Source organism: Triticum urartu, chromosome 6A (genome assembly GCF_056163025.1).
Source record: "Triticum urartu cultivar PI428250 chromosome 6A, HENAU_Tu73, whole genome shotgun sequence".
NCBI classification, from domain to species: Eukaryota; Viridiplantae; Streptophyta; class Magnoliopsida; order Poales; family Poaceae; genus Triticum; species Triticum urartu.
The window spans coordinates 534,584,867-534,656,955 of record NC_141878.1 but is presented as its reverse complement, the minus strand read 5'-3'; the positions used below and the strand labels follow the sequence as shown (position 1 = coordinate 534,656,955).

Genomic DNA, 72,089 nt, shown 5'->3' with positions numbered 1-72,089 from the left:
TGGCGCCGTTGCCGGGGAGCATAGCTCTATTCTTTGAGTCACTTGGGATATATACCTGCTTATCATTATGAAGAACTTGAAAGATCCAAGAACCAAGATTTATCCCTTAACTACGAGGGGAGGTAAGGAACTGCCATCTAGCTCTGCACTTGATTCACCTGCTGTTTTGAGTAAGCTTGTGACACCTATACCTGCTTCTGCTATTCATTCTGATATGTCGCATGTTATTGATGATGCCACTTCTGCTATGCATGATACTTATGATGAAACTACTTCTATGCTTGATACTACTGTGCCACTTGGTGAATTTCTTGATGAACAACTTGCTAGGGCTAGAGAGAATGAAATTATTGAAACTGATAATATTGATGAAAGTGATGATGAAGACTCTCCCCCTAGATATGAATTACCTGTTTTGCCTGAGGGCTATGTTATGGATGAAGAAACTGCTAGAGATTTTCTTGCTTGCAATGATAGGAATGATCTTAAGAAATTATTAGCTAAGCTAAAACAAAAAACTCTGAATGCTAGAATGAAATATGATCCTGCTTATGCTACTTCACCTATCTTTGTTACTGATAAGGATTATGAATTCTCTGTCGACCCTGAGATAATTACTTTAGTTGAATCTGATCCTTTCTATGGCTATGAATCTGAAACTGTTGTGGCACATCTTACTAAATTAAATGATATAGCTACCATGTTCACTAATGATGAGAAAACTCGCTACTATTATATCCTTAAATTATTTCCGTTCTCATTAAAGGGTGATGCTAAGATATGGTTTAATTCTCTTGATCATGGTTGTGTGCATAGTCCCCAGGATATGATTTATTACTTCTCTGCTAAATATTTCCCCGCTCATAAGAAACAAGCTGCTTTAAGGGAAATATATAATTTTGTGCAAATTGAAGAAGAGAGTCTCCCACAAGCTTGGGGGAGGCTTCTCCAATTACTTAATGCTTTGCCTGATCATCCGCTTAAGAAAAATGAAATACTTGATATCTTTTATAATGGACTAACCGATGCTTCCAGAGACCACCTGGATAGTTGTGCTGGTTGTGTTTTCAGGGAAAGAACACCAGATGAAGCTGAAATTCTATTGAATAATATGTTGACTAATGAAAATAATGGACACTTCCTGATCCAATTCTCGATCCAACTCCGAAGAAAAGGGGTATTCTATTTCTCAGTCCTGAAGATATGCAAGAGGCAAAGAAATCTATGAAAGAAAAAGGTATTAAAGCTGAAGATGTTAAGAATTTACCTCCTATTGAAGAAATACATGGTCTTAATTTACCACCTGTTGAAGAAATACATGGTTTTAATCCATCTCCTTTGAAGAAACACATGGTCTTGATAACCCGACACAGGTAGTAAAGGTAAATTATCTCTATAGATATGATAAAGCTGAAATCCCATTAATAAGTTTGCTAGCCCATGCTTAGATGAGTTTGATAACTTTATGGTTAAAGAAGAAAACTTCAATGCTTATTTTGGTAGAGAATTAAAATGCAATGCTGATATGCTTGAACACTTGGGTGATTATATGGCTAATGTTAAAGGTGAACTTAAACTTATTAGTAAACATGCTTCTATGGTTACCACTCAAGTAGAACAAGTACTTAAGGCTCAGAATGATTTGCTCAATGAACTAAATAATAAAAATGATTTTGCTGTTAGAGTGGCTACTAGAACTGGTAAAAGGACTCAGGAACCTTTGTATCCTGAAGGCCATCCTAAGAGAATTGAGCAAGATTCTCAGAGAAATATTATTGATGCACCTAGTCCTTCTAAAAGGAAGAAAAAGAAAAATGATAGGACTTTGCATGCTTCTAGTGGACCTGTTGTTGACACACCTGAGAATCCTAATGATATTTCTATTTCTGATGCTGAAACACAATCTGGTAATGAACATGAACCTAGTGATAATGTTAATAATGATGATCATGTTGATGCTCAACCTAGTAATGACAATGATGTAGAGATTGAACCTACTGTTGATCTTGATAACCCACAATCAAAGAATCAATGTTATGATAAGAGAGACTTTGTTACTAGGAAGCACGGTAAGGAAAGAGAACCATGGGTTTAGATACCCATGCCTTTTCCTCCTAAACCATTCAAGAAAAAGGATGATGAGGATTTTGAGCGCTTCGCTAAAATGATTAGACCTATCTTTTTGCGTATGCGTTTGACTGATATGCTCAAAATGAATCCTTATGCTAAGTATATGAAAGAAATTGTTACTAACAAAAGAAAGATACCGGAAGCTGAAAAATTTCCACCATGCTTGCTAATTATACTTTTAAAGGTGGAATACCAAAGAAACTAGGAGATCCAGGAGTACCCACTATACCATGCTCCATTAAAAGAAACTATGTTAAAACTGCTTTATGTGATCTTGGAGCCGGTGTTAGTGTTATGCCTCTCTCTTTATATCGTAGACTTGATTTGAATAAGTTGACATCTACTGAAATATCTTTGCAAATGGCTGATAAATCAACTGCTATACCTATCGGTATTTGTGAGGATGTGCCTGTTGTGGTTACAAACGTTACTATTTTAACGGACTTTGTTATTCTTGATATTACCGAGTACGATAGTATGTCTATTATTCTTGGAAGACCCTTTTTGAATACTGCAGGGGCTGTTATTGATTGCGCCAAAGGCATTGTCACTTTTCATGTTGGTAATGAGCATACGGTACACTTTCCGAGGAAACAACCTCAAGTCCACAGTATCAATTCTATTGGAAAAATTCCAACTATTACTATTGGAGGTTTTGAATTTCCTCTTCCTACTGTCAAGAAGAAATATGATATTCTTATTGTTGGGGATGTGCATATCCCCATTGAGGTAACCTAGTGTTATTCGAAAATTCTCTGGTTCCATGTTATTCAGAATGAGTTTGTTAACAAGACCTGATCAACCTTGTTAGTGGATTCCTTTTGATGAGCATGAGATGGATGAATTTAGAAAACACAACTCACTGTACCCTCTTTTTACTTTCTGTTATTTATATTAAATAAGGAAAAAAACAGTGTTTTTTCTGTTTGTTATCTGAATTATCCTTGCAATAAAAAATACCCCGAAAATAAAAGTTCTCCAAATGCCCTGAAAATTAAATATGATTTTTTCTAGAATATTTGAGAATATCTGGCACTAAAAACACAGCATGGGGAGCAAGCACCTGGCCACGAGGGTGGAGGGCGCACCCACCCCCCTGCCTCGTGGGCCCACGATGCCTCTCCTCCACTCATTCCAGCTACCACACACTCCTTCTTCCTCCCACAAACACCACTAACCAGCTCAAACCCGAGCCCAAGCTCATTTTGCTGCCATTTTCAATCTCCTTGCTCAAAGCACCTCTCACAAAACTGCTTTGGGGGATTGTTCCTTGGTATGTGACTCCTCCAATGGTCCAATTAGTTTTTGTTCTAGTGCTTTATTCATTGCAAATTTTTGCTGCTTAGGTGACCCTTTTCTTGAGCTTGCATGTCAAATTTATATGGTCAAAAGTAGTTTTGATGCATGATATTGCCTCTAGGAACTTGTGGGAGTAGTTGTTATCAATTTTATTAAGTTTGGTTCACTTTTATTTTGAAGTTACTAAAATTTCAGAAATTTTTCAGCGGAAGAAATATGTTTAGGAAAATGTACCAAGGTGGTCCTTCAAGGAAGCAAGGACCCAGGATCGCAATGCACGATGCCGACGAAGAACCACCGAGGGAAGCTCAAGTGAGGGCTTGTGAATGGCCTTTAGAGGACTTTATGGATCGAGCAGGAATCAAGGAAGAATTCAACACATATGTGCGTAATGCTGATCTTGAGAGCTTCGAGGCAGACAAATGCCGCCAGTACCACTATCTCACTGACTCCTTTGTGAGGAGGTTTGAATTTTCATCATCACGCAATTCTCAAACTGTCCTGTTTGATCTCTATGAAAATTCTTATACTATGGACTTAGAGGATTTTAACACTGCTTCCAAACTTCCACAATGGGGTAGTCCTAATAAACCTCGCAAATCTGAATTTAAAGATTTTCTTGCTAGTATAATTGTGGGGGAATCTAGAGACATAACGCAAGCTACCATAGGGAGCATTCATTTTCTTTCTATACATTATTTTGCTCTCGTCATAGGTAGGTGCATAAATGGTAAGGATGAAGCATGTCACATGTGTGTCCCTGACCTTAGTGTTCTCAGGAGTGATGTATTAGAAGATAGACATTATAATTTGGGAGCCATTGTTGCACGTAGGTTGCATAATAATAGATTTAGTGGAGATTTCTTTGGTGGAATTTATGCAACCCGTCTAGCTAATTTTCTTGGTGTACCCATAAGTGGGTCTGATATTGAGTTGCCTCCTGTTTATTTGGATTATGATGCTATGGTTCGTCATTAGTTTGTTGAGAGGAATGATCAGTTCCTCCAGTACCGACTAATCTATGAACCGCATCCGGCATAATTATCCATCATTGATCCAATGCATACGAGCTTTCCATATACTAGTTTACGCTTATTTACTTTCCCGTTGCTATTGTTACAATCACTACAAAATACCAAAAACATTACTTTGCTTTCATTACTATTTTGTTATCGCTACCATCACTATCATATTACTTTGCTACTAAACACTTTGCTGCAAATACTAAGTTTCCAGGTGTGGTTGAATTGACAACTCAGCTGCTAATACTTAAGAATATTCTTTGGCTCCCGTTGTGTCGAATCAATAAATTTGGGTTGAATGCTCTACCCTCGAAAGCTGTTGCGATCCCCTATACTTGTGGGTTATCAAGACTAATTTCTGGCGCCGTTGCCGGGGAGCATAGCTCTATTCTTTGAGTCACTTGGGATTTATATCTGCTGGACACTATGAAGAACTTGAGAGATCCAAAAACCAAGATCTATCCCTCAACTACGAGGGGAGGTAAGGAACTGCCATCTAGCTCTACAATTGATTCACCTTCTGTTATGAGTAAGCTTGCGACACCTACACCTGCTTCTGCTATTCGTTCTGATATGTCGCGTGTTATTGATGATGCTACTTCTGCTATGCATTATACTTATGATGAAACTACCCTTATGCCTGATACTACTATGCCACTTAGTGATTTTCTAGAGGAACGACTTGCTAGGGCTAGAGAGATTGAAAATATTGAATCTGATTATGAAGATGAAAGTGATGATGAAGAATCACTTGTTATTCCTGAGGGTTATTTATTTGATCAATATGCTTCTTTAGCTATTTTAGCCTGCAAAGATAGATATGAACTCAAAAGGTTATTAGCTAAATGGAATAAGCAATCTCCAAATGCTAGGATGAGACCTGACCCTGCTTTTGCTACTTCACCTATATGTGTTGCTGATAAGGACTATGAATTCTCTGTTGATCCTGATATAATTACTTTGGTTGAATCTGATCCTTTTCATGGCTATGAATCTGAAACTGTTGTAGCACATCTTACTAAATTAAATGATATAGCCACCTTGTTCACTAATGATGAGAGATCTCGCTACTTTTATATCCTTAAAATATTTCCGTTCTTATTAAAGGGTGATGCTAAGATATGGTTTAATTCTCTTGATCCTGGTTGTGTGCGTAGTCCCCAGGATATGATTTATTACTTCTCTGCTAAATATTTCCCTGCTCATAAGAAACAAGCTGCTTTAAAGGAAATATACAACTTTGTGCAAATTAAAGAAGAGAGTCTCCCACAAGCTTGGGGGATGCTTCTCAAGTTACTTAATGCTTTGCCTGATCATCCTCTTAAGAAAAATGAAATACTTGATATCTTTTATAATAGACTAACCGATGCTTCCAGAGATTACCTAGATAGTTGTGTTGGTTCTCTTTTCAGGGAAAGAACACCGGATGAAGCTGAAATCTTATTGAATAATATGTTGACAAATGAAAATAATTGGGCACCTCCTGAGCCAGCTCCTGCTCCAATTAATGATCCTATTCCTAAACCAACTCCAAAGAAGAGAGGTATTCTATTTCTTAGTCCCGAAGATATGCAAGAGGCAAAGAAATCTATGAAAGAAAAAGGTATTAAAGCTGAAGATGTTAAGAATTTACCTCCTATTGAAGAAATACATGGTCTTAATTTACCGCCTGTTGAAGAAACATATGATCTTAATCCTTTATTTATTGAAGAACCTCCAGACCCCGATAACCCAACACAGGTAGTAAAGGTAAATTCTCTCTATGGATATGATAAAGCTGAAATCCCTCCTACTAAAATTGTTGGTCAATGCTTGGATGAGTTTGATAATTTTATGTTTAAGCAAGAAGACTTCAATGCTTATTTTGGTAGACAATTAAAACAAGATGATGATATGATTAAATACTTGGGTGATTATATGGCTAATATTAGAGGTGAACTTAAACTTGTTAGCAAACATGCTTCTATGGTTACCACTCAAGTAGAACAAGTACTTAAAGCTCAAAAAGAATTGCTCAATGAGATGAATAGTAAGAAAAATAATTATGTTGTTAAAGTGGCTACTAGAACTGGTAGAATGACTCAGGAACCTTTGTATCCTGAAGGCCACCCTAAGAGAATTGAGCAAGATTCTCAGCGAAATAATATTGATGCACCTAGTTCTTCTAAAAAGAAGAAAAAGAAAAATGATAGGACTTTGCATGCTTCTAGTGATCCTATTGTTGAAACACGTGAGAATCTAAATGATATTTCTATTTCTGATGCTGAAACACAATCTGGTAATGAACCTGAAACTAGTGGTAATGTTAATGATGATGTTCATAATGATGCTCAACCTCGTAATGATAATGATGTAGAAATTGAACCTGCTATTGATCTTGATAACCCACAATCAAAGAATCAATGTTATGATAAGAAATACTTTTTTGCTAGGAAACATGGTAAGGAAAGAGAGCCTTGGGTTCAGAAACCCGTGCCTTTTCCTCCCAAACCATCCAAGAAAAGGGATGATGAGGATTTTGAGCGCTTTGCTGAAATGATTAGACCTATCTTTTTACGTATGCGATTAACTGATATACTCAAAACCAATCCTTATGCTAAGTACATGAAAGATATAACTACAAATAAAAGAAAGATACCGGAAGCTGAAATTTCCACCATGCTTGCTAATTATACTTTTAAGGGTGGAATACCAAAGAAACTTGGAGATCCAGGAGTACCTACTATACCATGCTCCATTAAAAGAAACTATGTTAAAACTGCTTTATGTGATCTTGGAGGCGGTGTTAGTGTTATGCCTCTCTCTTTATATCATAGACTTGATTTGAATAAGTTGACACCTACTGAAATATCTTTGCAAATGGCCGATAAATCAACTGCTATACCTGTCGGTATTTGTGAGGATGTGCCTGTTGTGGTTGCAAACGTTACTATTTTAACGGACTTTGTTATTCTTGATATTCCCAAGGATGATAGTATGTCTATTATTCTTGGAAGACCTTTTCTTAATACTGCAGGGGCTGTTATTGATTGCAACAAAGGCAATGTCACTTTTCATGTTAATGGTAATGAGCTTACGGTACACTTTCCGAGGAAACAACCTCAAGTTCATAGTATCAATTCTATCGGAAAATTTTCATCGATTATATTTGGAGGTTTTGAATTTCCTCTCCCTACTGTCAAGAAGAAATATGATATACTTATTATAGGGGATGTGCATATCCCCGTTGAGGTAACCTAGTGTTATTCGAAATTTCTCCGGTTTCATGTTAATCGAAATGAGTTTGTTAACACGACTTGATCAACCTTGTTAGTGGATTCCTTTTGACGAGCATGAGATGGATGAAACTAGAAGCACAACCTTCTGTACCCTCTCTATACTTTCTGTTCTTTAGTTGAAATAAAATAATAAATAAATAATTTTCTGTCTCTTATCTGATTATCCGTGCAATATAAAAATACCTCGAAAATAAAAGTTCTCCAAATGCCCTGAAAATTAAATATGATTTTTTATAGAATATTTGAGGATTTATGGAACAAAGATCACACCAGGGGGGCCAACCACCTTGCCATGAGGGTGGAGGGCGCGCCCACCCCCCTAGGGCGCCCCCTGCCTCGTGGGCCCACGACGTCCCTCCTCCACTTATTCTTTCAGCCACACACTTCATCTTCATCCCCCAAACACGAAAAACCAACTCAAACCCGAGTCCAAACTCGTTTTGCTGCCATTTTCGATCTCCTTGCTCAAAGCACCTCTCACAAAACTGCTTGGGGAGATTGTTCCTTGGTATGTGACTCCTCCATTGGTCCAATTAGTTTTTGTTCTAGTGCTTTATTCATTGCAAATTTGTGTTGCTTAGGTGACCCTGTTCTTGAGCTTGCATGTCAAATTTATATGGTCAGAACTAGTTTTGATGCATGATATAGGCCCTAGGCACTTGTAGGAGTAGTTGCTATCAATATTATTGAGTTTGGTTTACTTTTATTTTGAAGTTACTAAAAATTTCAGAATTTTTCAGAAAATGATGAGGAGATTATTGAGGGGCTCATCGAGCCAAAGCTTGAAGGAAAAGGCGCCGAAGCCTAAGTATAATTTACCGCGCACCGCAGAGGCCTCACCGCTTTCCTCCACGACCAATGCGATCAGTATCTCTTGCTCACAAATACCTTTGTGCAAAACTTTCATTTTCATTCTAGGAACTCACCACCTACGGTGGAGTTTCATTTATATGATGAGCATAAGGAGATGTCACTTTATGATTTCTGTCGGATTTGTGTCCCTTTTGGGGGCAAGACAGAAGAACCACATCATGATGATGTGGAGGGATTTATTAATACTATCACTATAGGGGAAACTAGGAAGGTTTCCGATGCATGAATCACTAGCATACATTTTCCTGTCTTACGTTACTTTGCATTATTTGCTAGTCGTTGCTTAATTGGTCGCGGAAACTGTGGAAACCTTAGTATCCCTGATATTATTATTTTGCTCCAAGGTTTATACAGTGATAACACTTTTAGTATGGGCGGCATTATTGCTAGACGGTTAAGTATGAACCGTACTAAGGGTCCCATCTTTGGAGGCATCTATGCTACACGCCTAGCTGCACATTTTAACATTCCTATTAGGCATGCTGAGAAGGAAGAAAAAGTGATGCCTCATGTTTATTTAGATTATAAAAGTATGGTGGCACATGATTTTATTATTGAGAATAGGGCAGGAGAGCTTAAATATCAATTGTTCTTTAATAAACATCATCCTGAGACCATTACCTTGCCTGCTCCTGCTTTGTTTGATTTGACTGTAGGCAAGTACCTTGTTCCGTTGACGGCTATCCACGCCTACCGGAACCCTGCACCAGCCGAGGAGCCAGAACCGGAACCACAGTTTGATCCTTCATGACAATCTAACTATCAGTGGGATCCGGAGATGATTGCCAGCCAGTGGCAATCTGAGCCTTCTTCTTCCTCATCGCAGTACGACCCCAACAACTATTATGGGATATCAGCCAGGCCAGCCGTGGCCATAGACCAACTTAGGCCAAAAGCCTAAGCTTGGGGGAGTACGTATTTCTCACCGACATTACATTTATGTTCACACACACTCATTGCCAGATGTCGGTGCTCATACTTTTCATTGTATCATACATGCTAGTTTATTTTCTTTTATGCTTTATTCTTGTGTGTTTGATAAACCTTAAGAAAAACCAAAAAAATTAGTTGTAGCTTTTAATTAATTTACTTTCCATGCTTGTAGTAGTAATTAAAAAGAAAAAAACCCAAAAATATTTCACGTTCTTCTTTTGCTTGTTAGGAGCTTTCCCGTGTAAATAGTTTTATTTCTTTTCTTTTCTTTGGGGGTCAGTAGGAGAAGACCATTATTAAATTGTTGAAGTGGCTCTTATATGCATTATTGTTTATCTGACAAAAGATCTCATATTGCCTTGTCTTCTCCTGTTTATTGAATGCTCGCAGATTCCAGCTTAGTCCAATGCACGTGCACTCTTATTATTATTCACATCGTTCGGTCGTGCAAGTGAAAGGAAATTATGATGATATATGATGGACTGACTGAGATGAGAAAAGCTGGTACGAACTCGACCTCTTTTGTTTTTGTAAATATGATGAGTTAATCGTTCTTGATTCAGCTTGTTATGAATAAACATGTTTGCAATGACAATTAGAGATAATAGTTGATTGTGCCATGCTTGATTAGCTATGAGTTATAATGGTTTACCTTACGTGCCAACATGCTATTAAAATGGTTATGATGTGGTATGATAGGGTGGTATCCTCCTCTGAATGATTTAAGTGACTTGACTTGGCACATGTTCACGCATGTAGTTGAAACAAATCAACATAGCCTTCACGACATTTATGTTCATAGTGGATTATATCCTACTCATGCTTGCATCCAATGTTTATTAATTTTAATGCATGTACATGGCTGTTGTCGCTCTCTAGTTGGTCGCTTCCCAGTCTTTTGCTAGCCTTCACCTGTACTAAGCGGGAATACTGCTTGTGCATCCAAACTCCTTAAACCCCAAAGTTATTCCAGATGAGTCCACTATACCTTCCTATATGCGGTATCTACTTGCCGTTCCAAGTAAATTTGTATGTGCCAAACTCTAAACCTTCAAATAATCATCCTGTTTTGTATGCTCGAATAGCTCATGTATCAACTAGGGTTGTCCGTATCTTCCATGTTAGGCGGGTTATTCTCAAGAGGAGTGGACTCCGCTCCTCACTCACGAGATAAAGGGCTGGTCACCGGGATGCCCAGTCCCATGCTTTATGCAAACTAAATCAAAATAATTGCAAACAAAACTCCCCCTAGGACCTGATGTATGTTGGAGGCACTCGTTGTTTCGAGCAAGCCATGGATTGATGTTTGTTGGTGGAGGGGGAGTATAAACTTTACCATTCTGTTTGGGAACCGCCTATAATGTGTGTAGCATGGAAGATATCGCCATCTCTTGGTTGTTATGTTGACAATGAAAGTATACCGCTCAAAATGTTATTCACGTCTATTTTAAAACCGAGCTCTGGCACCTCTACAAATCCCTGCTTCCCTCTGCGAAGGGCCTATCTATTTATTTTTATGTTGAGTCATCACCCTCTTATTAAAAGCACCAGTTGGAGAGCACCGTTGTCATTTGCATTCATTATTGTTAATTTATATTGGGTGTGACTATGATTGGATATCTTTTACCATGAATTACAATGTCTAGTCAGTCCTTGATCTTTAAAGGTGCTCTGCATTTATGTTTTGCGGTCTCAGAAAGGGCTAGCGAGATACCATCTTGTTATATCATATTATGATTGTTTTGAGAAAGTGTTGTCATCCGAGATTTATTATTATGGCTTGCTAGTTGATTATGTTATTAATATGAGTAATCATGAGACCTGAGAATTATTGCAAATATGGTTAGTTATAATCTTTGCTGAAAACTTGAATGCTAGCTTGACATATTTATAACAACAAGAGCAAACAGAGTTTGTAAAAGTTTTTATTTATTTCTTTCAGTTTGTCAACTGAATTGCTTGAGGACAAGCAAGGGTTTAAGCTTGGGGGAGTTGATACGTCTCCAACGTATCTACTTTTCCAAACACTTTGCCCTTGTTTTGGACCCTAACTTGTATGATTTGAATGGAACTAACCCAGACTGACGTTGTTTTCAGGAGAATTGCAATGATGTTGTTTTATGTGCAGAAAACAAAAGCTCTCGGAATGACCTCAAACTCCGCGGGATATCTTACAATAAATAATAAAAAATCCTCGCCAAAGATGAAGACCAGGGGGGCCACACCCTTCTCACGAGGGTGCCCCCCCTAGGGCGCGCCCCTACCTCGTGGGCCCCCTGGAGACCCCATGACTCCAACTCCAACTCTATATAACTGCTTTCGGGGAGAGAAAAAATAAAGGAGAAGAAATCATCGCGTTTTACGATACGGAGCCGCCGCCAAGCCCTAAAACCTCTCGGGAGGGCTGATCTGGAGTCCGTTCGGGGCTCCGGAGAGGGGGATTCGTCGCCGTCGTCATCATCAACCATCCTCCATCACCAATTTCATGATGCTCACCGCCGTGCGTGAGTAATTCCATCGTAGGCTTGCTGGACGGTGATGGGTTGGATGAGATTCACCATGTAATCAAGTTAGTTTTGTTAGGATTTGATCCCTAGTATCCACTATGTTCTGAGATTAATGTTGCTATGACTTTGCTATGCTTAATGCTTGTCACTAGGGCCCGAGTGCCATGATTTCAGATCTGAACCTATTATGTTTTCATCAATATATGAGAGTTCTAGATCCTATCTTGCAAGTCTATAGTCGCCTATTATGTGTTATGATCCATTAACCCTGAAGTGACAATAATCGTGATACTTACCGGTGATGACCGTAGTTTGAGGAGTTCATGTATTCACTATATGCTAATGCTTTGTTCCGGTTCTCTATTAAAAGGAGGCCTTAATATCCCTTAGTTTCCATTAGGACCCCGCTGCCATGGGAGGGTAGGACAAAAGATGCCATACAAGTTCTTTTCCATAAGCACGTATGACTATATTCGAAATACATGCCTACATTACATTGACGAATTAGAGCTAGTTCTGTGTCACCCTATGTTATGACTGTTACATGATGAACCACATCCGGCATAATTATCCATCATTGATCCAATGCCTACGAGCTTTCCATATACTGGTTTACGCTTATTTACTTTCCCGTTGCTATTGTTACAATCACTATAAAATACCAAAAACATTACTTTGCTTTCATTACTCTTTTGTTATCGCTACCATCACTATCATATTACTTTGCTACTAAACACTTTGCTGCAGATATTAAGTTTCCAGGTGTGGTTGAATTGACAACTCAGCTGCTAATACTTGAGAATATTCTTTGGCTCCCCTTGTGTCGAATCAATAAATTTGGGTTGAATACTCTACACTCGAAAGCTGTTGCGATCCCCTATACTTGTGGGTTATCACGCGCCGGGTTGGACTGGAACGCCTGCTCTTGTATAAGGGAGGCTAGGTTTGCTCACCGGCCGCGTACGCAACGTGCATGTGTGCAATGGGCGATGGGCCCAGACCCCTGCGCCATAGGATTTAGACCGGCGTGCTGACCTCTCTATTGTGCTTAGGTAGGGCTGCGACGTGTTGATCTTCCGAGGCCGAGCATGACCCAGACAAATGTGTCCGGACAAAGGGGATCGAGGGTGTTGGGAAATGTGGTGCACCCCTGCAGGGAAGTTAATCTATTCGAATAGCCGTGATCTTCGGTAACAGGACAACTTGGAGTTGTACCTTGACCTTATGACAACTAGAACCGGATACTTAATAAAACACACCCTTCCAAGTGCCAGATACAACCGGTGATCGCTCTCTCACAGGGCGACGAGGGGAGGATCATCGGTTAGGATTATGCTATGCGATGATACTTGGTGAACTTACCTTCTACCCTCTTCTTCTGCTGCAAGATGGAGGTTACCAGAAGCATAGTCTTCGATAGGACTAGTTATCCCCCTCTTATTCTGGCATTCTGCAGTTCAGTCCACGTATGTTACCCCTTTTTTCCATTTTGATACCAATGCATACATATGTAGTGTAGCTCCTTGCTTGCGAGTACTTTGGATGAGTACTCACGGTTGCTTTGCTTCCCCCTTTCCCCCTTTCCTATCCCCGATTGTTGCGACCAGACGTTGGAGTCCAGGAGTCATACGCCACTGTCGATGACGACTACTACTACTCGGGAGGTGCCTACTACTACGTGCAGCCCGCTCACGACGACCAGGAGTAGTTTAGGAGGATCCCAGGCAGGAGGCATGCGCCTCTTTCGATATGTATCCCAGTTTGTGCTAGCCTTCTTAAGGCAAACTTGTTTACTTATGTCTGTACTCAAATATTGTTGCTTCCGCTGACTCGTCTATGATAGAGCTCTTGTATTCGAGCCCTCGAGGCCCCTGGCTTGTAATATGATGCGTGTATGACTTATTTTATTTGTAGAGTTGTGTTGTGATATCTTCCCATGACTCCCTGATCTTAATCGTGCACGTTTGCGTGTATGATTAGTGTATGATTGAATCGGGGGCGTCACTATATATATATATATATATATATATATATATATATATATACATAAACACTATTCTGATCACGGGATCAGAATAATATTCTGATCACAACCTGACCTGCCTCGCTAGTAGTACGTTGAACTTCCTTGTGAACTAGGTTGAACTTCCACCAACATTGCCCAAATGGGGCTTGCGATATACCGTTGGAAAGCTTGAACAAATTTTTGGCAAAATATAAGCGGTTTAAGAGCAGTTTTGAAAACCGTTTTTTCTTCGCACAAAAAACATGAATCGTATTTTCGATCGCATTTCTAAACCGTTTATCGGAATGAGGCATATAATATGGCGTTGGAAAGCTGCTACAAAACCGCTCCTTCCACATGTTGAAAGTTTTCTCTAATTACCTATGGTTAAAGAGTAATTTGAAAAAATGTAAAATTTCGTAAACCGAACAGCTGAGTTCGTTTTTTCGATGTCATTTCTAAATGGCTAATCCAATGGAGGAAAATGATACGGCGTTGGAAAGCTTATGAAAATGCGCTACTTTTTCATCTTGAAAGTTTTTTTTCTAATTTTGAATGGTTTAAGAGTAATTTAGAAAATGGTCCAAGTCCTACCGAGTTCGTATTTTTGAGCTAATTTTTTAACCGTGCGTCCGAATCTAGCAAATGATATGGTGTTGGAAAGCTTGAACAAATGCGAAACTTTTTGGTATGTATTGTTTCTCCCAATTCTTTACGGTTTTAAGTCAGTTTCGAAAATGGCAAAAACATATTTTTGCCGTAATTTCTACAAACTTTATCGGAATGGGGCAAATAATATACCGCTGAAAAGCTACGGAAAATGCGAAACTTTTTCATGTTGATGGTTTTCTCTGATTCCTAGTCGTTTTCAAGTAATTTCGAAAACGGCGGGATCATGCGTTCTGCCTTTATCGTGAAACAGATTTTTCAAAAATGCACCACGTGAAGAACCTGAACTTCTCGGCGCGTGTACCTGAACTTTACTCTGTTTTTCACGTGATTTTTTTGCTCGTAGGTCTCCATCCACTGCTCGTAACTCTCCATCCATTCACCGGAATTGAGCAGGTGATATACCGATGGAAAGCTGCTGTAAGCACGCAAGTTTCCCGTGTTGATCATCTTTTCATACTCGCGACGATTTTAAAAGTTTTCCATCTAAAATTCATTCAGCGTAGTAGTTGAACTTCCTGTTGTTTTCACGTTGAACTTCTGTGACGTATTTTTGTTTCTAATTTTCTCATCCATTCGTTAGTGTTACACAAATGATATTTTCTTTTGTACTAACCTCTCTCACATTAATATTTTTAACTTTCTCCGACCGAGGACTTGAACATACACAAATGATATTCCTACCCTTTTGAAGTAAATTAGAAAATGATCATATCATGATTTCTGTCTTCATCGTGAATGGAAATGCACTGCGTGAAATAGTTGAACTTCTCGGACATGTCTATTTGAACTTCACTCTGTTTTTGACATGTTGTTTTTTGTTCGTAACTCCCAAACCACTTTCCGGAATTGAGCAAATGATATACCGATGGAAAGCTGTTGAAAACACGCAACTTTCCCGTATTAATCAGTTTTCATGCTCGCGACGGTTCAAAAAATATTTTTGAATGTGGTAAAATGTGTTTCTAATGGTATATGTTGAACTTTCAAACCATTTATCGGAATGTACCATATAACATACCGTTGGAAAGCTTATGAATAGGAGCAACTTTTTCATCTAGACAATCGTTACAAAATTCATTTCTTTTTTAGACCAGTCTTAACAATGGCAAAAACAACATTGTTTTTTGCTTGTTTTTAGCATGTAATTAAAGGTCATACGCTCGTACTAGAGATCTTGAACTGCACCTTGAGGAGGGCATGAACCTCTTGCAACAAACCTTTTAGGCTTTTAGTTTTTTATTCATTTTGTTCTCATCTAAAATGCATTCCGTGTAGTAGTTGAACTTCCCATTGTTTTCACTTTGAACTTCTACCACGTATTTTTTGTTCGTAATTTGTCTGCCTTTCATCGGGAGTTTCACAAATGATACACCGTGCCGATTACCTCTCTCAGAAAAAGGTCTGAACTTTCCCGTGCCGAGCACCTCAACTTCTTGCAACTAATTTTTATACTTCAATTTTTTATTCCAATTCTCATATGAAAACACACACCATGTAGTACGTGAACTTCTGGCACTTATGAATTTGAACTTCTTTCTATTTTGCTTTAGTAACAAAAAATATGAGTTTTTTATAGACATCGAACCGCTCTAACTTTTTTATTTGAACTAATTTGTGTGTTTTTTAGAAATGTGAAAATTGGATTTTTTTTAGAAACATCAAACTTGTTCGTCCTTTAGTAAGTGGAAAATTTTGATTCGTTCAAATAAATATCAAACTGCTCTACTTTTTCCAATTGAACTTGTTGGTTTTATTCATTACTAACGAGAAACTTGAGTTTTTTATATACATTAAACCGATCCATTTTTTAATATTGAACTTCTTGGTTGTAATCTTTAGTATTGGTGGAAATCTGAGATTTTTATAAGCATGAAACAACTTCAATTTTTAATTAGGACCGCTCCGCTTCATTAGTTTAGTTTGAACTTCTTCTTTTTAAAACAAGACATTTCTATTTAAACATTTTTAGTTGTTCCTTTTATTTTATTTTGAACTTCTTCATTTTATTCTTTAGTAACGATATTTTCTTTATTTTTTTATAAACTTTGAATTTCTCTGTTATTTTAATTTGAACTTCTAAGTTTTATTATTGGAAAAAAAATTTAAATAAGCATCCAACATCTTTTAAAAATTTAACTTCATACTTTTATTAACTTTAATTTGAACGTCACGATTTTATTTCTTTGTTAACAAGGAAATCTAAGTTTTTAATAAATGTCGAGCTACTCTATTTTTTTGTATTTTGGACTTCTTGGATTATTTCTTTTAGTAACGGAAAAATTCTAGTTTTCTAATATATATTGAATCAGTCTCTTATTTAAATTTGAACTTCTAGTCTTTTTTATTTACAAATAGTGAACATCTTTTTTTATAAATTTTAATTTGCTCTATTTTTTCTTTAAACTTCTCACTTTTCGTTATTTAGTAATGAAAAAAATCTAAGATGTTTTAAACGTCGAACTACACCATTAATTTAATGTGAACTTCTCAACATTTTTATTTTGAATTTCTGTGTATTTAATTTATAACTGTGGAAAATAAAACCGATGTGTTTGTCGCTATAAGGAATTTCACGAGTTTATTTTTAAGTTGAACACTTCAGTTTTTATTTCTTTTTCAAGCATATCCAGGTCTTTTCATATAAGTTTGTGTGTGAAATTCCTTAGTTTTTTTGTTTTAAGAGTGAGGTTCTATATTTTTATATTGCGAGAAAAGAGGTGAGAGGCGAGTACTAGAAAATTTTGGATTTATTTTAACAATTATGAGCTTCCATATTTGAAAAATTGGAACTTCTCAGGATTTTTCCTACAAAAATCATTGGGTTTGTCTCTTTTTGTTTCTTTATTGTTTTTGTTTTTCTGAACACAATTTTTTTTGAGACACACGCCACACTAACTGCACATAAGTTCAACATCCATGGCCCTCGGTCAACTGCATTTTTTGTGCTCCCCTGAGTGCACACAACAATCATCAGCTACCATATACATGAACTTCAATGGTTGACAAACATGAACTTGTTACTTGTTTCTCGTTGTAAATATCAACGGCGGAAGTGTGAGCTTTTTCTTTCTTCTTTTTCTTTTTTGATCCTCCTGAACTTCCATTTTTATAGATGTTTTTCACTCTGTTTCTCAATGCACTCCTACAACCAGTTGGAGCATCTCAATAATACAGTTTAAACTAACATACTTGAACTTCTCGGACTCAACATTTTGACATTCACAAAAACAAATAAAAAATAAAAAAATTACACAGTTGTACAAGCACAACACAATTTTCTCATTCACTAAATTTCATAACAAGCCATCACCTGTCCCAACACCGATCTCCATGGCAGTAACACCGTCGAATTCAGACGACGTGAAGCTCTTGTGCAACACAAAGTCAGGTTAGCAGCATGGCTGCCTTCCAAACCTGTAAACCAACAACAGCAAACAGTGGACCACAAATGAAAGAAGGACAATACACATTAGGAATTCCGACACTGAATGCTCTCTAGCAAGAATCCCGACGCTCCGGAGCGAAGAGGTGACGCTGTGTTGCACGGTGAGCACATGATCCTCGTCCCCTCTCCCTGCAAACCACGGAACATCAATCAAATTCATAACACACCAACAACGGAAAGACAACCACAAAACAAACGCCTTACTGTGTCTCTTCATTCTCCTATCGAGAACGAGATCATCGTCATCCACGGCAACAGCATCCGACGAGCCACCTTCTCAATAAAACCAAGAGTCAAGTCCTGAGAGCGAACATTAGAAATTACACTATTCTAATCCTACGCGGAGGCAATGGTAGAAAAATAGTCTGCCACATTTAAATAGTGGACAAACAACATTAATGCAACGACATCACGATCATACCAATGGAACTAAACAAACCCTGAGACAAGACATTGCTGAATTTGGGCAAGATTCAACACACCAAACCAATACTGTTAACTAGCACGGTGAACCCATCAGACTGTAAAATTCAGCGTAGAAGAATCTGTACACCAACTATTATATTTAGCATTTAGCAACTATTAGATGTTGCCTCCTGATTATAACTTCCTGAAAATGTGTACATCAACCAATGACCAAGCAGTAAAACACCGAATAGCATGAATGGTTCTTATTCTGAACATATGTCATACTCGCAACTGTTAGTTGATTTTCAACATATTTGTCTGCCAAACATGAAACATGAGAAATCACACTGTTGTAATCCTACATAGAGGCAATGATAGAAGAATAGTTTGCCACACTTACACAATGGACCAAAAGCATTAATGCAACGACATCATACCAACGGCGAATAATTCACACTAAGCAAACCCTGAGACAGAACATCACTGAATTTGAGCAAGCTTCTACACACCAAACCAGTATTGTTAACTTGCACAGTGAACCCATTGGATTGTAAAATATGGAGCAGAATTCATGGCAACCAAGATGTGAATCGTCATTGGATCAATAGTAGTCTCTAAAAGCGAAACAACCATCTCAATCTCCTACGGGTTTCGACACCAGAGCAGCAGACAGGGCCAAATGTGAGACGAATAATTTACAGGATGCGAGAGAGCAAACACCTCCCAATCTCGCAACGAACGACACATGAATCACGCTAGGAGGAGACACAGGGAGAGGGGCGGCTGGGAAGTGACGTACTCTTTGCGGTCGTTCATGTCAAAGGAAACCATCGCGTCCGTCCACCGCCACACGCGCGCGGCGTGAGTAGCGACCGCCTACAGCATCAACGAAACATGGAGCCATGTCAGGATCGAGGCGGGGAGGGAAGAAGGTCACGGTGGAGGGTGGAAGAAGTTCACGGTGGCAGGTGAAGGAAGGTCGCACGGTGGGAGGATCCCGGTGGTTGTCGCGCGGCAGCAGGATCCCGACGACGGGAGGTGGGGCGATGCGGTTGCAGTGGCGCGATCCCCATCGTGGGACGGTGCCTGCGGCCCGATCCCCATCGTGGGACGGTGCCTGTGGCGCGATCCCCATCGTGGGCAGTGGCGGCGGTGCGATCCAGGGCGAGGGACGGTTCCGACGCTGGTTGGTAGCGGTGGGAGGCCCACCGGAGCAAGGGGCGGCGGGGGAAGGAAGTCAGGTGGCACGCGGGAGGTTGGGTCAGCGGCGCCTCGGGGCAGGGGAAGCGGGAGGGCGGCAGCGCCTGGATGCAGGGGAAGCGGGGGGCGGCGGCGCCGTGTGGCAGGGTAAGCGGGGGGCGGCGGCGCCGGAAGGCAGGGGAAGCGGGGGGCGGCAGCGAGATCGGGGGAGGTTGGGCATCGGGTGGAAGTGGTGGAAGAGTGGGTGTGTCTTTTTTTCTCCTGCACAAGTTCGGGGAGTTCGGGAACAAGTGCATCGGGCACTATAAGGATTGATCATGATCCAAATAACTATTCTAAACCTAATAGTGCTATTATATATATATATATAGAGAGACGTTTTTGATTGTTGCATATCTCAACATATAAGTTGGACCAAATATAAAACATATTCCGTGAGGAGCATACATATGCTCACATATTTAATTACGGACCTGATACGCCCTTCAAACACAATTTATCATTGATTGAATTTTTTTGTTGATAGCTTACTAAGCTGATCACTTGGTCAAACACATTTTGGAAAGCATAACTCCCTTGGAAGATAAAGATATGGGTGTGGTTAATTCAGCATAATGCAATTGCCACAAGAACTATATCAATAAAAGGGAAGCTGGAAGATACTATACCTTGCCACAGTATATTTGCCACTACAACTAGCCCACAACCGATTATGTCACACCCGCAACCAAACAAACAGAGCCTTATTATTTGACATGGATATGGAATCACAGAGCGGATTTTTGGATCCATCTATCTTACATCTAAACCCTATAGGGGTATTTGGTAAAAAGAATACACCTTTTAAGTGTTGAAAAGATACAAAAAAGTATGCAGGTAGAGGATGGATATATGTTTTTCTTTTAACAAAAATAATCATATTTAAAGTTCACCGGAAAAACAAAACATCTCATACATACAAAAATTAAATCGAGATTCTAAGACCACAACAACCTCTACTGCCGTCAAAATGAGTCGTCGACACACCGTTGTAGCCGTTTCCCTACCAAAGCCGGCTTGACCTTGTGGATAACAACCTAAAAGTCTTCATGTACGTGCCCCTAAGGATCAGCGCCCTAAAGCCGTAGTCATCATTGTTGAATCCTTGCATAAATCGGAAACACCTGAAACCAAATCACGTCACATGACGAGAAACACTAACCTCACCGTTCTAAGGAGACGACATGAATCGGAGCTCAGAAGACAAAATCAAAGAAACACCACCATCCGTCCAAGCGTCGCACGTACGAGGTTTAAAAAACCCTAACCTAAATTGCTAATCGGAGCGGAGGCACCGACATGTTCCTACGAGGCCACAAGGTGCACACGCAACATACATACATGTCTTGTTTCTTAATTATGGGGCATGGACATCATTTAAGATGTAGTCTATGTCGTATTGGTTGTCCAAACCAGACGTAATTATAAACATATACTAATATAGTGTAGTCAGTGCAGCGATTCGATGCCTGGACTCATCTGCATCAGCATTGAAAAAAAATTCATTACAAATACTCCCTTCATTCCTAAATATAAGTCTTTCTAGATATTTCAAACAATATACTGATGTATGTAGACATATTTTAAAGTGTAGATTCACTCATTTTCCTTCGTATGTAGTCATTTATTAAAATCTCTAAAAAGACTTATATTTGGGAAAGGAGGGAGTAGTATATTTTTTTTAAAAAAATTATACATTAGATAATTTGATGCGTGAGATCCATTTCAAATTTCAGATCATTTAGGCATCTGAGTAGCTCTCAACAAAAAAGACAAATTTATAGTCTGTAGAAAAATTTACTATTCATGTACTGTTCTGACCTTATTTTTTTTTGGGACTGCTAATTTTCATCTGGATGAAAATTATTGGCGTTCATCCAATTTGTGAGCCGTCCGATCTGTGTTCCTAGATTCGTCTGATCTCTTGCTACGACCCGGGCTGGCTTATCGGGCGCGCTCAATTTCCGGGGGAGACCCGTTCTCGCTCACGAGGCCCGACCCATGTTTGTGTGTTTTTTTTCATTTCGCCTCTGTAGCTACCAGGTTCCCTTCCACTCCCTCTCGTTCCCTTGTCATTCCCAACAGGCAACCAGAACAGAGTCGAGAGAGAGATTCATGGCGACTCGGTGGTTCCCTATCCGCTCGATTCGCTAGGCTGGCCGGCGTTCTCCCTCCGGCTGCTTCACTCCCGTCCGGCTGCCCACCCCCTCCTGCTCCCCCGCTGTTCGCGCCGTTAGTCTGCAGCATCTCTCGACCGCCGCACCCACCCCCGGCCTCTATTTCTGCCTCGGCGACTTCGCTGCTCTTTGTGATTCGGTATGTTCATCCGTTTTTGCCTGGATCCTCATGTGTGTTGTAAGTTCTGTGTAGGATTTTATTCTCAGATCTATCCTTTTTTGTCTGATGCGTGTGGTTTGCGGTGTAATCTAGGATCGAATCTCGTACTCACAGCTAATTGTAGGGTGTGTACTTTGCGGTCTGATTTGATCTATTCTCTGGTTGTATCCGGCTGATTGAATCTCTAGGTATTTGAGTTCGAAAACACTTGATTCGTGTTTCAGTGTCTTCAAATCCATGTTCGTGGTCGTAGGTTTTGTTAGCCCTATGCCGTTAGGTTTGTTTGTTGATTTACCACCTAAACCAGTAGCAGAATTGGTCTGCTCCAGCCATTCAAGCCGTTAAGCCAATTTCAGTGGCCTCTACAGTAGGCGGTTATCAGTTGCTGATTGTCCTCGCTCTCCTAGTAGCAGCGTCAAATCTCATGGTCACTGTTTTGTTGTTGTGATGTATTTTGGGTCAGCAAAGCAAAGCTAGAGTAGAGTGCCTTCAGAGTTTGTTGGTTGTAATGTAGGATCAGTGTTAATCCTTTGTGCAGCAAGGTTACTACTAGTAGGTGTTAATCCCGCAGTTAGCAAGTACTAAGGCTCAGGTCTTCTGAATCTAACAAGCTTAGGTTGGATTAGGGGGGCTTTGGTATGTTCATCTTTTCGGGGGGAGTAGTAATTGTACATGTAGTTTTCTAGTGGGCAGTAGTACATGTTCAGGGGGGCTTGATGTGGTTTTTCTCTGTTAGATGTACTATTCAGGAATAGTAAGGGATATATATGTGAGATTGATGTACTTCTCCACTCTGGTTTTTTTGTCGGTGTAATTTTAGTGGATTGTAAATTGCATTTCTTAGTGTAATCCCTAGTGGATTTACACTGTAATTCTTAGTGGATTTACACTGTAATTATTTTTGGATTTGCACTGTAATCTTCATCGGAATTCCAGTGTATTTTCGTGATTTTTGCACTGTAATTATGTTTGGATTTACACTGTAATTCTTAGTGGATATACACTGTAATTATATTTGGATTTGCACTGTAATCTTCATCGGAATTCAAGTGTATTTTCTTTGTGGTTTTGCACTATAATTATGTTTGGATTTACACTGTAATATCCATCGAAATTCCAGTGTATTTTCTTAGTGGATTTAGACTGCAATTATATTTAGATTTACACTGTAATCTTCATCGGAATTCCAATGTATTTTTCTTAGTGGGTGAAGTGTAATTCTCAGTTGGTTTCCACTGTAATTTGCAGGGGATTTCTTCTCTAATTCTCAGTGGGTTTTCACTGTAATTCCGCTTATTAGCTGTAATATCCAATTGGATTTACAGCGTAAATCAAGTTGCACTGATATCGTCAGTGGTTTTAGTGTAATTGACGGTAATTCTTATTTTTGGATCTTTAGTGTATTTTAGTGGGTCTTTTTACAGTGTAATCCTTACTGGAATTTACACTGGAATTTGTACTGTTTTGTTTCATCTTCTGTAACTTACAGTCTATATTAATCTGAATACCTGTGTACTTACCGTCTAAGTTAATGTACATTAACCCTGTAACTTACTATCCCATTCCCAGTCTATTTTTCAGTGTATGTACACTGTAAAGTCATTTGGATTCTATGTAATTACACCGTAATGTTAGTGTACTTACACTCAATTTCCCTGTGTAATTTTATTGAATTTTATTTGTAATTGTAATGATTTACATATGTAATTACAGTCTAAGTTAATGTACATTTTTAACCCTGTAACTTACTATCCTATGTACTGTAATTTCCAATCTATTTTCAGTATTTACACAGGAAGGTCAGAGTAATTTACAACCAAGTTATAATGTGACAAAATATCTCAGTAATCTCTCAAGATATGTTGATTTCTGTACTTTTTTGAGTGTAAGTACAATGCGTAGCTTCAGAAATTTGGACCATACATCTAGGTGTTTTTTTCTACTCAAGACTTAAATTTTTGTACTGTGTGCATATGACAGTTACTGGGGTCTAATAGCAAGAGAATTAAGTCGGTCATTTTGGCTTCATCTTACATGAAGGAGTGCATCTTCATCTTGCTGGTATGACTTCTTGATGCTGAAATTTTCGAAGATAATGAAAGCACTCAGTGGTGTTTGTTAGCAAGTGTACTCTACTTATTTTCCTATTTTCACTGCACTTATAAGCTGTTTACAGTGTAAAAAGTTGAGATGCAGTTTTACAGGCATGATTTAAGACGATTACTGTTTTTTACACTGTAAATCTACTATAAAATGTCATTGTAACTTGTAGTAATTTACTATGTAATCCTATTTGTAAATTACATTGTAATTGTCACTGGAACAATGGCTTTTCATTGTAATTCTACCGTAAATTAGCATTGTAAATTTGCGGTAACTGTACTGTGAATTATATTTTTAAATCTACTGCAATTGTACTGTAAAAGTCACTATAATTTGCTAAATTGATCACTGCTCACAGTAATTTGATTAATCTTTTGTAGAGTTCCTGTTTTATGTTTCCGGTACCGTGTAAAGGGGGAATTTGATCATGCCTTTTCATGCCAATGTTGTTCCCATGACCTCATTCTCCTTTTCTAATCTGCTTTTCTTAATTTCCTGCAATGTAATGCTAGTTTTTCCTCTGTTTTTCATGTCCACGTTTCGTGTAAGTAGGAGAGGGAACTGTTCACAGGGAGGTGGAGAAGATTGTCAGGTGAGGATCTCTTACCTGTGCATCCATGATTTTCTCCAGGTTTGCCCTCTGGATCTTGGAGGAATTCCCCCGGTGATTTCTTTTTTGAATGGGTGGACAAGCACATCGACACATTCAGGGGACAGGAACAAAACGGAGCACATGTGACACTAGTTAAACTCTGTGTTGCCAAAAACTATGACTGGAAACGAATTGGATTTCAGACAGTTCCAAAAACACATATCATCTTGGATTTATTAGTGGATTTACAGTGTCTTTTTAGTGGATTTTACAGTGGTTTCTTTAATGTTCCTTACAGTGTAATTCTTAGTGTTTTATCTTAGCAGTTTTTCAGTGCAAAAGTGTAATTCTAGTGGATTTTACACTGTAATTCTTAGTGTTTAATCTTAGCAGTTTTTCAGTGCAAAAGTGTAATTCTAGTGGATTTTACACTGTAATTCTTAGTGTTTAATCTTAGCAGTTTTTTAGTGGATTTACAGTGTAATTTTAGTGGATTTTTGCAGTGTCACTTTAATGCATCTTTCACTATAATTCTCAATGGGCATGATAGAAATTACTATGGTTTTTAGTGAATTTTACACTGTATTTGTCAATGTATTTTTTAGGTGACATCATCTTGGTGTTTTTCCTCCTTTTGTTAGCCTAGTGATCATGTAAAAGCTTTGGGCGTACCGTTGTGGTTCTTTCAATTCCTCTTTTGGCTGTCGTTCTGTCCGGGTTGGAAAAGTTGGGGTGTGGACCCGTTAATTTGTTTAAAAGCGGGGCAGAAAAGAAAACATGAGGACAGGGGACAGTTGGCATCCTGTGGTTGGCTGAAAAATCTGGATGAAAGCTAATTGAATTTCATCCGGATGTAGAATAGACAGTCCTTTTTTTGCTAAGAGCTATTCATACGTCCAATGACTTGAAATTTGGAGTGCACCTCACACATCAAATTATCTACCATGTAAAAAAATATATTTTTTATTTTTTAATTGTTTTTTGACCGGATGTAAATGGGCTTAGAAATGGATATTTGTGCCTATCGTTCCTTCCGCAACGTCGCCCTCACGGCGATAGAGCCGCGACGAAGCGGTCCTTGCGTGCTTACAGCAATTGTACCGTTTTTTTTTCGGTAGCATGTGGATTGGAGGATCGATCGATCATGCATACTTGTCTTATTTCCTGGTAGCATGTGGATTGGAGGATCGTTGGAGTGGTCACTCCTCGTACTGGTTCAGCGTTGCCGGAGTTTATACGCGCACGTATCTTGTGAAGACTACTGCCTCGTGCCCTCGTGGCGCATCCTTATCGGGATCTCTGCCAAGCCGATTGAGGTGTAACAATTATCTGCTGAAGCTTTTCCAACGTGTTTACGGCACGCAAAAAGTCAGCAGTTTGACAGGACATTGTTGAAGAAAGACAAGCGTACAACAACCGTTTGCAAGAAACTAATCAGCCAACAAGTCAACACAAAATCTTCTGAACAAAATTTGAAAAAGGTAAATATTTTTTCAAATTGCTGACATTTTTTAAAGACGGGGATAATTTTTGAAATTCCGATTTTTTTTTAAAAAAATAGCACGCACATTTTTTTGGCAATTTGTGAATTGTTTTTTTTGCGGGGATTGTGAATTGTTTTTTGACCTGGTGCAATTGAGTATGGGCTCAGGAAAAAGAGAGATCGAGATGGTAAGGATGAATATAGAGGTAATAGCACCCCAGATAGCCTAACTTGCATAGAATGTGAAGATTTAGTCCCAAACTTGCAAAACTTGACTCCACCATACCTCAACTTGCACCTCATGTGATGATTTAGTCCCAAGCCAATGAGAACTCGACAATTGGCAGCCAGGTGGCTGGACCGGTCAGCGCACACACTTTTGCACAAAATCCCCTGCCGTTTCCTTTAATCAACCCGCACTCACCTCCACCTGAATTTGCCGTGGCATTGATCAATCAAAACTGTCTTTGCCGTGGTGGGCGGAGCAAACCATTCAACCTGACCCTATCCAAACACTACCTTGTGTGAATACAAGTCCCCTGTTAAGATCTATACCAAACTTTTCCGTGCTGCAAGCTACAGCAGACAAAACTACTGCAATGTTCTGGCAATATAAATTGGGTAGTCCCATCTACAGACTTATTGGAGCATAGATCTGACCCTGATATGCTGAAAGATAGTATTATGAATTACAGGCCTACAGCTCTATCATAGGGAATAAAAGCCTCATGACAGTTTTTTCCTTCACTAGATAGGTCGCTTCTTTTAGAGGCCATCGCCCACCTTCTTGTTTAAGATATGACAATCTATCATCTTGTATGTACTCTTTACTAACCACAGAACTAATTTTTGCTGCATGCATTAATTCTAGGTTCGTGCAACAGTCTCTGAGCTTCAGAACGCCATTAGAGTGTTCAGTCTAGAGTGTTCAGTCTGTTGTCTGTTGCATCAACGTACCATTCCCATGGCTTTGATGAGAGGAAAATAGAAACCCATGTCGAGTATTGCAGACATTTGTTTGATGCTGCTAAGGTTCATCGTGATGCCGCTGAAGAAGCTGAGAAGCAAACCAAGCAAAAATTGGAAGTTACCCGTCAAATTGCTTTACTGAAGAAGCTGCATGTATTTCATCATAAATGTCTGTTTGTGTTTGAAAAATATTATATGTTTATGGCTAATGTGGTGCTGGTAACAGTTAGAAAGAAGGAAGCAAGAGGACGAATTAAAGCAAGTAATGCAACAGGAGCATCACTTTGAGCGTGTCAAGGTATTTTTATATATTACCATGTGTGTTTCAATGAGAGCTATAGATGTCAATGATTTGTTCATAAGTGGTAAAGAATGATTCAAATCTACCCGTGAAAATCGGCCTATACAAAGTTTTGAGCTAGAGCTACTCGACTCGCCTGCACATACCAAAAATGAACTAGCACCCTTGTATCGGTTTTGGTCGGGTTGATTACAACGTGAGATTGAACACAGCTGTTCTTTGTTCGCCAAGGAGGTCCAGCTGTGGTATGCCACTCCATTATTGAGATATGTTTGTTGGTATTGGCCTCAGGCTATTTGTGCCTACAGAAGACATAGTTTCTTTATACTGTCTGATATGACACATTTTTATGGTTGCTTATGTGGAAAAGACTATTCTTTTTTTTCAGAAAAACTTCCAATCTATTCATCTTCAATCATGGCAGTACAACGAACACCAAAAATAAAAATTACATTCAGATCCGTAGACCACCTAGCGGCGACTACAAGCACTGAAGCGAGCCGAAGGCGCGCCGCCGTCATCGCCCCTCCATCGCCGGAGCTGGGCACAACTTCTTGTAGTAGACAGTCGGGAAGTCGTCGTGCTAAGGCCCCATAGGATCAGCACCCCAGAACAGCAACCGCCGCCGATGAAAAATAACGTAGATCGGAAGAATCCAAACCAAAGACACACGAATGTAGACGAACAACGACGAGATCCGAGCAAATCCACCAAAGATAGATCTGCGGGAGACACACCTCCACACGCCCACCAACGATGCTAAACGCACCGCCGGAACGGGGGCTAGGCGGGGAGACCTTTATTCCATCTTCAGGGAGCCGCCGCCGTCTCGCCTTTCTAAGTAGGGCACAAACCCTAACAAGATTGGAAAGAACAACTAAAAACGAAGCCCTCCCGCCGGCCCTTGCCAGGATCCACCGCGCCTCCATGGCCCTAGGGCCACCGGAGACGAGGCGGACCGGCGCCGGCGAGAGGCACGAACCCTAACTTTCTTTCTTGGAGGAGGAGGAGGAGGAGGAGGAGGCGTTATATATTTAGCTAACACACGTGGAAAAGACTATTCAATCACAAATAAGTTGCAATGTTTCCTCATGCTATTTGGAACCCTTTGGGAACAATTTTCTCTACAGTATCTGTATTCTCATCTTGCAGTATGGCATCATTGAATAATAGGCACTTTATTGGGAAATCAGTCAATAGTCTTTCAAGAATCAGTTAATATCGCATCACAGATTTGTAGCGCGGGTTAATTAGGCAAGACGGCATGGTGTGATAGGCCCGGGACTAAATCGTCACATCCAGCGCAAGTTGAGGTATGATAAAGTTGCATTTTGTAAATTTGGGACTAAATTATCACATTTCATGCAAGTTAGGGTACCTCGGATGCTTTTACCTCATGAATATATGTATGTGCATATAAAATTTGAAAACTTAAACATTGCCGTATGCAACCTGCACAAAATTCACAAAGTGACCAAGAAACAATCACACATGCTTGTATATTGTATCCATTCTCTGCGTGCATGATCTCCCCCCGTAAATTCCTACGAGGCTAAAAGCAATTAGTGAACTAGATGAACATTTTCACACGAGGCCACAAACAGATCGTGCGCACGCAACACACATACGTTGTCTTGTTTCTTAATTATGGGGCATGGACATCATTCAGTTACGTATCCTATGTCGTATTTGTCGTCCAAATCCAGACATAAGCGTAATATATAATGATGTAACGGCCTATTCTGTGATTCTCCTCAATCTATGTTGATTTCTCTATCGTTCCTTTCGCGACGTCGCCCTCGCGGCGATAGAGCCGCCGGCCGCGACGAAGCGGTAGTTGCGTGCTTACAGCAATTGCAACTTTGTTCTCCCGGTAGCATGTGGATTGGAGGATCGATCGATCATGCATGCTTGTCTTAGGCCAACCCCACCGCGCGATTTCAAAATAAACGTCTGTTTTGTTTGGATTCTGTTCGTTTGGATATGAATTTGGAATCGTGTCCGAACGTGTCCTGGGATGCGGTGGCCGTGCGACCAGCACGTGGACGCATTCCGGCCGTATCCTGTCCGCGTATTTTTCTTTGCAAATCATTATTTTCTTTATCATTCATTTTTGATACATGATAATACATCATCACATTTTAACTAGTAAAGCAAGGCCAAAGAAAATAAAAACAACAAGAATACATTTTAGAAGATAGTCAACTTCCATAACTGCCCCCTTGAGTTGGGTTAGTGCCTTCTCGATGCACTCATTGTTGATCTGTGGAGGAGGCTCGATCTGGTATCCTCCTTTCTTCTTCAAGCCAGATATAGATGTTGCTTCCTCACACTTAGTCTCGTGTCTAGCCTCTAATCTAGCAACAAGTGCACTTATCTTATTTACAACCTCTATGCTAGCTAAAAGTGCATGAACATGTACTAAATTTCGCTCTACTCTTCTTTCCAATACCAAAACTTGCATCCATTCTACACAATAAAATTTGAAGTTAGCACAACTAATCAAATCTACAGCACAGACCGAAGCTAAAAAAAGCGCACACCCCGTTGTTTAAGCACTTGATGAACACCCATCCGGGATGTTCTGGCGTTGTAGACACGCGGCGCACAACTATCCTTGGTCAGTGGTCGCACTTAATGAGTGGCAACGGTGCGCCGGCGAGCTTTTGGGCAAGCACCGAGCCCGGCCGACCGCCATTCGTGTATCTGCCGACGGACCACCGACGGTGCAGATCCGAGCGGTTAGAGGAGGAGCCACTGCCTGCATGTGACCTTGCGGCCCTGCCAGGGCCTTTCGGCGAGGTGCCCGGCCAGTCCATGGCGCGGCCCGGCCTCCCATAGCCGGCCAAGCTCAAGACCGACCGGATCCGCTCCAAATCCGGCCGGCGGGTGCGCACACCAGGTGGTCGTGGTTGGGTAGCTCGGCGGCGCCGAGAGGAAGGGGCTGGACGAGTTCGCGTCCGAACTGCACGGCTACAATGGCAGCGGCGACGACAGCGGCAGCGAGGGGAACAGTGGGGAAGAGTGGAGGGGGTGCGGCCAGAGGAAGGGAGGGGACGGATAGAAAAAGGCCCATCCTGTGCCACCGACGGGCGGGCCAGGGAAGGACACGCGCAGACGGCCCGCGCGTCCACGTGGTGTCCGTTTCACCCCAAAAGCGGCGCAAACTTGGGCCGCGGATGGGTCGAAAGCGGGCACAAAACGGATAAAAGTCTGTTTGCTCCCGCGCGCTGGGCCACCTTGTTTGTCCGTTTTACCCTAAATAGACGGGGCCGGATAGGATAGGGTAGCGCGGTGGGGTTGGTATTTCCTGGGAGCATGTGCATTGGATGATCGATCGCCCTCGTTGGAGGGGTCACTCCTCGTACTGGCTGTCTGGTTCAGCGCTGCCGTAGTTTATACGCGCACGTATCTTGTGAAGACTACTGCCTCGTGCCCTCGTGGCGCATCCTTATCGGGATCCATGCCAAGCCGATCGAGGTGTAACAATTATCTGCTCAAGCTTTTCCGACGTGTTTACGGCACCTAAACGTCAGCAGATTGACAGGACATTGTTGAATGACGGTCTGCATCTCTGAGAAGAAGAAAGCCAAGCGTACAACAACCGTTTACAAGAAATGAATCAGCCAACCTTTCCAGAAAAAAAATGATTCGGCCAACAGGTCAAAATAAATAAATAAATTAATCGGCCCAATATAAAGACGGCCGAACATACATGTCCTCGGTCCATTCTGAACAAAGATGGTTCTCGGTCACCTGAAAATTGGCCCAATTACGCTGTTTACAATTTCTCAACCACCTGATAACTGTTAGAATGTTTAATTATTGTAATTTTTCGTTTGAACCTCGAGCTTCTAACTTTGAAGCTCATGGGTTAGCTAGATCAGGTGTCTCTTTTCCCAGGGGCGGCATCTTTGGCTGGGCACGTCAAGTGACCCAATACGTATTCCTGTAAATATCTTTACCAATTAATAAAAGCCTAACTACCTTTGCTCAGAAAGAAACCCTGATAATCTCTACTACTTAAAAGAAACGCAAGGTTCCGTCTCCCCTCTTACGTCGCCCGCCCTTCATCCATCCTCCTCGTGCGACCCCTTCCTACGCTTTCATTTTTGGTAATCAAATCAATCTTTGGTAATCAGACCACTCTTTTCTTAGGCAATGCAATAAATTCCCGGGTGGCGATCGATTTGTTCTTTGGTAAGCATGGTAATACAATAAATTCATGGGGAGGCATAAATCACGGGAAATCACGGTAGGTAATCAAGCAAGGACCCCGCACGCTGCCTTCCTCTTGTGGTCTATCCATGCATCCCATTCGTGGAGCCCTCCCCACCTTCTATTCCTCCTCTCCCGTGGAGCGTCTCCGCCCCGTTTCCTGTCTCCCCGGACCGGCACCGCACCCCATCCAATCCCCTCTCCTATCTCTCCTAGAAATCATGATGGGGTGGTTGTCAGGGGCCCGATCTGAAGAACCGCAGGGCTACGCCGTCCTACGACGATGGTCAGAGATTCCGACGGAGGCGCGCAAGGGCATGCTAGCCGTCGCCTGAAAGGGGAAGTGGAAGTTGATTGGAAACTTCAACGGTAGTGCAGCTTTTATCACCCAATGGCCTCATCTACCTGGTCACTAACTCTTCCCCTCCGACCATAGACGCCGGCAGGGGCAGAGATATGTCAACGCCATTGTGTGCTTCACTTTGCTCCCTCACCACGGCAAGCAGACGGAGCGGGTGGAGGCACCGCCTCCGCACATCGTCAACTTTCGAGGAAGTTCCCCATGGACGGCGAATGGAGCTTCAAGTTCATCAGAAAGGAAGAGCTCGAGAAGTTAACTGTTCATCAGAAGTTGAAGGACATCGACGTCATCAGCACGTGGGCACGGAAAGACCAACCACAGGAGACGTGATGGAGACCGGAGGCGATGGGTTGGGTGTAGACTGAAGATCACGTGTCAGCTGTTGCGAGGATGAGGACGAGCGCCTGTGTGAGCGCCACGGCGCGTTGTGCTGGGTGGCGTTGGAGGATGGCAGTGCTACACCCGAGCTGTCATCCTTTATTCCACGGTAGGCTGTAACATGTCCGCTGATCTCATGGCAGCTTAGCCTCTATTTTCGTAGTCTTGCAGCTTTTGTTATATAGATTAAACTATATGTGCGTACTGTTAGTGTTACCCAACTAGCATGACACTATACTAAATTTGATATATGGTTTGTGCCTATATTTTTCTGAAATTTTAGCTGCAATTATGCTAGGTGGTTGGTTACTGCCGGCTAGAGGGCTCATATGAAACGATCTAGATCACAGGTTGCAGTTTACTTGATCATGTTGTGTATACATGCATAAATCAAATGTTTGCTTCACTTTTGAGCTAGCTGCATCTGTTTTCTGTAGTTTCTTCTTTGTAATTTGTAAGAAAAAAGGTGTCCTAATAAATGAATGTTTTCGTACATTTGCAGTGGTGTCGCTCTTCTTCCCCTAAGCTGACTTATTGGGCAAAGAATTTTCTTGCCCTTGTGTTCTGTTCTATATATTATTAAACCTCTTTAACCTTCTTGGTTTTTTAAGTATTTGCCTGCTAATAAGGATGAGCAAGGAAATTTATTCCTATGGTTACACTTGCACTTTTATTAGAGGGAGAGAGACTTAAGACCAGCACAATGTGAAATATAAAAACTATACAGTGGGGTGAAAGGGAGATTGCGAGCTGGCTATACCATTGACAAAGGCCGTACACCTAGATCTTTACGACAGAGATAGTGGGTGAAGGAGGAAGAAGAAGAACACCGATTTTAGCAATAGAAAGAACAACAATATCATCTGATGGTAGCAGTAAAAATGCAACAATGTCATCTGATGTGCATGAGGATCCTACATGTATATGTTATCCATAATTAATGTTGAGCCAACATAATATGTGTGTACCCGTGCAACGAACGGGCACTTACCTAGTAAAACTGAAAAGTGCTTAACAATTCCCTATTTGACCCGCCTTACGTCAAGCTGTCGTTGGTTCGGACATCACCGACCGACATGGGCCGGCCCGTTTTAGACTGTGAACAAGTCATTGCAATAGGTTTTGGGAAACTTTGGAAGGTTCCAACCCAGGTTTTTACCGATTTTGGGAACCTGGGCCGGGTTTATTATAGTTTTTCTTCGTTTAATTTATTTATTTTAAAAGTTTAATATTATTTTTTCCAATTTTTTATTTTTTTTCAAAAAAATGCTCCTGTTGTTTTTACAAAAACAATAAATTTTAAGAAGCATTACTGTTTAGACACTTTTATGTTTTAAAAGATTGTTTGGAATTTTAGAACATATTCTGTTTTGTCGAAATTTTCTCACAAATTCAAAAAATGTTGGGAATTTTGAAAAAAGTTCATCGTATAAAATTTTGCCTGGAATGTCAAAATTTGGTCCCTTTTTCTATTTTTTGGGGCGAATTTAAAAATCTTTTGAACAAAGTTTGAAAAAGGTAAACATTTTTTCAAAATCCTGACATTTTTTGAAGATGGGAATATTTTTGATATTCTGACGAAATTTTGAAAAAGCACACACATCTTTTGGCGATATGTGCATCCGCTCGTTGCTGTGCGACCCAATGGGCCGACCTAGTTTTTTCTACCGTGTGCGTCATGCTCTTATTCGACAGAGAATGCATCAAATAGGAGGTCCCAAGTGCTTAGTCGATTTGGGAGGAGATACTTAAGCAGCATAAAGGCCGATACGTCGGTGATACCGCCATGGCATCCCGACGACGACAAGCCAGGACCTTGGCGAAGAAAGCGACGAAATGGTTGGTCGGCGAAGACGAGGACAAGGGTTGACTAGTCCGGGTGGGGGATTTTCTGTTTTCGCTGCCGCTCAGATTGGATATCTAGGCGAGCTTGAGCTGCGGACACTAGAACGTCGCCGGAGGCAAAGATGGCGTGGTACACCACGACATCGCCATGGGAGAAGACACAAGAATGAATTGGGGGGGGGGGGGGGGGGGAGGGGGGAGTCACATGTGCACGGGAGGGAGAAGAAAGACCAATCGGAAGGCTAACGTCAAATCTATCGAAAGGTGTAACATTTCTAGACAATTTAACCCGTAGGTGCTATCATTGTATTAAGGAAAAATATTACACACAACACACTGATTTCAAGGAGAAATCACTCCCCTCACTCGTGTGACATCGTGTGGTCCTGCACAACGCTTTCCCTGGCTCCCTGTAACTATTTTTTTGTCTTATTTTCATGCACCACTTCCGTAACTTGGACGTGTTTGGCATTGTTGTCGCAAGCCAAAGGTTGCAACAATAATTATTCCTCTCTGCCATTCTCGAAGCTTGCATTGTGTGTTGGTCGAGTGTTACAAGCTGGCCACCACACATTACTCGTTGTTTCGAGCCGATCGCACGGCGCTACAAAGGTGCTTCAATGATCACCGCTCGATGGTACAAGCACCAAGCGAGCATCATTTGAGTCGACGGGACCGACATGGTACTGCGAGGTTGTCGAGCCGTGCTACGAGAGCGTCATTGTACTAGGGTTGTCACCTTCGGCACTGCATGGGACAAACACGCCAATGGTGTTGAAACATGCCAACCACCATGTTGCAAAGGGGTGTCGGAGGTGCTCTAAGGGGGTCTCTATCGGCACCGCATGATGCTGCCAGTGATGCAACCGACCGATGCTGCGACGGGAGTCGCCGCCTAAGCTAAAAGCGGCACTGCCAATGCTGCAAGGGGTCGCCTTAAATTAACCTCACGGACCATCCCAACTACTCCCTCCGTTTTAAATATAAGATCTTTTAAAAATTCCAATAAAACTGTATATAGACATATTTTATAACATAGATTCACTTATTTTATTCTATATGTAGTTTGTACTGGAGTCTTTGAGAAGACCGGAGTAATTTACATCTGGAGCAAAACTACTCCTCCCAGCTCCCAAGCATTCTGGGCACGCGTCATTACTTGCAGCGCAACAAAATCACACTGCACAATTTCATCTCCTCATTCTGTCTTGTTTCTTCCATCTTTGTGATGAACGCAGCTCTTCATTCAGTGAAGGAAACCTGGCACAGCGCGAAACGAGACAGAAAACATCCAAGGACCGGGGAGATCAGCTCAAACACGTACTACAAGTCATTCAGGTAGCACCGTCACACCCGGCATGCAAGAACTCGACCAGCCGATCCATGTTCTCGCTCGACGAGCCGCCTCCCTCCGTCGCCGCCCCGGCGCTCTGCTTCAACGCCGTCGCGCTCGCTCTCATCGCCTTGCCCCTCTCGCCGTCCATCGCCTCGCGCACCAGCCGCGCCACCTCCTCCCTCGCCACGCCGCCGCCGATCTCCACCCCGATGCCCCACCTGGCGCACGCGTACCGGCAGTTGGTCGGCTGCTCGGCGAAGAAGGGCCAGCAGACCATCGGCACGCCCGCGCACACGCTCTCCAGCGTCGAGTTCCACCCGCAGTGCGTCAGGAACAGCCCCACCGACGGGTGCGAGAGGACGCGCTCCTGCGGGCACCAGCTCGCCAGCACTCCCCTGTCCTTGGTCTCCCGGACGAACTCCTCCGGCAGCACGGCCTTCTCGCCGGCGACGAGGTCCGGCCGGACGACCCACAGGAACGGCCGGCCGCAGCCCGCCAGCCCCCACGCGAACTCCGCGAGCTGCGCGGGAGTCACCACCGTGATGCTTCCGAAGTTGACGTACACCACCGAGCCGGGCTGCTTCTGGGCGTCCAGCCAGCGGAGGCAGCTCGCGTCTTCCTTCCAGAGGTTCCCGCCGATCGCGTCCAGATCGGCGCCTCCTGCGGCGGCTTTGGCCAGCGGGCCGACCGTGTAGAGGCGCGGGAACGTGCGGCGGAGCGCGTGGACGACGTCCTGCTCCAGCGCGTCGTACGTGTTGAGGATGAGCCCGCGGGCGCCGCGCGCGTTCTGCGCCTCGCCGCCGTCGAAGTTGAGCATCACGTCGTCCGGGTCGGTGGTTCTGATGAAGCTGGGCATGTCTTTCAGACGGATGCCATCCATTCCGGGGATCCAGTCGATGACAGTGTCCAGGTACCCGTTAGTCAGATCACTATCGTCTGCGCAATTTACAGAACAAGAAGAATCATCTGCTGTCAGATTGAACTGTCAATCTGCACTAGCCAAGTACTACTTCTCGGCACGCACCTTTGAGTGGCACATAGCCTCTTCTGACGAGCTCGGCGAAGTGGAGGTAACCCATGAAGCCGCAGGCGCTCGTAGTCCAGAACACCAAGGCCGGGATGCCCATCTCCTCGGCCACCCTCTGCGCGAAGCTCATGACGCCGTCGGCTATGACGCAGCTCACCGGCGTGCTGCTGTTGAGCCTGACCAGCAGCTCCCTGAACGGCGCGGCGCTGTGCTTTGTGGTGGACAGGCAGAGCGCGGCGATGTCCTGCGTGACGTCGTCGCCGTGGTCGTAGCACGGCGGCAGGCCGTCCGGGACGGCCTCGAAGCGGAAGCCGTCCGCGCCGTCCAGAGAGCCGGGGCCGCGGGACCGGAGCAGGCGGCGGCGGTTGTACTCGGAGTTGACGAAATTGACGCGGAAGCCCCGGGCGTGCAGCGCCTTGGCGAGGTGCAGCATCGGCGTGACGTGGCCCTGCGCCGGCTGCGGGATCAGCACCACGTGCGGCTGCCGCCGCTGGTGCGCGTCCGAGCTCATCGCCGCGTCAAACAGGCGCAGGCGACGGAGTGCTCGGAGTTGACCGGTGATCTGCTTGGAAGATTGATTTCGAGGAGTGAAACGTACGCTTGGCCGGTGGATCTGTGCGTCGGCGAAGCAGTGGCGCGTGACGGTGATGGATTGATATGTTTAATCCTGGCGTGGAGAAAGTGACGGACACCTGCCCACATGCGTCTAGAGATAGGGGGTTTCTCGTCATCTCATCGGATCGATCAATTATCACTCAGCTGCGCAACGGACTCGCTTGTTTATATCTGTTTTTAATTCCAATTTATAAATCACAAGTTCCTAAAATTTTTATATCTGTTTGGTTCCTAGGACTTAACATGGGCTAAAAGATCACATTACAACTATAAATCCACCGCTTGTTGGTCGGCCGTGAACAACATTGCACCGCTGGATTCAATCGTCGGCTGCAAATCGTCTACATAATGTCGTCTGGATAGCACTGCTCGATGGTGCTAGTGTACGAGTGAAGCTGCTAGCACAAAAGTTAAAGCACTGGAGCATCCGAAGTGTGGTTAGGTCCTAATGTGCTAATAAGATATAACCAAGTCTATCAAGTATCATAGCATGAAAAAACTGATTTTTTCTTGCACAGATCTTAATGTATGATCTCATGAATATAGCATCGACTAAGATATAATCAAGCTGAGATTTGGCAAAGATGATGGGCGAAACCATAATCTATGTTGAAGAACTTTTGATGCCTAATTTAAAGTAATGCCATATGAAATTTCCCGATGTAACTTCCTACCTAGACCAAGTTACTTCTAGAAGGGTCTAGCACATTTTAGGAAATGGATAAGGAGGCCTTTCAAGTTAGCTTTCATGCAAAACAAACGGTGCATCGCTTAAGATCTTGAGTCAAACGTTATGCAAGTTCACATACAAGCTGCCAGATATTAATTACAACATGAGGCTACACAAATTTTATCCTGCTACAGCTTTGGACTCGCAAATTAACCTGTCATTTTGATTTGTTTTCACACCTAGTAGATGCCTCTACTATAGGTTTTTTTGTAAGACATTGCCTCTAGTCTAAAAGTACTCCTCGGCGACAACCAGCGCCCAAGCGGCTGCAATTCTGGGCTGGCCCATCATCATGGTGATGTGATCGCTGGCCCAGGATGCGCCTTGACTCGCTTGGTCATGGTTGAACGGTCGACGGTTGACCATTTGATCGATCAACCATTCACTATTGGAGAAAAAAAACACAACAAACGCAAATTAAGAAAACTTCATGGATTTGAAATTTTTTCACAAAATTAGAAAAGCTCAAGAATTTTAAAAAAGTTCATAGTGATTCTGAAAAAAAGGTTTGCGGCTTTGCGATAAAGCTCATCATTTTATTTATTTTTGCAGATATTTAAAAATTTAAAGAATTTGAAAAATGTTCATCAATTTTGAAAAAATCATGGATTTGAAAAAAGTTTGCCGATTTTGAAAGAAAAAATCACAAAAATGGTTGAATAGTGCCAAAAATTCACGAATTTATAAAAAAATAGATGAATTTATAAAAAAGCACTAGAAAGTTAGCAAAAACTGAAAAAAAAAACAAATTTGAAAAATCATGAAAGTTGAAAAAAAGGTTGTGAAGTTGAAAAAGTTTCATAAATTTGAAACAGGTTTTCGAATTTTTCCTATGAAAAGAGAGGAAAAAGAAAACAAAGAAAAACCTAGGTTGAAAACATAGAAAAACAAATCAAAGCGGGAAGAATGGGGATTGGCTCGCTAGCTAGTGTACATTGGGTGTGTGCCCCGTACGAAATTGTCTTCAAGCAGCTCTTCGAGCATCTGCAATACACCATGTAGATGCAAAAATAACTAATTTATACATTTTAAGACAGTAGGTTCAGAATCGAAACCTAGGGTTCAAAATCTGAAAGGAAATCACCAAATCGAGTGGCGTGGAGAGCCTAGGCACGGGACATCAGATCAAGCGGTGGCTGGCAGGAGGGTCCCGTTTACCAGTAGTATGGAGGCGGTGACCGGCCAGGATCTCCGATGAAGAAATTGTTGTCCGAGGACGCTAAGCTGGCCGCCACTAGAACCAAGACGAGTGAGGCATCGGCCGGCTGTTCGGCCGGAGAGAAGTCTTCTGATGCGGCGTTGACGGCCGTCGTAGCAAAGGAGGAGAATCCTGGTGCTGACGCGGTTGACGATGCCGGCTCCGAGAAGATCTTCCTCGTGATGCCACAGAAGAGGATCGACTATATCCTGTCCTGGGACTACGAGGTGGACAGGTCTCACAGATTCGGCCCCGAGGACGACGTGGGCGACTTCGACAGCGCCGCCTGGAAGGAATCGTGCGACATCTCCCGCGAGGCCGAGCTGAAGCTCATGGAGCACCAGCAGAAGGTCCGCCAGGAGTTTGAGACCCATGGCTATGTCAGGGTTGAGGACCGCGCCGACGACTACGAGCAGAGAATGGCGGAGACGCACGCTGCTGCTTTCTTCAAAGCGTTTTGGCTTCTATCCATCCGGCGTTAGGAGTAAACCAGATGTGATGGCTGGCGTGCATGGCGCGTGCGTGGCCGTGGCCGTGCCCGTTCTTGCGCACTGGCCGTGCGTGTGGATCGCGCGGGCTGCAGCGGATGCGTGGTGCACAGAGATTAGCTTAGCATAGTTAGTTGATGCATGCAGATTATGCAGAAAGTTGAAGTGGTTGTCACTATACCGGTGGTCAGACCTAGAAGATGGGAGGCCCCTCTGTTGGATCATGTGAAGAGTAATGTAGATGCTGGGGTATCAAGGAACGGAGGCTTTGGATCGGTTGGAGCAATTTGCCGTGACTATGAGGGGAATTTTTTGGGTGCGTCCGGTATGATCTTCCCATACATCAGTGACCCAACAACATCAGAAGCACCGGCAACTAGAGAAGCTCTGGCTTTGGCGTCGGACTTGTACATGCATCGACTGGTGGTGGCGTCGGACTGTAAAGTCGTGATTGAAGCGATAAGAGTGGGAGTGTGGCAAGCTATGGAGCGGTGATACATGAAATAGAAGAGTGGTCTTTTTTCCCCTCTACTTTTAAGCACGAGTTTCGAAACTCAAATTTTGAAGCACATAATCTCGCAAAGCATGTACTTTTTTGGGGGGTTGGCTGTCATATTTGGTTAGACCAACCCGAAGAACTTGATTTCAGCCACGTAAACATGTGTGACAGTGATTTAATAAAGCTTTGCGATTCTCAAAAAAAAAGTGGCTCTTAAGGCATTGAATATGCGTTGTCTTTACACGGATTTAAAAATTTGAAAAATACTGAGAAAGTTCATAGATTAAAAAAATTCATGAAATTTGAAAAGGTTCTCTAGAAAGTTAGCAAGAACTTGAAAAAGTTCACACGTTTGGAAAAAAAAATCTCATTATTTTTCTTAAAAATTGAAGTTGAAAAAGATTCACAAATAATCAAAACAAGAAGAGTATGGGCCAGCCCGCCACTACACCAGTGTACCGGTGTGTGTGCGCCCAGTACGAAATTGTATTTTAAGTGGCTCTTAAGGCGTTGAATAGGCGTTGTCTTTTTACGGATTCCGGATATGTTGGAGTTGCTTTTAGTCAAAATCATCCCTTTTCATTGAAAAAAAAACTAATCTTCACTTAATATTCTACAACGGCGGAGCTACATGCGGTCCTGGGGTGGCCACTACCCCCAACCCTGGCCTAATTACTGAAGTGAATTTTTTGGAGGGTTAAATTAAGGAGAGTAAAGTCGTGATAATGGCCGAGACGCATGCTGCTGCTTTCTTCAAAGCGTTTGGCTTCCGTTCGGATCCGGATAGCTCAGGCTCGGACGATGCATGATGAAGCGCTGCGAGCGTCCGAGAAGGTGGCCGTTGATGCATAATGCTGCTGCTAACCTGTATCTATTTTTACTGGTATCTATCTATGCTATTGGCCTACCACGTTTGGATCATACTGATAAGTATGCTGCACTGAGCTAAGTTATCTACTCCACTTGTTGTACTTCGTTTCTGGTTGACGGTGAGATTCTGGTTAACTGACGGCCATCCGCTGCAGACCAACGCAGCGAACGCCATCCTCGCGCAATTTCCAACGTTCTAAATCTGCGTGCGCACAACAGTTCCACAACATGCAAACCGTACACGCCGACGATTATTAGGTGAGGTCTGTAGCTCGTCGCAGACAGCGCACTGATCATGGCTGCAGCCTGCAGGAGTGCATGCATCTCATGGCGGCACGGGATTCACACGAGCAGCATGCAGACGGCCGGTGGGTGGGATGGTCAACGATGGAGCTAGCCAAGGCAGCCCGAATGCACAATCCCATCTTCTGGCGTACCTCGTCGGCGCCGTTTGTGATTTTGACTTCAAATCATCTTTCAGTCAACCCAACGGAACTGCATGCACGCCCTTCCTCCGCCACATGCTCGTCGTTGTCGTAGCAAATCTGAGAAAGAAGATACCGTGTGGATTACCGGCAGCTGAAAACAAGTTGTTACCGCACGGTGCACACACAAGGAGAGATCGAGACGAAAGAGATTGCAGACCGTCTACAGTGGTGGAATCGGCTAGAGGCCGGGAGTCGAGACAAAGGCTGGCTACGCGTTCGCGAAGGCGATCGGGATCGATGCAGTCCGTGCGGCCACTTGCCGGAGAGCGACCGTCTACAGTGCACCTCGTGGTTGTGCCTTGTGTGGTCGGGGCAGCCAGCGTTGGCTAAGGCAGCACCGCGTCCGGCGGCCGTGCTTATCGCCGACGTGCGGCCGGCCGGTCGATCGCCGGTACCGTCCAGGCCAGGGCAATCATAGGGCTCGCCACTTGCATTTTGTACACATTTTCGATATCGAAGTTCTCTTGTCTCGACTACATAGCACTAATTTTGGTCCCCGCGCGTGAAAGGTCGATACTCCTGTATGTATAGCAACACACGGAGAAATTCGCTGCTTATCCGCACGTCTCGCAGTCTGTATAGCGCGGATGAGCATGACGTGCTTGGCTAAAGTCTCACTGCTCTTGCAAGTTGCACGACATATATAGCCAACTCAAGGACGATAAGTCCATGTATGACAACGCTGCGCCTTAATTTCTCCTATGGATCGGAGGTGCAGTCAGATCACCGGGAGATGGACGGGGTACATTGAACCTACGAGCTCGATCGGGACAGCATCAAGTATTCAACCAAAAACTACCATATTTACCGGAAACGTGACAAAAAATTACCACTTTACAAATTTGTGCCGAAAACTATCACTTTTTCACTAATCTTTGACTAAAAGCTACCGAAAGTGCCCGATTCGCCTCTTCTAAACGCGTTTCTGACAGGACGGGCCCACCTGTCAGCATCAATCTTCCTCCTCCTCCTCTCTCTCTGGCATTTTCTCAAACACCTCGTGTGCACTCCGGTGACCCTCTCGCCCGCACAACCTTTCTTCCTCCTCATGCTCAGTTCGCCGCACCAACGCCGTGGCCGAGCGCCGGAGCTCGTGCTCCGAGCCGCACCCGCACGCGCGCGCCCGCTCCGCAGTGCACCTCGCAGTTCCTCCTCCCTAGCCCCTCTCGCTCGCTCCCGACCACCTCCGAGTGGGCTCGTCGCTCCCACCTCGCCGTCGTCGTGCCCACCAAGCTCCTGGGGCCCCTCGAGTATGTCCAGGACCTCCGTCGTGCGCCGCTCCTTCGACTACTACTTTAGATCGAACCCCGGGGGCCTCTCCGACGACGCGCGCATCACTTCCTCACCGTTGGCCACCGCCCATAGCCGCGTCAATCCGTCGCATTCCAGCGACCCCAACTACCCTGAGCAACTTCTCGACACCACTATGAGTCACGCCTTCCCTTTGCCTCCCTCCTCGATCTTGGACCCGAGCTCCGACGCGCGCCCAGCCATAACTATAGCTACATCGCCGTCGCACCTTGCCGCTGCCATTGCGAGGGCTCGTGTCTATTGACGTCGAGCGTGGCAGCGCACTCCTGGCCCTCCCAGGAGGCTAACGAGCCCCTCAGCCAGCCGCTAACCCCCCCCCCCCCCCCCCCCCCTTCCGCAGCCTCGCGCTCGTGCAAGGCCGAGCACCGGCCGCCGCTCCGCTCGCTGCAGACGCCGCTAGGATGCACCTCCGGCAACCCCACGACCACCGTTGGACGCGGGTCGCCGCGGGAGCCGCTCGCCGTGGTCAGCGCTGGAGCCGCCGCGGGTCGCGCTAGAGCCGCCGGAGCCGCCCGCTCCGCGCCCCTTGCCGGAGGCCGCGAGCTCCTCGGCCGCCATCAAACAGATTTTGCTAATGTGCCACGTCAATGCTGAGCCCATCATGTCAGAAACATGTTTAAAAGAGGCAAATCAGGCTCTTTTCAGACATGATAGTTTTTAGTCAAAGATTAATGAGAAAGTGATAGTTTTTGACACAAATTTGTAAAGTGGTAGTTTGTAGGCATGGTTCCATGAAATGTGATAGTTTTTTGTTAAATACTCGGACAGCGTCCATAACAGGGCGACGACGGGGTCTCTAGCAACTCATACAATGATACGGCTAGCTACCGAGCCAAGGCTGAGCAAAATGCTGGCAAACAGAAGCCAGTAGCTAGGATCCTAGTAAGCATGGTCTAAACAGGAGCTACTAGATACGTATCACGGCAGGACCTCAAGTTTTAGCCATGTCAGCTCAAACGCCGCGGAGAGTCTAGTTTAGGCCATGGCCACATACATGGAGATCAATAAGCAACAGTGACCCACGTTCGTACGCGTCCAATAGGCCTTGCCCGACACGACGGGACCTCAACGCATATACATGTCTAGCTAGTACTAACTCCGTCTAGGTTTATTGGCCTCCTTCGTATTTAATGTCAAACTTTGATCATAGATCTAACTAGCAAAATATCAATACATGTCAGCAAAAACTAAACTATTAGAGTCTATATTCAAATATGAATCCAATGATACAATTTTTATGACGTGCATTAACATATTGTTAGTTAAATCAACGATCAAATTTTGACACAAGATACAAAGATGACCAATAAATCAGGAGGGAAGTAGTAGGCCACGACCGGACTTTCTTGCCATGCACAATAAATTTTAATACATCATTTATTATGATAAGAAATGTCATCTCAGCAACATTATCTAGTTGGCATGGGTGAAAGGTGGTGCACGCCTATTCAACCAAGTCATAGCTAGCGTACGCTTGGCACCGGTATGGTTGAGCACTGGCTTGTTCACAATTGTAAGGGGTGCTCAACAATGAACTAAGGTGCGGCATACTGGAGTTTAATGAAAAGTTTGTGTCATCTTGTGGAGACAAACAAAATTGTCCCTCCCGTCAAGGGATGTCCTTCAACACGGACATATGGCTTCATCAATGTTGGATACCATAGTACCCAGAGGGCCCAAAGAAGTATCTCTCCCTTGTTAGAGGAGCAAATCTCAGTCTTGAACTATCGAGTCCCTAGACATATTTTTTTGATGTACCAGAAAGTTGTTGTTATAATCGCTCTATTACGGGTAACGTTTGCCAACCCCAAAGTAACAGGTCCCGCATGAAGGGACATGACATTATCATGGTCTAAGGAAGTGAGTATACATTAACACTTTCATGATTGTACTCATAACTTTGTGGTGATGTGGTCTCATGGCATGTCATTTTGTTGGGTCTACTAAACACCATTGTTCTGGTAATAATGTGCTCTGATTGTTGTTTGCATCCTTGTTACTTCAACAATAGCTTATGATCAGGAATACCAGATCATCATGCAAAACATGAGCTAGTTTTAGAGGCGAGACTATTGAACTTCTTGGTGTTTATGTTTTTACACATGCAAATGAGTTTTCCTATGAATCTCACATTCAAGGACCTTCATAATTATAATATAGAAATATAAACATTAATTAAAATATTAAAAATAAATTATAGTACTTTACTATTGCTTCTATTGGCATATTTCCAACACGCTCGTCTATGAAGTTTCTATAGCGTAGCACTCCCAACTGTCAAAGTTGTTCGACAAGCTAAACCATGAGCGATAACAAGAATGGAGCCAACTCAAGGAAGATAAGTCCATGACATGACGTGCTTAGCTAATTATCACTGCTCTCGCAAGTTGCACGATATAGCCAACTCAAGGACGATAAGTCAATGTATACACGACAGCGCTAGCTGCGCCTGCAAACCTCTTTTTACCGGAGGGGGGATGTACCGGAGCGGCATCCACCGTTGGCATTGTTTGCGATTCGTGCGTTTCGATGGCCCATACGTTTGTATATGAGTGTATTCATCTACCCGGGCCGCTGTATTGATCATTACGTCCTATCAATGGTTGGCCTCACTTATTAGTAACTCCTTTTCTTTACCCCCCAGTCCTCACCCACCGCCCGCAAGCCTATCTTCTTCTTCCATCGGCGGCCATGATTCATCCGCCGCCCTCTCCTCCGCCGTCGGGCCGCATTCTTTGCGGCTGAACGGGTTGATTTCTTCCCCGCCGCCTCGGACCCGGGCCGCGTTTTTGGCGGCTCACCAGTCTCTTTTCTTCCCCTCCGACTGACCTACTTCCGCCGCCCTCATTAGTTCGTGAAGGTTAGATATCCATCTTCATTCACTCATACTTCGTGCTGCTCATCTTCATTTACAGTTTCTGCATTTACTTTTTTTTTGGTTAGATATGTAGAAATCCGCGACCTCTAAACCTAGATTCTGTAGTTCACAAATGATTTGGTTCTCTAACCCTAGATCCCCATGTGTAAACTACAAAATGCCGTAGCTCATTAGTAATGAGATGTTGAAAGTGAGATAGTTATTTGTTACAGAAACTATGATTTAAATATGATTTCTAGTTCCCTTAATTCGTTTTAAGTGTACACTCTGTGTGCATGATTTCAATTTTTATTGAAATAAGATCGTGCAAATTGTTAGTGAAATGTCTATTGTACATGATTTCAATGGCTATTGTACATGATTCCAATCTGTATTGGTGTACGGTACAGAAACTATATCTGACCGTGCTAGTGAAATGGCTGCATGATAGAGATTGTTATTGAAATAAGATCCTGAAAATTGTTAGTGAAATGGCTATTCTACAGTATTTCAATTGTTATTCTACATGATTCCAATTTTTATTGAAATAGGTTAAAGAAACTATATCTCATCGTGCTAGTGATATGGCTATTCTACATGATTTCAATTTTTATTGAAATACATTTTTTAAGTACAGGCTGCAAACTGTTATTGAAATAAGATGGCACATAATTTGTGTTAAGGGTACACATTGGGTACTGAAATGTTAGATATAGTGTTCAAATTTTACTAATATCCATACTAAACTGCTACATCCGTACGTAACCTAGGGGTTTCATAAGTCCACAGGTTGTAAGTACATTCAGATCCAAAAAATCAAAAATGTAAAATTTACTGATAACTGAATTTTCTCTCCACCACTTTATTATTTCTACCTATGCTGGTTCTGAATTTGGAATTTTTTATTTCACAGATGACTAATTCTGCACGCCGTCGCCGGAAATATCCAAGCTTTCAGACAACTAACTCTGATGAAAGCTGTAGCGTCGACATGAGTGATACTGATGTTTTCTCTCAATCAAAATCAACCAGGAATAGCTGTAGAAGATCTCCGAAGAAACTTAAGAGAGCAGCTTCCGCCGAAGTTAAGCAGGTATTATAGAAAAGCAGGAATAGAGGTTTGCATTGCTTTAAAATATAATTATTGATGGCAGCACTAACCTGGCTCTTCCCGAACATGCATGTAGACAATCAACTGGAAATGTGATCCAAACAAGATACGCGACATTATAAAAAAACTATGTCCAGAAGAGCTAAAATGGATAGAAGAATTGGGATTTGGATCACTCATTGACATGATTGAGTGCAAGTTACCCAGAAAGCTAACTATATGGCTGATGAAAAGAGTAGACTGCGACAGCAAATGTCTAGTATTCAGAAACAGGAAGGTTTCTATAGTACAAGCTGTTGAAAACCTCTTGAAGTTACCTGCTCTTGACAAAGCAGTTCCAATGCCCCGTCCAGGTAGGGTTCGTGACAAACCTTTCAGAGGTAAAACTAAATTCAAGTCTGCTAAGGCCGAAAGAGGAGAATCACTCAAGGAAGCTACAGACAGGATGTTAACGTACAAAGAGGAAAAAGACAAGGACAAGTTTTGCTTGTGTTTCATGCAAGTCATTCTTTGCGCCTACTTAGCTCCGATGACTGGTTACCAAATTAATAGAAGTTACCTGCTAGGAGCTTTGAAGGACTTGACCGACATCCCTCGTATGAATTGGTGTCGTTTTGCTGCGGAGTACCTTATCGAGGCAATCCGTGAATCAAGGGAAAACAAAGTGCACAACCTAAATGTCGGTGGATGCGTTCATATTCTACATGTAAGCTTAACCTTTCAATAATTGCACATACTATGCTTCCAATACACATTCACATCAGTGTGGTACTAATAAACCATATTTCTATTCTGTCTAATTATTGCAGCTCATATATGTGGATCTACTTCAATCACATTTAGTCAAAATACCTCAGGGTTACCCAAGGATTAAATTTGTGGGTTCAGTAGTACTGGAACAAATAGATCATACTGGAAAAAAGAAGACACAAGACCATTGCAAGTTGTTTGAGAGCTTACAATTCCGGTATACAATCAGATCTTATCTGGGATACGGCTGCTTCATGGCTTCAGATCTGATTACAAAATTGACACATAATATTCCTAAGATTTCGAAACTGAGGAGAAACCAGTTGATATTAGAACCTGAGGAGAACCAATGGCCACGCAGAGAGAGAGAGAACTTGACTCACCAATCTACTCATACACTGCCGCAAGAACTTGAGGAGAAACAATGGCGACGGTGGTGTGTACTAGACCGATAGGAAGAATAAATATCCCCAAGTGGTGGGCTCCCTTAGATTGTACTCTATACTATTTGTCAGACTGCACAGTTATATTCCCATTGTATAAGTTTTCGGATGGGATTACTAACTTATATGGACCTGGCGGCACAGATCTTGACGAAAGTGAGGAACGATGGATCTAACACCGGTACCTACCGGCACCGGTAGAATAACTTAGTCGTAGCTGCGCCTTAATTTCTCGTATGGACCGGAGGTGTGCAGTCAGATCACCGAGAGACGGACGGAGTCCAATGAACCTAGCTTGGAGTGCACCGGCTCGATCGGGACAGCATCCATCCATAACAGCGCGACGAAGGGGACGTGTAAGCCAGTAGGTCATACGTGTGATGATACGGCTAGCTACCCAGCCAAAAGGCTCCAGAAAATGCTGGCAGCTAGCTCTAGCCATGCCACAATTATTTTCTTGCGTTCTGTGAACAGAAGCTAGTAGTAGGAGCCTTGTGGGCATCTTTTTTCTTCAGGAAAAACCTGCGACCGATCTAAGCAGAAGCAGCTACTAGATAGGTAGACTTGCCCAACAAGACGAGACCTCAAGTTTTAGCCATGTCAGCTCAAACGCCGCCGAAAGTCTAGTAGGCCTTGGCCACGTACAGGAAGATAATCAAATGAGCTACAGCGTCCTACAGTACGTACGGACGCGCCCAATAGGCCTTTGCCGGACACGACGGGACCTCAATAACGCATGTCTAGCCAGTAGGCCACGACGGGCCTTCACGGAGCTGAGTACATCCGATCCAGGCGATTTCTAGCCTAGGCTCGGCACGCTGTAGTACTAGTACTGGGCTCACTAGTGACTTGCAGTTCCAGCTGAATTGAATGTCGGCTGTGTCACACTATAGACGAATAATGTGCCTATATATGTTGCCGGCCGTATTTGTTTTCCATAGTATTTTTTTTCTTGCACATCCATCCATCCAGGTCCAGCTGGTTACGTGCCGAGGATGTCAAATGCAATAATTTGCTCCTTTTGACGTAATGAACGATCACACCGTGCATGCAGCGGCCGTCGTTGTGGACCCAATCCTTGTCCGTTGCATGCCACATGCACCAGTTCATCCAAAGAAAACGAATTATGTTCAGAGAGTTTCTGCCTTCTTTCTTTGGTTCCCATACCCCAGGACAGGCCAGAGCTGGCCACGCTGATGGCAACTGCACGCCAAAGAGCCCAACGTTACGGGTCAAGGAGTAGATGTACAAATTTGCTAACCATCGACATAGTTAGTTTTAGGAGTAGGAGCGTACGCAAGCACACCGCCACTGTGGATGGCTGGTCACCAGCAGAACTGAAGCCATAAAGAGTGCTAATAAGGAGTCTACACTATGTTGGTTTTCGCATTACCGACGATCTCAGCGCGCACGTATAGCACATGGCCGGTGCTGTAGATCATGCCGGCCGGCTGCCAACTTGCCGCTGTTGCCCATGCGGCGCCGCTGCACACGTAGCGACCTCTCACGCTGACCCGCACATGATCACACGCCGGCTGCTTTGTGTGGAGGTAGGAGTAGGACCAACAAGTGACCAACAAGTCTCCATCCTCGAAGCAGCCATGGTGCAATAAACAAACAATATACTCATCCAGTCCAACTAACACGATCCTAATACGTCATCACTTGCGTTTTTCGTAACAAAATGGCGATTCTCACTGTCATGCCCCTCCTAATATGGAGTAGTGCTGCCTGCGCAGGCCGTGCCTATAAATACAGCCGCGCTCTCGCCGAGGTAACCAATTCATATCGATCCCCAGCCAACCAAGTTACGAAACAAAGCAAGTGCCGGCCACGTACGAGAGTTCAGCCAGGAGGAAGCCATTGTTGCCATCGACCCATCTTGGACCGGCAGCTCGGAACGCTCGGAGTCATCTGCAGCGGAGATGGGCTCGATGGGACCTGCCGCCGCCGGGAAGCCACACGCGGTGTGCCTGCCGTACCCGGCGCAGGGGCACATCACCCCGATGCTCAACGTGGCCAAGCTGCTCCACGCCCGGGGCTTCCACGTCACCTTCGTCAACACCGAGTACAACCACGCCCGCCTCGTCCGCTCCCGCGGCGCCGCCGCCGTGGCCGGCCTCCCAGGCTTCCGCTTCTCCACCATCCCCGACGGCCTGCCGCCGTCCGACGACGACGACGTCACGCAGGACATCCCCGCGCTCTGCAAGTCCACCACTGAGACCTGCCTCGGGCCGTTCCGCGAACTCCTCGCGCGGCTCAACGACCCTGCCACCGGCCACCCAGCGGTCACATGCGTCATCTCTGACGTCGTCATGGGGTTCTCCATGAAGGCCGCCAACGAGCTCGACCTCCCCTACGTCCAGCTCTGGACCGCCAGCGCCATCAGCTATCTCGGGTACCGCCACTACCGCCTCCTCATCGGCCGTGGCCTCGCCCCACTCAAAGGTACGTATGCACTGCTTTTTGTTTTGTTTCCCGTCAGTGCGCGCGTCAACCATTTCTGCTCGGTGCGGCCATTGATAGCTGCTGATCGAAGCTCTTATCTGAATATATGTCTTTACGCATGCAGACGCCGAGCAGCTGACGAACGGATACCTTGACACGCCGGTGGAGGACGTGCCGGGCTTGCGGAGCATGAGGCTCAGGGACTTCCCGTCCTTCATACGCACCACGGACCCGGACGAGTACATGGTGCACTACGTCCTGCGGGAGACGGAGCGCACGGCCGGTGCGTCGGCCGTCATCCTCAACAGCTTCGACGACCTGGAGGGCGAGGCGGTGCAGGCCATGGAGGCGCTCGGCCTGCCCAAGGTCTACACGCTCGGCCCGCTCCCGCTGCTGGCGCACAAGGAGCCGCCCTCGCCGCGCTCCGCCATCAACCTCAGCCTCTGGAAGGAGCAGGACGAGTGCCTGCAGTGGCTGGACGGCAGGGAGCCCGGCTCCGTCGTCTACGTCAACTTCGGCAGTATCACTGTCATGACCAGCGCGCAGATGGTGGAGTTCGCGTGGGGACTCGCGCAGAGCGGGAAGCAGTTCATGTGGATTGTCCGTCGAGACCTGGTGAAGGGCGACGCCGCGGTGCTCCCCGAGGAGTTCCTGGCCGAGACGGCGGGGCGCGGGCTCATGGCGTCCTGGTGCCCGCAGCAGCAGGTGCTCGACCACCCCGCCGTGGGCGCCTTCCTGACGCACAGTGGCTGGAACTCGGCGCTGGAGAGCTTGTGCGGCGGCGTGCCGGTGATCAGCTGGCCGTTCTTCGCCGACCAGCAGACCAACTGTAGGTACCAGTGCAACGAGTGGGGTGTCGGCATGGAGATCAACAGCAACGTCCGGCGCGACGCTGTCGCCCGACTTATCACGGAGATCATGGAAGGGGAGAAGGGGAAGAGCATGAGGAAGAGAGCGCAGGAGTGGAAGGAGAGCGCGGTCAACGCGGCCATGCCCGGCGGCTCGTCTCACCGAAATTTCGACGAGCTGGTCCGTGACGTGCTCCTACCCAAGAACTAGCTCTACATCGATCTTCACTGTAATTAGAGAACACTACAACTGTACCTTACTTGCTTGTTAAGAAAGTTCGTTCCTTCCGAGAGTGATGATGGCCTTGAGTGGAGTAACAAAAATGCCAAACATACGGGTAGCTTTTTATGGTGTGCTGATGTAGACCATGGTAAATTTTACTTCATGAAACAAGATGGCAATTACTACTGAACATTATATGGTACATTTTTTGTGTTCTACATGATGGTAACTTTTAATCCACATTTTTTGTGTCTTCATGTATGTAGTAAAAATACCTTAACAAATTTAATCCACATATTTTTGCCACCATGTACAGATGCAAATTGTCATGCCTTTTTTGGGGGGTTCATTCAAAAAATCTTTGAATAACGGCCTTTTTAATGTGAGAGAACAACTATTCGTAAGTTTGCCATGTTACGATTTTCAGATTATTTTTTTACATTTAACATGTTCTAGAGAAAATTTTCTATCATTTAGTGATAACCACATTTTGCAATTTTATAATCTTTTGATCTATGTAACATGGATGGACGTCTGTCAGGGCCCGACGAGATCTTAAACCCAACCACACCTCTCATCTCGCCACCCTTCTCCGGGCAGGGGCTGATAGCCACGAACATTGTCACAACACAGTTGACGCCATCATGTCCGATGACAATCGATCACACGCTATCATTCTTTAGATAGTGTTTCATCACATAGCAACACACGTGTATTTAGCTGGTTAATAAGAAAGGAGAACGTTGTATTCCATAGAAGTCCCATAATAAGCTCGCACATCTATTATTATTGTATTATGTGTATCTCCTAAAGTTGCTCTTACGCAGGATATCATCCCTCAAATGCCGACTGCTGCCCTATCACAATAGGTCTCAATCGGTCGCGCAAGGGACCTTTTTTATGTTAATCTTTGTAAGTGATTTCCGAAAGTCCAAAATAGTTGCTCAGAAATAAATCTGATATCAAACCTGAAATAATATGAGACAACTCATGGAAATTCTATTTAGAACGTAAAAAATGCTATCCAACCAGAAAGAACATAAGCCGAGTATGTTCCCGACCTCGACCACTGGTTTGGCACCGTTGAGTTTTCGCGTAAGGTAACTCCAACGACGTGCATCAAACGCCTCTAATCCGGCCATGCGGTCCGGATACGTTTTGTTCTAACACCCTGCATCAAACATGCATGGACCAGTTTGATGTTCGAGTGCTCACAAACACGAACCAAACTTGGGGAAGAATTGGGAAGTCCGGACAATTTGTTTGGTATATTTTGTCCATTGTCTGTAGGAGCACATGTCCTCACGTACGCCTTCGCTCTCGTACGTGTGGGCAGCCTAAGCGCTAGGGTTTCTAGTGTCTCCTGTCGGCGCCGTCACCGGTCTATCTCGCTTTCTATGGTCTTAGGGCCATGGAAGCGTGGTGGATCCCGGCCCTTGCCGGTGGGAGGGCTTTGTTTTCATATGATTTTTTAAGTTTTGTGAGGGTATGTGTCCTGCTCAGAGAGGCAAGGCGGCGGCGGCTCTCTGAAGATGGAATAAGGTCCTTCACGCCTAGCCCCCATCCCGGTGGTGTTTCTACCATCTACGATGGGCGTGCGGAGGTTTGTCTCTGGCAGATCTCGCGAGATTTGGTCGACGTTTGTCTTTGATGGATCCACGTGGAGCCGGTCTTCATTTGTATGTGTTCACATGTCTACAGGTTGGATCCTTCTGATCTAAACATCTCTTCATCATCGGCGATTGCTGTCTTGGTGTGTTGGTTCTATGGGGTCTTAGCACAATGAATTCCCGATTGTCTACTATAATAAGGTTTGCCCGACTCCGATGAGGGAGGGACGATGATCGCGGCGCGCCTTTGGCCTGCTCTAGTGCTTGTAGTCGTCGCTAGGTGGTCTACGAACCTAGATGTATTTTTTACTTCTGGTGTTCTTTGTATTACCTTGACAGTTGATGAATAGATTGGAAGTTTTCCTCGTGAAAAAAAGAGCACATGTCCTCACATCCCATGTGCTTTCTTCTCTAGGTTTGTTTGGCTCACTCTGATGCCTGTATTTGAATCATCTGGGGCGCAACCTCATCGTCGGTGTGTGCATTCACTAGTAGAAAAACGGCCATTCGTCCCGGTTCGTAAGGCCCATTTGTCCCGGTTAGGGAACCGGGACTAAAGGGTCGTTACTAAAGCCCTAAACCTTTAGTCCCGGTTCTTACACCAACCGGGACAGATGGGTCTCCACGTGGCCACGGCAGCTTGCCCTCACAGGGGGTCTTTTGTCCCGGTTGGTAGCACCAACCGGGACCAATAAGCTACCACACGTCAGCATTTCACGGGTTAGGGTTTTTGTTTTTTTCTGAAGGGGGGGGGGGGTTGGGGGTTTTGTATGGTTAATTTTGGGGGGTTTCATATATTGTGTTAGGTAGCTAATTAATTAATAGAGAGAAGTGTCCTCTCTTTTCTCCGTGCTTGGTCGACGCTAGCTAGTAAGCAAATGAAGGAAACCATTAAGTACAGAAGTTCGTCATGAACATATTCATACAGAGGGAAGTGATATCGACCTCTCCTTCTCCGAGAGATTGATCGAACAACAAGTTTTTGTATATCTATCCGGCGCTACTGGCTACTGATATGTCTTCGTCGTATCTACTTTTCCAAACACTTTTGCCCTTGTTTTGGACTCTAACTTCCATGATTTGAATGGAACTAACCCGGACTGACGCTGTTTTCAGCAGAATTGCCATGATATTATTTTTGTGCAGAGATAAAAGTTCTCAGAATGACCTGAAAATCAACGAAGAACTATTTTGGAATATATAATAAATACTGGAAGGAAGATCCACGTCAGGGGGGCCTCCACCTGTCCACGAGGGTGGGGGCGCGCCCCCTGCCTCGTGGGCCCCCTGACGCTCCACCGACCTCAACCTTGACTCCATATATTCACTTTCAGGGAGAAAACAAACCAAGGAGAAGGATTCATCGCGTTCTACGATACGGAACCGTCGCCAAGCCCTAAACTCCCTCGGGAGGGCTGATCTGGAGTCCGTTCTGGGCTCCGGAGAGGGGACCGTCGCCATCGTCATCATCAACCTTCCTCCATCACCAATTTCACGATGCTCACCGTCGTGCGTGAGTAATTCCATCGTATGCTTGCTGGACGGTGATGGGTTGGATGAGATTTATCATGTAATCGAGTTAGTTTTGTTAGGGTTTGATCCCTAGTATCCACTATGTTCTGAGATTGATGTTGCTATGACTTTGCTATGCTTAATGCTTGTCACTAGGGCCCGAGTGCCATGATTTCAGATCTGAACCTATTATGTTTTCATCAATATATGAGAGTTCTTGATCCTATCTTGCAAGTCTATAGTCACCTATTATGTGTTATGATCCGTTAACCCCGAAGTGACAATAATCGGGATACTTACCGGTGATGACCGTAGTTTGAGGAGTTCATGTATTCACTATGTGTTAATGCTTTGGTCCGGTACTCTATTAAAAGGAGGCCTTAATATCCCTTAGTTTCCAATAGGACCCCGCTGCCACGGGAGGGTAGGACAAAAAATGTCATGCAAGTTCTTTTCCATAAGCACGTATGACTATATTCAGAATACATGCCTACATTACATTGATGAACTGGAGCTAGTTCTGTGTCACCCTAGGTTATGAATGTTACATGATGAACCGCATCCGGCATAATTCGCTATCACCAATCCATTGCCTACGAGCTTTCCATATATTGTTCTTCGCTTATTTACTTTTCCGTTGCTATTGTTATCATCACTATAAAACACCAAAAATATTACTTTTGCCACTGTTACCTTTTGCTACCGTTACCACTACTATCATATTACTTTGCTACTAAACACTTTGCTGCAGATATTAAGTTTCCAGGTGTGGTTGAATTGACAACTCAGTTGCTAATACTTGAGAATATTCTTTGGCTCCCCTTGTGTCGAATCAATAAATTTGGGTTGAATACTCTACCCTCGAAAACTGTTGCGATCCCCTATACTTGTGGGTTATCAAGACCATTTTCTGGCGCCGTTGCCGGGGAGCATAGCTCTGTTCTTTGAGTCACTTGGGATTTATATCTGCTTATCATTATGAAGAACTTAAAAGATCCAAGAACCAAAATTTATCCCTCAACTACGAGGGGAGGTAAGGAACTGCCATCTAGCTCCGCACTTGATTCACCTTCTGTTTTGAGTAAGCTTGTGACACCTAAACCTACTTCTGCTATTAATTCTGATATGTCGCATGTTATTGATGATGCCACTTCTGTTATGCATGATACTTATGATGAAACTACTTCTATGCTTGATACTACTGCGCCACTTGGTGAATTTCTTGATGAATAAATTGCTAGGGCTATAGAGAATGAAATTATTGAAACTGATAATATTGATGAAAGTGATGATGAAGATTCTCCCCCTAGACATTGAGGGAGTCCTGGATCAGGGGGTCCTCGGACAGCCGGACTATATACTTTGGCCGAACTGTTGGACTATGAAGATACCAGATTGAAGACTTTGTCCCGTGTCCGGGTGGGACTCTCCTTTGTGTGGAAGGCAAGCTTGGCAATTCGGATATGAAGATCTCCTCCCTTGTAACCGACTATGTGTAACCCTAGCCCCCTCCGGTGTCTATATAAACCGGTGGGTTTAGTCCGTAGGACAAGAACAATCAGAATCATAGGCTAGCTTCTAGGGTTTAGCCTCTACGATCTCGTGGTAGATGACCCACAGGTATAGGGGATCTATCGTAGTCCTTTCGATAAGTAAGAGTGTCGAACCCAACGAGGAGCAGAAGGAAATGATGAGCAGTTTTTAGCAAGGTATTCTCTGCAAGTACTGAAATAAGTGGTAACAGATAGTTTTGTGATAGGATAAATTGTAACGAGCAACAAGTAACAAAAGTAAATAAAGTGCAGCAAGGTGGCCCAATCCTTTTGTAGCAAAGGACAAGTCGGAACAAACTCTTATAATAGGAAAAGCGCTCCCGAGGACACATGGGAATATCGTCAAGCTAGTTTTCATCACGTTCATATGATTCGCGTTCGATACTTTGATAATTTGATATGTGGGTGGACCGGTGCTTGGGTGTTGTTCTTACTTGAACAAGAATCCCACTTATGATTAACCTCTATTGCAAGCATCCGCAACTACAACAAAAGTATTAAGGTAAACCTAACCATAGCATGAAACATATGGATCCAAATCAGCCCCTTACGAAGAAACACATAAACTAGGGTTTAAGCTTCTGTCACTCTAGCAACCCATCATCTACTTATTACTTCCCAATGCCTTCCTCTAGGCCCAAATAATGGTGAAGTGTTATGTAGTCGACGTTCACATAACACCACTAGAGGCTAGACAACATACATCTTATCAAAATATCAAACGAATACCAAATTCACATGACTACTAATAGCAAGACTTCTCCCTTGTCCTCAGGAACGAACGTAATTACTCACAAAGCATATTCATTTTCATAATCAGAGGGGTAATAATATGCATATAGGATATGAACATATGATCTTCCACCAAATAAACCAACTAGCATCAACTACAAGGAGTAATCAACACTACTAGCAACCTACTAGCACCAATCCCGGACTTTGAGACAAGAATTGGATACAAGAGATGAACTAGGGTTTGGAGATGAGATGGTGCTGGTGAAGATGTTGATGGATATTGCCCTCTCCCGATGAGAGGAGCGTTGGTGATGACGATGGTGATGATTTCCCCCTCCCGGAGGGAAGTTTCCCCGGCAGAACAGCTCTGCCGGAGCTCTACATTGGATCCGCCAAGGTTCCGCCTCGTGGCGGCGGAGTCTCTTCCCGAAAAGTTCCTTCCTATTTTTTTCTCATCGAAAGGCCTCATATAGGAGAAGATAGACGTCGGAGAGCCACCAGGGGGCCCACGAGGTAGGGGGCGCGCCCCCCACCCTCGTGAGCAGGGTGTGGGCCCCCTGGCCTTCATCTTTGGCGAGGATTTTTCTTTATTTATTTTAAGACGTTCCATGGAGTTTCAGGACTTTTGGAGTTGCGCAGAATAGGTCTCTAATATTTGCTCCTTTTCCAGCCCAGAATTCCAGCTGCCGGCATTCTACCTCCTTATGTAAACCTTGTAAAATGAGAGAGAATAGCCATAAGTATTGTGACATAAAGTGAAATAACAGCCCATAATGCAATAAATATCGATATAAAAGCATGATGCAAAATGGACATATCAACTCCCCCAAGCTTAGACCTCGCTTGTCCTCAAGCGAAAAGCCGATAACAATAAATATGTCCTCATGTTTAGAGGTAGAGGCGTCGATAAAAATAAAATACGGACATGAAGTCATCATGATTATTCTCATAACAGCAACATATATAGATTTTGTCATATGATTACTTATATTCAAGTGATGATCTATTCACAATGCAAAAGTATAAATCATAAACCTTATTGGGCTCCGACAAACTATAATCTCAGTCATTGAAGCAATTGCAATTTATCATAACATCGGAAAGAGTCTATGTCAGAGCTAAAAAGCAAGTCCACATACTCAACTATCATTTAGTCCTCCATAATTGCTAACACTCACGCGATACTTGTGGTTACGGAGTTTTAATCGGACACAGAGAAAGATATGGGCTTATAGTTTTGCCCCACAACCTTTTACCTCAAGGGTAATGTCAACAATAATGGTTCATGCTCCCCTACATCCAATTAGGTATATATATCATGTTCTTTCCAACATGCTGAGCTTGCCAAAGGATAAAATGAAAAGGTAAAGGTGAAGATCACCATGAATCTTGCATAAGGTAGAGGATAATAATAAAGGATAGGCCCTTTGCAGAGGGAAGCAGAGGTTGCCATGCGCTTTTATGGTTGGATGCATAAAATCTCAATGCGAAAGAACGTCACTTTATATTGCCCCTTGTGATATGAACCTTTATTATGCAGTCCATCGCTTTTATTACTTCCACATCACAAGATCGTATAAAGCTTATTTCTCCCACACCAATCAATCATACATATTTAGAGCAATTTTTATTGCTTTGCACCGATGACAACTTACTTGAAGGATCTTACTCAATCCATAGGTAGATATGGTGGACTATCATGGCAAAACTGGTTTAGGGATTTTGGAAGCACAAGTAGTATTTCTACTTAGTGCTGAGAATTTGGCTAGCATGAGGGGGAAAGGCAAGCTCAACAAGTTAGAGGATCCATGACAACATACTTTATCTCAGATATAAGAAATACATAACTCATTACGTTGTCTTCCTTGTCCAACATCAACTCTTTAGCATGTCATATTTTAATGAGTGCTCCCAATCATAAAAGATGTCAATGATAATATATCTATATGTGAAACCTCTCTTTCCTTATTACTTCCTATTAATTGCAACAATGACCAAAGCTATGTCTGCCAACTCCCAACAACTTTTAATCATCATACTCTTTCTATGTGAAGTCATTACTCTCAATAAGATCAATATGAACTTTTTGTTTCTTTTTATTCTTTTCTTCTTTCTTTTATTCACCCAAGATCATGGCAAAATAATCAAGCCCTTGACTCAACACTAATCTTTATTATATATAGCTCACGGACTCGATTACTAAGAGAGATCATAAAGCAAAACTCAAAACTAGATCATGCCATAAACTTTATTCTACTAGATCAAGATACTACTAATAGGATCGAACTAAGAAAAACGGTAAAGATAGGATTTGTGATTGTGATACGACACTGGAGGTGACGAATAATCGCACATCGAGCGTAAGAGGTCCTCCAGCTTGCGAATAATGCCCTTGAGTGCGACAATATGCTCCTTCAACAAAATATTTTCTTGTGTGAGATACTTGTTTTGAACACGAGCTAACTCAATCATCTTGAAAGCTTCGATCTCAGTTGGGGTAAGAAGGTTATGATCAATTTGAAGGGTGTATTTTGCTGCTGGAGCTTGATCCTCTGTGGTCTTCTTGATCCTTTCATCCTTGTTGACCCTCGTGGGTTCTTCCCTCTTCAGATCTATCTTCATTAGCCAAGCATCATTGTCACCATTGTTGGAGGAGGGAGACGACATGATGCCTAGCCTGGAAACCCTGACAGAAAACATCCCGAAACAAGAACAGAGGAGGTTTGTGTGATACGGGAGTCAAAACCTTCAGGAGAATATATAATGAATTTTTACCGACCAAAATACGTATCGTGCAAGAAAACGGAGTCTGGAAGGCACACGAGGTGCTCACGAGGTAGGGGGGCGCGCCCAGGGTGGTAGGGCGCGCCCACCACCCTCATGGGGCCCTCGTGTCCTTCTCGGACTGCTACTTATTTTTCTATTTTTCTAAATATTCCAAAACGGAGAAATATTGCCTTAAAAATTGTTTTGGAGTCGGTTTACTTACCGTACCACATACCTATTCCTTTTCGGAGTCTGAAACGTTCCGGAAAGTGTCCCTTATGTATTCCTCCGGGGTTACGGTATCAATAACATTGGTTTCAACATTTATGGGATTACCTGAGATATAATGTTTAATTCTTTGATCGTTTACCAACTTCGGATTTGTGCCCTCGAAGTTGTTGATTTTTATGGCACCGGAACGATAGACCTCTTCGATAACATAGGGGCCTTCCCATTTAGAGAGAAGTTTTCCTACAAAAAATCTTAAACGAGAGTTGTATAGCAATACATAATCACCTACATTAAACTCACGCTTTTGTATCCTTTTGTCATGCCATCTTTTAACTTTTTCTTTAAACAACTTGGCATTTTCATAAGCTTGGGTTCTCCATTCATCGAGTGAGCTAATATCAAATAACCTCTTCTCACCGGCAAGTTTAAAATCATAGTTGAGATCTTTAATAGCCCAATATGCCTTATGTTCTAGTTCGAGAGGTAAGTGACATGCTTTTCCATAAACCATTTTATATGGAGACATACCCATAGGATTTTTGTATGCAGTTCTATAAGCCCATAATGCAACATCAAGTTTCTTAGACCAATTCTTTCTAGACCTATTAACATTCTTTTGCAAAATTAATTTGAGCTCTCTATTGCTCAACTCTACTTGACCACTAGACTCTGGGTGATAAGGAGATGCAATTCTATGATTAACATCATATGTAGCAAGCATTTTACGGAAAGCACCATGAATAAAGTGTGAACCTGTTGGGGAACGTAGTAATTTCAAAAAAAAATCCTACGCACACGCAAGATCATGGTGATGCATAGCAACGAGAGGGGAGAGTGTAGTCTACGTACCCTCGTAGACCGACAGCGGAAGCGTTATGACAACGCGGTTGATGTAGTCGTACATCTTCACGGCCCAACCGATCAAGCACCAAAACTACGGCACCTCCGAGTTCTAGCACACATTCAGCTCGATGACGATCACCGGACTCCGATCTAGCAAAGTGTCGGGGAAGAGTTCCGTCAGCACGACGGCATGGTGACGATCTTGATGTTCTACCATCGCAGGGCTTCGCCTAAGCACCGCTACAATATTATCGAGGAGTATGGTGGAGGGGGGCACCGCACACGGCTAAGAGAACGATCACGAAGATCAACTTGTGTGTCTATGGGGTGCCCCCTGCCCCCATATATAAAGAAGTGGAGGAGGGGAGGGCCGACCCTCTCTATGGCGCGCCCTAGGTGAGTCGTACTCCCACCGGGAGTAGGATTCCCCTTTTCCTAGTCCAACTAGAAGTCCTTCCATGTAGTAGGAGTAGGAGACAAGGAAGGGGAAGAGGGAAGAGAAGGAAGGAGGGGGTGCCGTGCCTCCCCCTAGTCCAATTCGGACTAGTTAATGGGGGGGCGCGCGGCCTGCCTCTCCCTCTCCCCTTGTTACACCCTCGATGCGACTATATCTCCCACGTGTCGAGGCACGACTTAGAGGCATAATCGCATTGAAGGCATATGTCACAAGTTAGGCAATCTTCACAACATCCCATGTAATATAATAATGAAAGGGGAGATAACATAGTTGGCTTACACTCGCCACGTCAATCAAGTACATAAATAACATTACATCATTCAAACACTCATGGCCCGACTACGGCGCCAAAATAAAAGAGAACCCAACATGCGACAACGGTCCCGTTCACCCCCAACTGGGCACCACTACTGATCATCGGGAAAGGAAACATAGTAACGTTGAGAGTCTTCGTCGAACTCCCACTTGAGCTCATACGCGTCTCCTGGAGCGGAATCATCAGGCCCTGCATCTGGTGTAATAGTAAACTGTGAGCCACAGGGACTCAACAATCTCGCACCCTCGCGATCAAGACTATTTAAGCTTATAGGTATGGCAAGGTAAATATATGTGGAGCTGCAGCAAGCGACTAGCAAAATATGGTGGCTAACTTATTCGCAAAAGAGGGCGATAAGAGGAGGCAAAGCGCGAGCGAGAAACTAGAGAACAACCTGCGCAAACATTACTCCAACACCGTGTCCACTTCCCGGACTCCGCCGAGAAGAGGCCATCACGGTAACACACTCAGTTGATTCATTTTAATTAATTAAGGTTCAAGTTATCTACAACCGGACATTAACAAATTCCCATTTTCCCATAACCGCAGGCACGGCTTTCGAAAGTTCAAAACCCTGCAGGGGAGTCCCAACTTAGCCCATGACAAGCTCTCACGGTCAACGAAGGAATAGACCTCCTCCCAAGACGTTCCGATCAGACTTGGTATCTCGGTAATTCAAGACACTTCGACAGGTTAAAACAAGACCAGCAACACCGCCCGAATGTGCCGACAAATCCCGATAGGAGCTGCACATATCTCTTTCTCAGGGCATACTCAGATTGTCTTAGGTACGGGTAGGCCAGCCCAGAGTTGCCCCTGGTGGCCACCGGTAGCTGACAGGTGGACCAACACTCAGAGGAGCACTGGCCCGGGGGGGGGGGGGTTAAAATAATGATGACCCTTGAGTCTGCAGAACCCAAGGGAAAAAGAGGCTAGGTGGCAAATGGTAAAACCAAGGTTGGGCATTGCTGGAAAAGCTTTAATCAAGGCAAACTATCAAGGGGTTCCCATTATAACCCAATCGCATAAGGAACGCAAAATCCGGGAACATAACACCGATATGACGGAAACTAGGGCGGCAAGAGTGGAACAAAACACTAGGCGAGAGGCCGAGCCTTCCACCCTTTTACCAAGTATATAGATTCATTAAGATAACATGGCAATATAATGATATCCCAACAAGTAAATAAATGTTCCAACAAGGAACGGCCTCCAATCTTCACCTGCAACTAGCAACGCTATAAGAGGGGCTGAGCAAAGCGGTAACATAGCCAATCAACGGTTTGCTAGGACAAGGTGGGTTAGAGGTTTGACATGGCAATATGGGAGGCTTGAAAACAAGTGGTAGGCATCGTAGCAATGGCATAGCAAAAGAGCAAGCAAACTAGCATAGCAAAGATAGTAGTGATTTCGAGGGTATGATCATCTTGCCTGCACAGTTGTCAGAGTTGACTGGATCCTCGAAAGCAAACTCAAAGGGATCCTCGTTAGCGAACTCGTCTCCCGGCTCTACCCAACACAAGACAAACAAGCAACAAGGATACAATCAACCATGTGCAAGGATCAAGCAATATGATGCAATGATGATATGTTATGCGGGATGCGATGCGGGATGCAAAATGCAAGATATGACAGGAAATGCATGAAACTGGCCTCAACTTGGAAATACAAGTGTGCCACTGGAAAGATGAGATGAAATCGCTTGAAAATGATATAAAGAACGTAGGAATCGGAGTTACGGTTTGAAAATGGCAAGCGATTCAAATATGACACCGGTCTGCGATTTACAGCAAGTAGCCAACTAAATGCAACGAAATAAACATGCTACAACATCCAAACATGACAACAAAATACATGGCAGGGATGCCTACAAGATGCTTAACAAAAGTCTAGCACTGAGCTATGGCCAAATCATCCATTAACAGGTTCAAACAAGCATGGCAAAAATGCATATGGCAAACAGATCTCAGACTTAGTGAAATTATCACTTGTCTGGAATTTCAGATCAGGTTGCACTCTTCGGAGCAACAAAACTACATGCTACAGGACCTGAACATGGCAAAGTAAAGCATGGAATGGAGCTGCTCAAAGAGCTTAACAAAAGTCCCTTCGTGACCTTGAGCCAAAAGGGATCAGAAAATACAATTGCAAGCATGTGAACATGGCAAAAACATAATCAGTTTTCAGACTTACTGAAAACTGGCACATGCTGAAACATAACTCAAGTAGGCATGTTTACAAGAACGATGCACTCACTACGGTGCAAGTCATGACAAGACAAGCATACATCCATCAATAAGGCACAAAATGCAAGCTAGACATGGCAAGAACAATAACATAGCATGCACGGATCAACTACAACATCATCGGCAAAATTGCAAACAAGTTGACAATCTGCCCAGATTCACAAAGTAGCAAAAGTAGAATTCGATTGACTCAAGCTAGGGTGCTCCATAATTGCAAACAAAGACATGAATGGATAGAGTACTACAATATTAACAAAACATCCTTACTGATCATCCTCAAAAGAGGCACGGATCACTAGGAAACAACATGAACATATGGCAACATGAGCTAAACAGATCCAGGACTTAGTGAAATTGCTAAGTCCCTGAAAACAGAATTAGCAAGTGCACCACTTTGCAAGCTTGCACTAGTCACCACACACATCACAAAAATACATGGGTTGCACCTCTGGAAAGATGACAAAACCCTTAACAAAACATATGTAGAGCATCAGGGCATATCATGCACACATTAATCATGGCAAAAATGACAAAAACCTAAATGGATTAGTAGATCTGACAATTATCTCAAGTAGCCCTCTTCTAATAGCATTTCGGGTATCAAGATGAACTCAAATGAAAATGATGCAATGGAATGAAATGATGTACTATTTGAGATGAACATTTTAATATGCTATATGCATGAATCGGAGCTACGGATGCGAAGTTACGGAGCTACGAACAGGGGCACTTGAACTGAAAATTCTGAGGACTCAGACGAATTTCACCTAGGGTTTACTGTTCACCCCGATCCAGATCTGGCGCATGGCACTATTCACGGGCGGCGGGTCCGAGGTCGCCGGCATCGGGGTCTTGCCGGAAGGAGGGGAGGCGAGGCCGGCTCCGGGCGGCGGCCACCGAAGCGCCGGAGACGGCGGCGTGGCGGCGCGAGGCCGAGGCGATGCGGGGCGCGGTCGGGCGGCGGAGTGGCGGCGATGGCGCGGCGACCGGCGAGGTTGCGCGGTGGGGCGGCGATGGCGTGTGGCGGCGCGGCCACCGGAGTCGAGGGAGGCGGCGGCGCGGCGCGCAAGGAGGCGGCGCGGGCGGCTGGGCCGGGAGGGCCTGCCCCGGGCCCGAGCGGGCTGCGGCGGCGGCGGTGGTACGACGGCCACGTGGCGCGCTGCCACTGGCTGCGGGCGGCGGCTGCGGTGTGTCCGGCCGGAACGGACACGTCCGGCGCGGCGCGAGGTGGATTTTAGGGTTTGCGGACGAGGGGGATCCGGAATTTCGAAGGAGGGGCTAGTTTTATAGGTAGAGGGAGCTAGGAGAGTCCAAATGAGGTGCGGTTTTCGGCCACGCGATCGTCATCGAACGCTCTAGATGATGGAACAGAGTTAGGTGGGTTTTGGGCCAAATTGGAGGGGTGTTGGGCTGCAACACACACGAGACCTTTTCGGTCCCTCGGTTAACCGTTGGAGTATCAAACGAAGTCCAAATGGTACGAAACTTGACAGACGGTCTACCGGTAGTAAACCAAGGCCGCTTGGCAAGTCTCGGTCCAATCCGGAAATGTTTAATCCCCACACACGAAAGAAAGGTAGAATTGACCACCGGAGGAGAACGAAGTGCCGGAATGCAAAACGGACAACGGGGAAAATGCTCGAATGCATGAGATGAACACGTATGCAAATGCAATGCACATGATGACATGATATGAGATGCATGACAACGATAACAACACACGGAGACAAAGACCCGAACCCGAGAAAATAAAATAACTTAACGCCGAAAACGGCAAGAGTTGGAGTACAAATTGGGAAAGTTACATCCGGGGTGTTACACCCCTAAAGCCCAATAAGGCCCATATACTTCTTCCCCCGTACTCCGAAAAATACCCGAACCACTCGGAACCTTTCCGATGTCCGAATATAGTCGTCCAATATATCGATCTTTACGTCTCGACCATTTCGAGACTCCTCGTCATGTCCCCGATCTCATCCGGGACTCCGAACTCCTTCGGTACATCAAAACTCATAAACTCATAATATAACTATCATCGAAACCTTAAGCATGCGGACCCTACGGGTTCGAGAACAATGTAGACATGACCGAGACACGTCTCCGGTCAATAACCAATAGCGGAACCTGGATGCTCATATTGGCTCCTACATATTCTACGAAGATCTTTATCGGTCAGACCGCATAACAACATACGTTGTTCCCTTTGTCATCGGTATGTTACTTGCCCGAGATTCGATCGTCGGTATCTCAATACCTAGTTCAATCTCGTTACCGGCAAGTCTCTTTACTCGTTCCGTAATACATCATCTCGCAACTAACTCATTAGTTGCAATGCTTGCAAGGCTTATGTGATGTGCATTACCGAGAGGGCCCAGAGATACCTCTCCGACAACCGGAGTGACAAATCCTAATCTTGAAATACGCCAACCCAACATGTACCTTTGGAGACACCTATAGAGCTCCTTTATAATCACCCAGTTACGTTGTGACGTTTGGTAGCACACAAAGTGTTCCTCCGGTAAACGGGAGTTGCATAATCTCATAGTCATGGGAACATGTATAAGTCATGAAGAAAGCAATAGCAACATACTAAACGATCGAGTGCTAAGCTAACGGAATGGGTCAAGTCAATCACATCATTCTCCTAATGATGTGATCCCATTAATCAAATAACAACTCTTTGTCTATGGTTAGCAAACATAACCATCTTTGATTAACGAGCTAGTCAAGTAGAGGCATACTAGTGACACTCTGTTTGTCTATGTATTCACACATGTATTATGTTTCCGGTTAATACAATTCTAGCATGAATAATAAACATTTATCATGAAATAAGGAAATAAATAATAACTTTATTATTGCCTCTAGGGCATATTTCCTTCAGTCTCCCACTTGCACTAGAGTCAATAATCTAGTTCACATTGCCATGTGATTTAACACCAATAGTTCACATCATTATGTGACCAACACTCAAAGGGTTTACTAGAGTCAACAATCTAGTTCACATCGCTATGTGATTAACACCCAAAGAGTACTAAGGTGTGATCATGTTTTGCCTGTGAGAGAAGTTTAGTCAACGGGTCTGCCATATTCAGATCCGTATGTATTTTGCAAATTTCTATGTAAACAATGCTCTGCACGGAGCTACTCTAGCTAATTGCTCCCACTTTCAATATGCATCCAGATTGAGACATAGAATCATCTGGATCAGTGTCAAAGTTTGCGTCGACGTAACCCTTTACGACGAACCTTTTGTCACCTCCATAATCGAGAAACATATCCTTATTACACTAAGGATAATTTTGACCAATGTCCAGTGATCTACTCCTAGATCACTATTGTACTCCCTTGCCAAACTTAGGGCAGGGTATACAATAGGTCTGGTACACAACATGGCATACTTTATAGAACCTATGGCTGAGGCATAGGGAATGACTTTCATTCTCTCTCTATCTTCTGCCGTGGTCGGGTTTTGAGTCTTACTCAACTTCACACCTTGTAACACAGCCAAGAACTCGTTCTTTGACTGTTCCATTTTGAACTACTTCAAAATCTTGTCAAGGTATGTACTCATTGAAAAACTTATCAAGCGTCTTGATCTATCTCTATAGATCTTGATGCTCAATATATAAGCAACTTCACCGAGGTCTTTCTTTGAAAAACTCCTTTCAAACACTCCTTTATGCTTTGCAGAATAATTCTACATGATCTCCGATCAACAATATGTCATTCACATATACTTATCAGAAATGATATAGTGCTCCCACTCACTTTCTTGTAAATACAGGCTTCACCACAAGTCTGTATAAAATTATATGCTTTGATCAAAGCGTATATTCCAACTCCGAGATGCTTGCACCAGTCCATAGATGGATCGCTGGAGCTTGCATATTTTGTTAGCACCTTTAGGATTGACAAAACCTTCTGGTTGCATCATATACAACTCTTCTTTAAGAAATCCATTAAGGATTGAAGTTTTGTTATCCATTTGCCAGATTTCATAAAATGTGGCAATTGCTAACATGATTCGGACAGACTTTAAGCATTGATACGAGTGAGAAAATCTCATCGTAGTCAATACCTTTGAACTTTGTCAAAAACCTTTTTCGACAAGTCTAGCTTTGTAGATAGTAACACTACTATCAGCGTCCGTCTTCCTCTTGAAAATCCATTTATTTTCTATGGCTTCCTGATCATCGGGCAAGTCAACCAAAGTCCATACTTTGTTCTCATACATGGATCCTATCTCAGATTTCATGGCCTCAAACCATTTCGCGGAATCTGGGCTCATCATCGCTTCCTCATAGTTCGCAAGTTCGTCATGGTCTAGTAACATGACTTTCAGAACAGGATTACCGTACCACTCTGGTGCGGATCTCACTCTGGTTTACTTACGAGATTCGGTAGTAACTTGATCTGAAGTTATATGATCATCATCATTAGCTTCCTCACTAATTGGTGTATTAGTCACATGAACAGATTTCTGTGATGAACTACTTTCCAATAAGGGAGAAGGTACAATTACCTTATCAAGTTCTACTTTCCTCCCACTCACTTCTTTCGAGAGAAACTCCTTCTCTAGAAAGGATCCATTCTTAGCAATGAATGTCTTGCCTTCGGATCTGTGATAGAAGGTGTACCCAACTTTCTCCTTTGGGTATCCTATGAAGACACATTTCTCCGATTTGGGTTTGAGCTTATCAGGATGAAATTTTTTCACATAAGCATCGCAACCCCAAACTTTAAGAAACGACAACTTTGGTTTCTTGCCAAAGCACAGTTCATATTGTGTCGTCTCAACGGACTTAGATGGTGCCCCTTTTTAACGTGAATGCAGCTGTCTTTAATGCATGACCCCAAAAATGATAGTGGTAAATCGGTAAGAAACATCATAGATCGCACCATATCTAATAAAGTACGGTTACGACGTTCGGACACACCATTACAGTGTGGTGTTCCAGGTGGCGTGAGTGGTGAAACTATTTCACATTGTTTTAACTGAAGGCCAAACTCGTAACTCAAATATTCTCTTCCACGATTAGATCGTAGAAACTTTATTTTCTTGTTACGATGATTTTCCACTTCACTCTGAAATTCTTTGAACTTTTCAAATGTTTCAGACTTATGTTTCATCAAGTAGATATACCCATATCTGCTCAAATCATCTGTGAAGTTCAGAAAATAACGATACTTGCCGCGAGCCTTAATACTCATCGGACCGCATACATCAGTATGTATTATTTCCAATAAGTTTGTTGCTCGCTCCATTGTTCTGGAGAACGGAGTCTTAGTCATCTTGCCCAAGAGACATGGTTCGCAAGCATCAAGTGATTCCAAAATCCCATCAGCATGGAGTTTCTTCATGCGCTTTACACCAATATGACTTAAATGGCAGTGCCACAAATAAGTTGCACTATCATTATTAACTTTGCATCTTTTGGCTTCAATATTATGAATATGTGTATCACTACGATTGAGATCCAACAAACCATTTTCGTTGGTGTGTATGACCATAGAAGGTTTTATTCATGTAAACAGAACAACAATTGTTCTCTAACTTAAATGAATAATCGTATTGCAATAAACATGATCAAATCATATTCATGCTCAACGCAAACACCAAATAACACTTATTTAGTTTCAACACTAATCCCGAAAGTATAGGGAGAGTGCGATGATGATCATATCAATCTTGGAACTACTTCCAACACACATCGTCACCTCGACTTTTACTAGTTTCTGTTTATTCTGCAACTCCCGTTTCAAGTTACTAATCTTAGCAACTGAACTAGTATCAAATACTGAGGGGTTGCTATAAACACTAGTAAAGTACACATCAATAACATGTATATCAAATATACTTATGTTCACTTTGCCATCCTTCTTATCCGCCAATCACTTGGGGTAGTTCCGCTTCCAGTGACCAGTCCCTTTGCAGTAGAAGCACTTAGTCTCAGGCTTAGGATCAGACTTGGGCTTCTTCACTTGAGCAGCAACTTGCTTGCTGTTCTTTTTGAAGTTCCCCTTCTTCCCTCTGCCCTTTTCTTGAAACTAGTGGTCTTGTCTACCATCAACACTTGATGTTTTTCTTGATTTCTACCTTCGTCGATTTCAGCATCACGAAGAGCTTGGGAATTACTTTCGTCATCCCTTGCATATTATAGTTCATCACGAAGTTCTACTAACTTGGTGATGGTGACTAGAGAATTCTGTCAATCACTATTTTATCTGGAAGATTAACTCCCACTTGATTCAAGCGATTGTAGTATCCAGACAATCTGAGCACATGCTCACTGCTTGAGCGATTCTCCTCCATCTTTTAGCTATAGAACTTGTTGGAGACTTCATATCTCTCGACTCGGGTATTTGCTTGAAATATTAACTTCAACTTCTTGGAACATCTCATATGGTCCATGACGTTCAAAACGTCTTTGAAGTCCCGATTCTAAGCCGTTAAGCATGGTGCACTAAACTATCAAGTAGTCATCATATTGAGCTAGCCAAACGTTCATAACGTCTGCATCTGCTCCTGCAATAGGTCTATCACCTAGCGGTGCATCAAGTACATAATTCTTCTGTGCGGTAATGAGGATAAACCTCAGATCATGGATCCAATCTGCATCATTGCTACTAACATCTTTCAACTTAGTTTTCTCTAGGAACATATCAAAATAAACACAGGGAAGCAACAATGCGAGCTATTGATCTACAACATAATTTGCAAAATACTATCAGGACTAAGTTCATGATAAATTTAAGTTCAATTTAATCATATTACTTAAGAACTCCCACTTAGATAGACATCTCTCTAATCCTCTAAGTGATCACGTGATCCAAATCAACTAAACCATGTCCGATCATCACGTGAGATGGAGTAGTTTCATTGGTGAACATCACTATGTTGATCATATCTACTATATGATTCACGGTCGACCTTTCGGTCTCCGTGTTCCGAGGCCATATCTGTATATGCTTGGGTAGTCAAGTATAACCTGAGTATTCCGCGTGTGCAACTGTTTTGCACCCATTGTATTTGAACGTAGAGCCTATCACACCTGATCATCACGTGGTGTCTCAGCACGAAGAACTTTCGCAACGGTGCATACTCAGGGAGAACACTTCTTGACAATTAGTGAGAGATCATCTTAAAATGCTACCGTCAAACTAAGCAAAATAAGATGTATAAAAGATAAACATCATATGCAATCAAAATATGTGACATGATATGGCCATCATCATCTTGCACCTTTGATCTCCATCTCCAAAGTACTGTCATGATCTCTATCGTCACCAGCATGACACCATGATCTCCATCATCTTGATCTATATCAATGTGTCGTCACACGGTCGTCTCGCCAACTATTGCTATCGCATAGTGATAAAGTAAAGCAATTATTTGGCGCTTGCATCTTATGCAATAAAGAGACAACCATAAGGCTTTTGCCAGTTGCCGATAACTTCAACAAAACATGATCATCTCATACAACCACTTATATCTCATCACGTCTTGACCATATCACATCACAACATGCCCTGCAAAAACAAGTTAGACGTCCTCTACTTTGTTGTTGCAAGTTTTACGTGGCTGCTACGGGCTTAGCAAGAACCGTTCTTACCTACGCATCAAAAAAGCACAACGATAGTTTGTCAAGTTGGTGTTGTTTTAACCTTCGCAAGGACCGGGCGTAGCCACACTCGGTTCAACTAAAGTTGGAGAAACTGACACCCGCCAGCCACCTGTGTGCAAAGCACGTCGGTAGAACCAGTCTCGCGTAAGCGTACGCGTAATGTCGGTCCGGGCGGCTTCATCCAACAATACCGCTGAACCAAAGTATGACATGCTGGTAAGCAGTATGACTTATATCGCCCACAACTCACTTGTGTTCTACTCGTGCATATAACATCAACACATAAAACCTAGGCTCGGATGCCACTATTGGGGAACGTAGTAATTTCAAAAAAAAAATTCCTACGCACACGCAAGATCATGGTGATGCATAGCAACGAGAGGGGAGAGTGTAGTCTACGTACCCTCGTAGACCGACGGCGGAAGCGTTATGACAACGCGGTTGATGTAGTCGTACGTCTTCACGGCCTGACCGATCAAGCACCGAAACTACGGCACCTCCGAGTTCTAGCACACGTTCAGCTCGATGACGATCCCCGGACTCCGATCCAGC

At 43.6% G+C, this 72,089-nt stretch overlaps 3 protein-coding genes and 2 long non-coding RNA genes across 8 annotated transcripts; 3 read left to right on the top strand and 2 right to left on the bottom strand.

Moving 5' to 3' along the window:
• Nucleotides 1-17,888: 17,888 nt before the first annotated feature.
• LOC125541599 (uncharacterized) lies at nucleotides 17,889-20,066 on the bottom strand. 2 transcript variants are annotated; one of them, XR_015608746.1, is made up of 4 exons: nucleotides 19,533-20,066; nucleotides 19,372-19,448; nucleotides 18,369-18,437; nucleotides 17,889-18,293 (listed from the first exon to the last, which is right to left on the bottom strand). It is a non-coding gene; the product is annotated as an uncharacterized LOC125541599 (long non-coding RNA). The 2 variants fall into 2 exon arrangements; XR_015608745.1 differs by having other exon boundaries at nucleotides 19,372-20,066.
• A 1,783-nt stretch (nucleotides 20,067-21,849) lies between these two features.
• Nucleotides 21,850-25,387, top strand: LOC125532408 (uncharacterized). 3 transcript variants are annotated; one of them, XR_007294097.2, is made up of 4 exons: nucleotides 21,850-22,127; nucleotides 23,397-24,033; nucleotides 24,129-24,209; nucleotides 24,804-25,387. It is a non-coding gene; the product is annotated as an uncharacterized LOC125532408 (long non-coding RNA). The 3 variants fall into 3 exon arrangements; XR_015608744.1 differs by having other exon boundaries at nucleotides 21,851-22,127; nucleotides 23,397-23,522; nucleotides 23,933-24,209; XR_007294095.2 differs by having other exon boundaries at nucleotides 23,397-24,209.
• Nucleotides 25,388-35,422: 10,035 nt separating this feature from the next.
• On the bottom strand, nucleotides 35,423-37,499 carry LOC125530590 (7-deoxyloganetin glucosyltransferase). Its single transcript, XM_048694977.2, has 2 exons — nucleotides 36,759-37,499; nucleotides 35,423-36,670 (listed from the first exon to the last, which is right to left on the bottom strand). Exons 1-2 carry the CDS (start codon nucleotides 37,270-37,272, stop codon nucleotides 35,733-35,735), a joined length of 1,452 nt encoding a protein of 483 aa, XP_048550934.2. The 5' UTR covers nucleotides 37,273-37,499; the 3' UTR covers nucleotides 35,423-35,732.
• Nucleotides 37,500-45,637: 8,138 nt separating this feature from the next.
• On the top strand, nucleotides 45,638-47,990 carry LOC147966109 (uncharacterized). The gene is made up of 4 exons (XM_087530721.1): nucleotides 45,638-46,910; nucleotides 47,005-47,634; nucleotides 47,738-47,895; nucleotides 47,978-47,990. Exons 1-4 carry the CDS (start codon nucleotides 46,695-46,697, stop codon nucleotides 47,988-47,990), a joined length of 1,017 nt encoding a protein of 338 aa, XP_087386847.1. The 5' UTR covers nucleotides 45,638-46,694.
• Nucleotides 47,991-49,892: 1,902 nt separating this feature from the next.
• LOC125512574 (7-deoxyloganetin glucosyltransferase-like) lies at nucleotides 49,893-51,830 on the top strand. The gene is made up of 2 exons (XM_087528648.1): nucleotides 49,893-50,569; nucleotides 50,694-51,830. The coding sequence occupies exons 1-2, from the start codon at nucleotides 50,047-50,049 to the stop codon at nucleotides 51,626-51,628; spliced, it is 1,458 nt and encodes a 485-aa protein (XP_087384774.1). The 5' UTR covers nucleotides 49,893-50,046; the 3' UTR covers nucleotides 51,629-51,830.
• The last annotated feature ends 20,259 nt before the right edge of the window (nucleotides 51,831-72,089 follow it).

What these genes read in the sequence shown, in the direction of transcription:
- LOC125512574 (XM_087528648.1), top strand. Translation starts at nt 50,047, where the DNA reads ATGGGCTCGATGGGACCTGCCGCCGCCGGGAAGCCACACGCGGTGTGC. An exon ending in TGGCCTCGCCCCACTCAAAG is followed by an intron (nt 50,570 to 50,693) that starts GTACGTATGCAC and finishes TTACGCATGCAG; the next exon opens with ACGCCGAGCAGCTGACGAAC.
- LOC147966109 (XM_087530721.1), top strand. Translation starts at nt 46,695, where the DNA reads ATGCTGGTTCTGAATTTGGAATTTTTTATTTCACAGATGACTAATTCT. An exon ending in CTTCCGCCGAAGTTAAGCAG is followed by an intron (nt 46,911 to 47,004) that starts GTATTATAGAAA and finishes ACATGCATGTAG; the next exon opens with ACAATCAACTGGAAATGTGA. An exon ending in GATGCGTTCATATTCTACAT is followed by an intron (nt 47,635 to 47,737) that starts GTAAGCTTAACC and finishes TAATTATTGCAG; the next exon opens with CTCATATATGTGGATCTACT.
- LOC125530590 (XM_048694977.2), bottom strand. Translation starts at nt 37,272, where the DNA reads ATGAGCTCGGACGCGCACCAGCGGCGGCAGCCGCACGTGGTGCTGATC. An exon ending in AGGCTATGTGCCACTCAAAG is followed by an intron (nt 36,671 to 36,758) that starts GTGCGTGCCGAG and finishes TAAATTGCGCAG; the next exon opens with ACGATAGTGATCTGACTAAC.